This window comes from Delphinus delphis, chromosome 18 (genome assembly GCF_949987515.2).
Source record: "Delphinus delphis chromosome 18, mDelDel1.2, whole genome shotgun sequence".
Taxonomy (NCBI): Eukaryota; Metazoa; Chordata; class Mammalia; order Artiodactyla; family Delphinidae; genus Delphinus; species Delphinus delphis.
This window is the reverse complement of record NC_082700.1, coordinates 41,958,946-42,031,034: the sequence shown is the minus strand read 5'-3', so window position 1 is coordinate 42,031,034 and position 72,089 is coordinate 41,958,946.

Below are 72,089 nucleotides of genomic sequence, written 5' to 3'. Positions count from 1 at the left end.
ATACCTCTAATATAACATTTAAGGAAAGCTACATTTTAATATAGATTTAAACTAGTATGATTGAGTGGCATGAGTTCCTAATGCTTTGTGTGTGCTTACTCATTTGATTCTTGCAATAACTCAATGAGATAAGTAGAAACATAAATAAAATTATAAATGTAAAGTTGTTAAATGTTCATTCCAAATGTTTGACAAAACATTCAGCAAATTATTGTTGGTTTTGGTATCAACTGTTATGTGACTGTGGACATTTTATAGTAATAAGAGAGGATGTTTTAAGCTGTTACTATTTACTTGAATCCTTGGTCTCTGGATTAGTTATCTTGTGTCCCATTGCTTTTTGATTCCTTGGTATTACTCTGTTCTCTCATCTCTCATTTGATGTAATAAGAAGACCTAAATTAACAGTTATACAGTTAATATTATTTTCTTATGAAAAATACAAACATCTAATATATATCCTTAGATATAGTAAATTTTTTTCCTATACTGAGAAATTATTACAAGGTAGGATATATACATATTCTTGTCACTGGCTGGTAGGTTCATTATCAGAGTTATTAGCAAGGGCACATAGCTATTTATACATGACCAGGAATGGAGAATCTCTTAAAAACATAACTTATGGATTTCCAAACATTAATTATTACTGGACTGTGGGTATTGTTCCCAATAGAGGCTTCCAAATTTTTATATAATAAAAAATTATAATTAAAAATCAAAAAAGTTAAATTTCATCTAATTTCATAATAGAATTACACTTAGGTCAAAGAGAAAAGAATGATAGTCATAGTCATATTAATGACTTATTCTAAAATAATAGAGTGAGGAATAAATACTGGTTAGATATACTCAATCTATTCATTATCTTCCTTATTTCATTCAACATTTTTTTTCCAAAGTGAGGCATTTAGGGACACGGTAGTGGCCAAAAATATCAAGAGACTGGCCCCATGTAGGTCATTACTCAAGCTGTGAAGACTAGTAATAAATAAACAAGATAATTCAAATTTTAATAAATGCTGAATGAAATTAATACAGTGATGAAATTTCAAAGGAATGATGGTACTATTTTATATAAATAGATCTAAAAGCCTCTGTGAGGAGATGTCAGATGACCTGAAACCTGATAGATGAAAATATATCAACTATAGAAGCAAGAATACTAATTTGAGGAATATGAGGAGTGCATTATGATTAAGGAAAATAAGAAAGACCAACTGACATGGCTGAAACAAAGGCATTAAAAGCAAGGAGTTGAATAAATTGGAGATTTAATCAAGCTGAAGATTATACACTGTATAGAAGGTAAGGAGTTTATTCCAAGCTCCAAGGGATGACAAAGGTATATATGCGGGGAAATTGCATGACTTCTCTGGATACTGTGGGAGTAATAGGACTGTAAAGTTGTTGTCTCAGAAGAGATTTTTACCAATATATAATAACAATACATAAATAAATATTATATAGAAATAAATATAAATACTATATTAAATATTTATAATATACATATATATTTTCTTTTTTTAATGAAACTCTGGTTTGATTGTGGTACCATTTACTGAGATGGGAAAGCTGAGAGTAGGACAAGCCCAGAATGGTGGAATGAGTAGTGAGAGAAACAAGAGCTCCATTTTGGGACATTTTAAATTTGAGGTCTATTTAAGTGGAAAGGTCAAATAAGCTTTGGAATATATATTGTGAAACCTAGAAAGGAGTTTGTGGATTTCAGTCTTTTTGAATTGTCATAATCTATTTTTAGATAAAACTATATGATTTTGTAACTGATTTCATGAAAGAAATGTAGAAGGAATAGACTGTGTCCAAAATCAGTCTGGAACATAGGAGAAAAGCTAATATGAGAATAAAGGGAACAGAAAGTGAGGGAATAGAAACACCAGGAACCTATGTTGTCAATGCAACTTCAGGACTCAACATGATTGTAAGCCTCAGGTCAGAATTTTCTGCCCCTAGATTTGTAGTTTATTTGGAAATAGATTTCCCACAAATGTTTACTTGATTTCTAATCTTATTGAGTTTTATACTCTAGTAACAAAATGCTAATATACTTCTCAATTCTGCTTTATTTCTTATTTTCTTGCCCCATTCCTCTCTCTCAACCTAATGGTGTCTACATTGAAAATATCAGGAAAAATAGGTGTAAAGTCTTCATCCTTAATCTATTTATCCCTGAATCATTATATTATTTTGTTCAAAGCTTTTTTTAATCCCCTTTCTACCTATTTAGGATATAAGAGCAGTAGTTTTGTCTAGTTCTATAAGGCTCTTATCTTTTTTTGAAAATTATTGAATCTGCTGATTCTTTCCTCCATCTCCTTCTTGTAATATCTTGATAAACATAGTCAATAAATATCAATGCATATTTTTAAACCTCTTTTTTTTTCTTAAATGCCATGGCTGAGGGAGGAAAGAGTCTTCTTTCCTACTTAGAACAGATAGCAGTATTACTAAATATTTTACCATTGCCTGATACAGATAATCATCATTCCAATCTTCAAGAATAATTTTGTCACTGATATCCGTTCAGATACTAAGCCAGATATTATTTTTTGTGAGAGCTACACCCTCCTTTTGGCACTAATTTCTATATCACATTCACTTACATTTTTTATTGAAGTAAATTAATTTACAATACTTGATTCAGATTTACAACATCGTGGTTTTGTTGTTTTTATACACAACAAAATGATCACCCCAATAAGTCTAGTTACCATTTGTCACCATACAAGATTATTACAATATTATTGGCTCTATTCCCTATGCTGTGCATTATACCCTGCTCACAATTTTTTTTTTTACAACAGAACTAGTCACATGGCTCTAACCCAATTTCATGAAGGGCTGGTTTTAGAGGTGTGGATGGGAATTCTCTGAGCACTAACAGTATTGTCCACACTGTATTATAATGATTTCCCTTTTAACTTGTTTTCTTTCTTCAAATAGTAGAGGAGAGGAAGGAACAGAACAGAAGAAGGAATTAGTTCTGCACAAGAATGAAAGACTTTTTTCCCTAAGGTAATGTTTTTAAGGGGTTGCTTACAGAAAGTTGTGCAGAAGCAACAGAATGTAAACTCAGACTTGAAAGAAGATTTTCTTAGGGCAGAAAGACTGGGTATAGCAGTGATGTCCAAAACTGGCTCATCAAAATCTTTAGTTTCTTTTTTATAAGTGTAAGCATCAGTACATTCTCATTCCTAGATCCATGAAATGAGACTAGCTAAATATAGTACCCTGCATTCTATGTTTGCTACAAATATGGTATCATCTTTTTATGCAGCTGATTATAATATGAAAACAAATTTCCACTTTCTGTGATTCACAAAACATTCTTTTCATAATATAGTGAGCTATGTAAAATATATTCTCAAATGAACTCAATATTAAAAGTCACCAGTTTGGTCACTACAAATAGAATTCTAAATTTCACGAATGTAAGTCATAAACTTTAATTGCTCTGTTGAATATTGTGACATTTTTAGGGTTCCAAATAAATTTTCAGTACCAGAATAGGTCTGCAAGTTTCATTACAGAAATCTGACTCATACATTATGATTACTGAGATTAGTAATTCTAAGTTGGCACATAGATAATTTGGAGAAAATCAGTTTAAATAACTTTTTTTTATGTTTTAAATTGAGGACATTAGCATCATATTATTAACATAACTTACAGAAGTTCTCTCAAAATGAAAAGTATCTGTTTTGGAAGTTTCAGACAGGGTATTAGCATAAAAGATTTACTAAATAGAAAAACGCAGGGAGTGCTTAATAAAGAGAACATTTATAAAGTGTGAGCAGAGTATAGCAAATCAGAAAGGCTGATATGATTCTAGGGAGTTTATAACAGCAAAGCTATTACCACTTCTAGAACTAAGATAAAGAAGGGAGGGAACAATTACCAAAACCTGGACGAAAAGTACAGATAGCTTGTAAAAATCAGTGCTCTACAATCATGGAACCCAACCAAACTAGGTTAACATGGCAGGGAAAGATAAATGCCCTCACTTCATGCTCCAACTTCTGGTTGACATCCTGTCTAGGATCTCATTCACTGAAATAAACCAGTAGCCAGGAAACAGACAAAAAAATTTCTAATGATAGAGTACATATATGCCAGGGCAGACATTTAGGTGAAGAAGTGTAATGAGTAGATCTAGAGGGGCAAATGGAAGTTATCCAACACAGTTTGAGATTAGATGAAAGGGAAAAATTAAGTTGCCCATTAAAAATAGGAAAAGAATAGAATAACGAAATATTGACCATTTATTTTATAACTATTTTTCATCACAATTCTTCTAGTTGATACCATTTACTGACTATTGTTGACTGACGGATATGGCAAAATTTTCTTTATAATGATCTTATCAAAGCTGACATAAAAACTACAGTGTATTTGGGTAACTATTGCTGGAACCACATTTCTAACAGAATATTAATACTTTATGAAGTTTATTTGATATATAGCTCTAATACAATATGATTTTTGATTGATAAAAACAAAGTATACTTTAAAGGAAAAGATTAAATGTTATTAAAATTACTGAATTTGCTAAAGTAAACAAGTGTCATATTCAATTAAAAAAATCTGAACTTCTAAAATTTTTGTAAACATTCCATGCAATACAGTTGGCTTCAGTACATATAAATGAACAGATATGTGATTGTTCTGTATATGCTTTTTTTCCATATATCAAATTAAATCTGATTTTGGCCCCAGCCTTATGATTTCTTTTAACCTTAATTATCTCCTTAATGACCTTGTCTCCAAACACAGTCACATTGGGCATTAGGGTTGCAGCATATGAATTTGGGGAGAACACAATTTATAATTCAATCCATAACAAATGGTATTTTATTAGTTCAAAATTATGACTACTTTTGTCCATAAAGCCAATTAAAATAATAATTAGTATTTTTATAAACACAAATTTTGTAATATCTAATTATTCACTTTCTATAGTTTGCATGTTGATAAAATACATTTTTTTATGAAAAGTAGGTATAAATTTAAAAGTTTTGTTTTTAAAGGATAAATTACATAGCTGAAATTCCAAAACAGAGTCTTGGAATAATTTTTACTCCTCTTTTATTAGAGTAACAGTCTAAATACTCTCTAGATTCCATAATTGACAAAAGATTACTTTTGAAGCGATCAATGAGAATATTTTTAAAATTCTTATTATTTAATAGATCTTATAATATTATAAGTTGTGCATTCTTTTTAACATTTCAGCTATTAATGTACCCAACTCTGCTGAGTATTCATACAAAATGTCAAGCATTAAAGAGCTAATTTCTTTGCTTTTGTATTGTAAGTTCAAACATTTAAGTTGTCATTTATCACTAATGGTTTTTCTTAAAGCCATGGTAATTCAATGAATCTACATTAGCTGACAGTAGTAATTTCAACTGTTAAAATTATCACCAAGATTTTAGAGGTGTTCAGTAATGGAAAAGTTTTTTTTTTCCTGCTATTATATATCCACATCAGTACATTTTACTTCTTAGATATGGCACCAAAAAATAAGTGACAAAAGAAAAAGTACATAAACATTAAAAATTTTTGTGCTTCAAAGGACACCATCAAGTGAGAAGACAACTCACAGAATGAGATAAAATGTTTGCAAATCTATATTTGACAAGGGACTTGCATCCAGAATGTATATTAAAAAAAGAAACAAAACAAAACTCTTACAATTACACAATTAAAGGACAAGTCACCCGATTAAAAAATAGAGATTTCTTAAACAGTATATACAAAGTACAGTGAAAAGATGTTCAAAATAATTACCCACATGGGAAATGCAAATCAATATGACTTCACTTCCTCTAGGGTGGCTATGACCTAAAGGACAGATAAAAACATGAATGTGGAGAATGTGGAGAAATTGCAACCCTCATATATTGCTTATGACAATTGTGAAATGATGCACCTCCTTGAAAAACATCTTGGCTGTTCATCAAAATGTTAAATATAAGGTTTTCATATGACTAATCAATTCCACTTCTACGTACATAGACAATAGATATAATAGTATACATCTAAACAAAAACTTGTAAATGAAGGTTTATAACAGCATTATTCATACTAGACAAAAATATAAAGAGCTCAAGTGTCCATCAACTGATAATGCATAAAAAATATGGTATATTTATGCAAAGGAATATTTTTCAGCAATAAAAAGAATGAAGTACTGATACATGATACAACATGGATGGACATTGAAAACACTATGTGGAGTGAAAGAAGCCAGTCCTAAAAGACTACGTATTATATGATTCCATTTGCATGAAATGTCCAAGATAGGCAAATCAAAGGAAAGGAAAGGAAAGTAGTGGTTGCTAGGGGTCAGGGATAGGTGGGATGGAAAGAGATGTGTATGGTATGGGGATTCCTCTAGGGGGATACATATTTTCAAAAATTATTTTCAATGGTTGTACAACTATGGTGAATGTATTAAAAATAACTGGATACTAGTGATGTTGAACAATTTGTCATGCACCTGTTAGTCATCTGTAAGTCTACTCTGGACAAATGTCTATTCAGGTCATCTGACCACTTTTTGATTGGGTTGTTTGTTTGTTTTTGATAATGAAGAGTATGAGTTGTTAATATATTTTGGGCATTAACCTCCTGTCAGTCATATCATTTGCAAATATTTTCTCCATACCCCAGGCTGTCTTTTCATTTTGTTAAATATTTTTCTGTGTAAAAGGTTTTAAGTTTAATTAGGTCTTGTTTCCTTATTTTTGCTTTTTTTCTTTTGCCTTAGAAGATAGATCCAAAAAACTATTGCTCCAATTTGTGTCAAAGTGTGTTCCACCTATATTCTCTTCTAGGAGTTTTATGGTTTCTGGTCTTATATTTAGATTTTTAATCCATTTTGTTTACTTTTGTATATGGTGTGAACTAATGTTCTATTCTTACTGCTTTACATGTAACTCTCCAGTTTTCCCAGCACCACTTATTGAAAGACTGTCTTTTCACCATTGTATATTTCTGCTCCTTTTGTTGTAGATTAATTAACCATAGGTACATGGGTTTATTTCTGGGCTCTCTATCCTATTTCATTGATCTATGTGTTTGCTTTTGTGCCAGTAGCATGCCATTTCGATTAGCTTTGCAGTATAGTCTGAAGTCTGGGAGGAAATGCAAATCAAAAAAAGCAATGATATATTACCATATACTTGTCAGAATGGCTATCATCAAAAGTCTACAAATAACAAATGTTGGCAAGGATGTGGAGAAAATAGAACCTTTGTACACTGTTGGTGGGGATGTGAATTGGTGCAGCCACCATGGAAAGCAGTATGAAAGTTCCTCAAAAAAAAAAAAAGATAGAACTACCATATAATCCAGTAATTCTACTCCTGGGTATATATCTGGAAAAAAATGAAAACACTAATTTGAAAAGATACATGCACCCCAATCTTTATAGCAACACTATTTACAATAACCAAGTATAGAAGCAACACAAGTGCCCATCAACAGATGAATGGATAAAGATGTGGTACACAATATTGGGATACTACTCAGCTATTAAAAAAATAAAGCAGTGAAATTCTGCCATTTGCAGCAAGGTGGATGGACTTAGAGAATATTATGCTTAAGGAAATAAGAAAGAGAATGACAAACACTGTATGATATCAATTATATGTGGGATCTAAAAATAATACAAATTAATGTATGTGTAAAACAGAAACAGACAATATAGAAAACAAGCTAGTTCTTACCAAAGGGGAGAGGGAAAGGGTGAGGGGCAAGATAGGGGTATGGGATTAAGAGATACAAACTACTATGTATAAAATAGACAAGCAACAAGGACATATCATATAGCACAGGGAATTACAACCATTATCTTACACTATTTTTAATGGAATATTAAATCTCAAATAAAAAACTTAACCTACCTCCTAAAATAACTAGAAAAAGAACAAAAAAACTAAAATCAGCAGAAGGAAGGAAATAACAAAGATCAGGGAATAAATAAAATATGTACAAAAAACAATGGAAGTGCTTCCCTGGTGGCGCAGTGGTTGAGAGTCCAACTGCCGATGCAGGGGACATGGGTTTGTGCCCCAGTCCAGGAAGATCCCACATGCTGTGGAGCAGCTAGGCTCATGAGCCATGGCTGCTGAGCCTGCGCATCTGGAGCCTGTGCTCTGCAATGGAAGAAGCCACAAAAGTGAGAGGCTTGCATAGCGCCAAAAAAAAAAAAAATGCAATGGAAAAAATTTAATAAAACCAACAGCTGGGTCTTTGAAATGGTAAACAAAATTGACAAACTTCTGGCCAGGCTCACCAAGAAAAGAGCTCAAAAATTATATATAAATAAATAAAAATGACACATGGGAAATTACAACTGATACCACAGAAATACAAAAAACAAACAGACAAACAAAAAACTATAAGAGAATGCTATGAACAATTATATGTCAACAAATTGGGCAACCTAGAAGAAATTGACAAGTTTCTGGAAACATACAGCCCACCAGAACTGAATCAAGAAGAAATAGATAATTTGAACAGATCAACCACTAGCAATGAAATAGAATCTGTAATAAAAAAACAGAACAAAAACCTCCCTGAAAACAAAAGTCCAGAACTAGATGGCTTCACTGGGGAATTCTACCAAACATACAAAGAAGAAATTTTACCAATCCTTCTCAAACTCTTCCAAAAGATTGAAGAGAAGGAAACACTCCCAAAGTCATGCTATGAAGCCACCATCACCCTGATACCGAAACCAGACAAAGACACTACCAAAAAATAAAATTACAGTCCTATATCTTTGATGAATGGAGATGCAAAAATTCTCAACAAAATATTAGCAAACTGAATCTAACAACACATAAAAACTGTCATACACCATGAGCAAGTCAGATTCATCCCAGGACCACAAGCACTGCTCAACGTATGCAAAAGAATCAATGTGATACACTAACCACATCAACAAAAGAAAACACAAAAACCACATGATTATCTCAATAGATGCATAAAAAGCATTTGATAAAATTCAGTGTCCATGCATGATAAAAACTCTTACCTAAGTGGGCATGGAAGGAACATGTCTCAACATAATAAAAGCTATTTATGACAAACACACAGGCAACATAATATTCAATGGTGAAAAGCTGGAAGCCTTCCTCCTAAAATCTGGAAAAAGTCAAGGATATCCACTCTCACCACTTCTATTCAACTTAGTACTTGAAATCCAAGCCACCATAATCGGACAAGAAAAAGAAATAAAAGGTATCCAAATTGGAGGAGAAGAGGTAAATTGTCATTATATGCAGATGACATGATACTATATATAGAAAACCCTAAATTCTCTGCACAAAATCTACTAGAACTGATTGACAAATTCAGCTAGGTAGCAGGATATGTGATCAACATACAGAAATCTGTTGCATTTCTTTACACTAACAATGAAATATCAGAAGGGGAAAGTTAAAAAAAATTCCCTTTTAAAATCACATAAAAAAAAAACAACTTATGAATAAACCTGCCAAGGAGGTGAAAGATTTACATTCTAAGAACTATAAAATGTGGATAAAGGAAATTGAAGATGATTTAAAGAAATGGAAAGATATCCCATGCCCTTGGATTGGAAGAATTAATATTTTTTAAATGGCCATACTACCAAAAGCAATCTACAGATTAAATGCAATCCCTATCAAATTACCCATACTTTTTTCACAGTTCTAGAATAACTAATCCAAACATGTATATGAAACCATAAAAGACCCAGAATGGCCAAAGCAATTTTGAGGAAAAAGAACAAAGCAGGAGGTATAACCCTCCCAGACTCCAGGCAAAACTACAAAGCTACAGTAAACAAAAAAGCATGGTATTGGCACAAAAACAGACATATGGATCAATGGAACAGAACAGAGAACTTAAAAATAAACCCACACATGTACCTATGATCAATTAATCTTTGAAAAAAGAGGCAAGAATATACAATGGGGGAAAGACAATCTCTTCAGCAAGTGGTGTTGGGAAAGTTGCACTGCTGTCTGTAAATCAATGCAGTTAGAACACACCCTCACACCATACACAAAAATAAACTCAAAATGGTTTAAAGACTTCAATATAAGATATTACACTATAAAACTCCTAGTAGAGAATATAGGTAAAACATTCTCTGACATAAATTGTAACAATGTTTTCTCAGGTCAGTCTCCCCAGGCAATAGAAATAAAAGCAAAAATAAACAAATGGGACCTAATCAAACTTATAAGCTTTTGCACAGCAAGAGCAACCATAAACAACATGAAAAGAAAACCTATGGACTAGGAGAAAATATTGCAAATGGTGTGACCAACAAGGGCTTAATTCCCAAAATACACAAACACTTCATACAACTCAATAACAAACAAAACAAACAAAACAAAACAAAAAAACAATTGAAAAATAGACAGAAGACATAGACATTTCTCCAAAGAAGACATACAAATGGCCAACAGGCACAGGAAAAGATGATCAACATCACTAATTATTAGAGCAAATCAAAACTACAATGACATACCACTTCACATCAGTCAGAATGGCCATCATTAAAAAGTCTACAAATAACAAATGCTGGAGAGGGTGTGGAGAAAAGGAAACCCTCCTACTCTGTTGGTGGGAATGTAAATTTGTGCAGCCATATGGAGAACAGTATGGAGTTTCCTCAAAAAACCAAAAATAGAGTTACCACATGATCCAGGAATCCCACTCCTGGGCATATATCTGGACAAAACTGTTATTCAAAAAAATACATGCACCCTTATGTTCATAGCAATATTTACAATAGCCAAGATATGTAAACAACCCAAATGTCCATTGACAGATGAATGGAGAAAGAATATGTTGTATGCATATAATGGAATATTACTCATATATTAAAAAAAAAAGTAAAATAATGCTAGTTGCAGCTACATGGATGGACATAGAGGTTATCATACTATGTGAAGTAAGTCAGAAGGAGAAAGACAAATACCATATGACATCACTTACATATGGAATCTAAAATATGACACAAAAATCTACAAAATGAAAATGTACAAAAATCTACAAAACATAAAAAGACTCACAGACATAGAAAACAGATTTGTGGTTGCCAAGGCAGAGGGGGATGGGGGAGGATTGGAGTGAGGGTTTGAGACTAGAAGATGTAAACTATTATATATAGAATGTATAAACAAAACGGTTCTATTGTATAGAACAGGGAACTGTATTTAATATACTGTAATAAACCATAATGGAAGAGAATATGAGAAAGAATGTATATATATATATATATATATATATATATATATGTATACTTATTTAGTATATATATATGTATACATATTCAGTATATATATATATAACTGAATCACTTTGCTGTACACCAGAAACTAACACATTGTAAATCAACCGCACTTCAATTAAAAAAAAAGAAAATATTCCTAATGTATATTTTAATGTTGTATCAGAAGCAATCTTCACATGCAACAATCATTCAAAAATTACCCATTAATCAATTACCCATTAATCAATCAATGGGTGGTGCTTTTGAAACTATTGAAAATTAAACAAATTTTAATTGCTCAATTTCAAAAATTGGAAATTTTAATGAATTATAAATGCATTTTCTTAAGATTATATTTTTAAGAAAAAAAGGATAAATACAATTCAGTGCCAATGCTCCCTTATAATTAAAGCCTTCACTGAACACTAAAATGTCATATTTTCACCTCCCATTAACTACTGTCTACCCTCTCTTCCCCATTACATTTTTTTAAATAGAATTTTTTATACCTACTATTCTACATACTTTGCTTATATTCTTATTATATTTCTCCCCCAACAAAATATGAACTCCTTGAGGGGAGGGATTTCATTCATTGCTAAATCCTTTTTGCTTGCAACAATGGCCATAGATTGCACACACTTAGTACAGTGTTTTGGAAGGAAGGAAAAATTTCACTCTCAATACACATAAACATACTTAGACATAAGTTTGAAGTTGATGTATCTTTTTTTACTCAGGCCTAATATACATTTTGTATGTTTGTTAATTCCCATTTCTCTTTTATTTCTCTAATTAGCAGTAAGAATTTTAAAAACATCTTTTTAATCTACATATAAAAGTATATTTTACGATATGTATGCGTTAATCTGTACATTTAAAAATTATACTTCTGACATCCTCATAAGACTTATATTTTCACTACACCTTTTGTATTAGACATCTGTCCATTCTTCATACACATAGATCTATTCATTTATTTTATTTCTTAATTTGAATACCATTACATGAATATATAATATTGATCTTTTTTATTCTCCCTATTTAGGTTAGTTCCAAGTTAGGCTATTGGAAAAAAATAATGATGCAATGTACTTCTTTGAACACTTTTCCCTAGTTTGCATAAACAAGAATTTCTCATATATACATACATATGCACTAATTCAAGATTGTGCATTTTTCAACATTTTGAGTAAAAATTTGCCTCTCAAAAGTTTATACAAAGTTATATTTCCAAAAGCAACTTCAGAGTTCCCATTTCACTACATCATCACTAACACTGAGCATTAGCATGCATTAACATTCTTTTCCAGTCTAATAATTGTGGCATATTTAATTTAGTTTCTTGATGACTAGTACAGCTGGATATTATTTCATATGCCTTGCCCATTTGTATCTATTTCTAGATGAATTTCCTGTTTTTTAACTTTGTCCAATTTTATTGGACCATTTTTTTTCCTTTTTTTTTCTTACTTCAAAAATGTCTCTTACACAGTGAAAATACACATTACTTGTCTGTTTCTGGTCTTGTAATATTATGCCTTTTCATCTAGTTTGCTTATTAAATGTAATAATACTCATCAGTCCTTTATTTTATGATTTGTGCTGTTTATGCTTTTTAAAGCAGACCTTTGCTATGCCAATTCTCAAAGATATATATGAAGTATGTTCAAATTTTAAACATTTTTATTTGTAAGCTGTTTTGGGAAATACACTGAAATAGTGTTGTAATTTCATTTTTTCCCCCTATGGATAGGGTATTGTCCCAAGTCACATATTGAGTTTCTTTTTCTATACTGGTTTGTAAAGCTAATCTTTATAGCAAGTATGAATATATTTGTGGATTTAATTCTGTGATTTCTGTTTTGTTTCATTGAAATAGGTTTTAAATCACGTGACCATAACAATATTATTTTACTTATTTTTTAATTTAAGCAATATTGTTTTAAATTTTTTAGCTTTATTCGGATATAATTGACATGTAACTTTGGGTAAGTTTAAGGTGTGCAATATGATAATTTGATACATATATATATATTGCAAAATGATGACTACAAGAGGGTTACTTAGCATTTCCATCACCTCACATAATTACCATGTTTTTTTTCATAGTATGAAGTAGCTCTTCATTTAAGAACTACTCTCTCAGCAAATTTAAGTATATGATACAGATTTGCTAACTGTAGTTACCATGTTCTATATTAGATCCCCAGAAATTATTCATCTAATAACTAGAACTTTATGCCCTTTGACCAACATCGCCCCATTATCTCCATCTTCCCAGCCCCTAGAAACCACCATTCTAATCTGTTTCTATGAGTTTGACTTTTTAAGATTCCACATATAAATGAGATCATACATCTTTTAATGTACCTGTTTGGCATTTGGATGTCTTCCTTGGAAAGATGTCTATTCAGTTCCTCTGCCCATTTTTTAATCAGACTGTGCTTTGTTGTTGTTGCTATTGGGCTGTATGAGTTTCTTTTATATTTTGGATATTAACGCTTTATCAGACATTTAGTTTGCAACTATTTTCTCCCATTTTGTAAGTTGTCTTTTCATTTTGTTGATTATTTATTTTGTTGGGCTGAAGCTTTTTAGTTATTTATTTTTTGTTGCTTATGCTTTTAGTACCATATCAAAAAAAAATCATTGCCAAGCTCAATGTCAAAGGGCTTTTAACCTGTTTTACACTTAGATTTTTATGAATAAAGGTGTTACATTTAAGTCTTTGATACATTTTGAGTTAATTTTTCTGTGATGTAAGATACAGGTTTAATTTCATTTTTCTGTATGAGATTATTCAGTTTTTCCAAACCATTTATTGATAAGACTATTCTTTCTCCATTAAGATTTCTTGACCACTTTGTCAAATATTGTTTGATCTTTTATATGTGAGAGTTTATAAATTTAGTAGCGAGGCAGGTAAGAACAAATCATATACAACACTGAAGAATTACTGAGAATTTTTATATTATAGGAAAGGTACTTGATTCATTTTATTTACTTCATTTCTCTTATAAAATACTACTTTCCTATTTCCTGTCTATTTACCAAAAAAAAAAATCATAAACAATGTAAAACTTTGTTATCAATTAGATTTTTTTTTTTTATTTTGAAGGGTCCTTTATTGCCTCTTTCAGAAGGGAGAAAGGCTGTTTTAAGTCCTAAGTTATAAGCACAGGCTCTATTTTGTGAAGCATAAAGATTATATTTTTAAAAATATGAACTGCAGTTTAATTAACTATGTATTCAATAATCACACAGTAAGGCAATAGGATGTTAATATATACTCACAAAGATTTTGTGAATGACTCCTGACTACTTTATTCATTTTATTTATTTTATTTTTATTAATAAATCTCCCTGTGCTAGGCAGCTGCTACCCACTAGCTATATATTTTACGTTTGGTAGTGTATATATGTCCATGCCACTCTCTCACTTTGTCACAGCTTAACCTTCACCCTCTCCATATCGTCAAGTCCATTCTCTAGTAGGTCTGTGTCTTTATTCCTGTCTTACCCCTAGGTTGTTCATGATATTTTTTTTCTTAACTTCCATATATATGTGTTAGCATATGGTATTTCTCTCTCTCTTTCTGACTTACTTCATTCTGTATGACAGACTCTAGGTCCACCCACCTCATTAAAAATAGCTCAATTTTGTTTATTTTCATGGCTGAGTAATATTCCATTGTATATATGAGCCACATCTTCTTTATCCATTCATCCGATGATGGACACTTGGGTTGCTTCCATCTCCTGGCTATTGTAGATAGAGCTGCAATGAACATTTTGGTATGTGATGCTTTTTGAATTATGGTTTCCTCAGGGTATATCCCCATTAGTGGATTGCTGAGTCATATGGTATTTTTATTTGTAGTTTTTTAAGGAACCTCCATATCACTCTCCATAGTGGCTGTACCGATTCACTTTCCCACAGGCAGTGCAAGAATGTTCCCTTTTCTCCACACACTCTCCAGCATTTATTGTTTCTAGATTTTTTGATGATGGCCATTCTTAAGGGTGTGAGATGATATCTCATTGTAGTTTTGCTTTGCATTTCTCTAATGATTAATGATGTTGAGCATTCTTTCATGTGTTTGTTGGAAACCTGTATATCTTCTTTGGAGAAATGTCTATTTAGATCTTCTGCCCATTTTTGGATTGGGTTGTTTGGTTTTTTTTCTTTTTTTTTTTATTGAGCTGCATGAGCTTCTTGTAAATTTTGGAGATGAATCCTTTGTCAGTTGCTTCATTTGCAAATATTTTCTCCCATTCTGAGGGTTGTCTTTTGGTCTTGTTTATGGTTTCCTTTGCTGTGCAAAAGCTTTGAAGTTTCATTAGGTCCCATTTGTTTATTTTTATTTCCATTTCTCTAGGAGGTGGGTCAAAAAGGATCTTGCTGTGATTTATGTCATAGAGTGTTCTGCCTATGTTTTCCTCTAAGAGTTTGATAGTTTCTGGCATTACATTTAGGTCTTCAATCCATTTTGAGCTTATTTTTCTGTATGGTTTTAAGGAGTGATCTAATCTTATACTTTTACATGTTCTTGTCCAGTTTTCCCAGCACCACTTATTGAAGAGGCTGTCCTTTCTCCACTGTACATTCTTGCCTCCTTTACCAAATATATGATGACCATAGGTGCATGGGTTTATTTCTGGGCTTTCTATCCTCTTCAATTGATCTACATTTCTGTTTTTGTGCCAGTACCATACTGTCTTGATTACTGTAGCTTTGTAGTATAGTCTGAAGTCAGGGAGCCTAATTCTTCCAGCTCTGTTATTCGTTCTCAAGATTGCTTTGGCTATTCAGGGTCTTTTTGTTTCCATACAAATTGTGAAATTTTATGTTCTAGTTCTGTGAAAAATGCCAGTGGTAGTTTGATAGGGATTGCATTGAATCTGTAGATTGCTTTGTGTAGTAGGGTCATTTTCACAATGTTGATTCTTCCAATCCAAGAACATGGTATATCTCTGCATCTATTTGTATCATCTTTAATTTCTTTCCTCAGTGTGTTATAATTGGCTGCATAGAGGTCTTTTGTCTCCTTAGGTAGGTTTATTCCTAGATATTTTATTCTTTTTGTTTCAATGGTAAATGGGAGTGTTTTCTTAATTTCACTTTCAGATTTTTCATCATTAGTGGTAGGAATGCCAGAGTTTTTTGTGCATTAATTTTGTATCCTGCAACTTTACCAAATTCATTGATTAGCTCTAGTAGTTTTCTGGTAGCATCTTTAGGGTTCTCTATGTATAAGATCATGTCATCTGCAAACAGTGACAGCTTTACTTCTTCTTTTCCAATTTGGATTCCTTTTATTTCCTTTTCTTCTCTGATTACTGTGGCCAAAACTTCCAAAACTATGTTGAATAAGAATGGTGAGAATTGGCAACCTTGTCTTGTTCCTGATCTTAGTGATAATGCTTTTAGTATTTCACCATTGAGAACGATGTTGGCTGTGGGTTTGGCATATATGGCCTTTATTATGTTGAGGAAAGTTTCCTCTATGCCTCCTTTCTGCAGGATTTTTATCATAAATTGGTGTTGAATTTTGTCAAAAGCTTTCTCTGCATCTATTGAGATGATCATATGGCTTTTCCCCTTCAATTTTTTAATATGGTGTATCACGTTGATTGATTTGCATATATTGAAGAACCCTTGCATTCATGGAATAAACCCCACTTGATCATGGTGTATGATCCTTTTAATGTGCTGTTGGATTGTGTGCTAGTATTTTGTGGAGGATTTTTTTAAACATCATATTAGAGTATAATTGCCCCACAATGGTGTATTACTTTCTGCCCTACAACAAAACGAATCAGCCACACATATACATGTGCTCCCATATCTCCTCCCTACCGTGTCTCCCTCCCTCCCACCCTCCATATCCCACCCCTCCAGGTGACCACAAAGCACCAAGCAGATCTCCCTGCACCACGTGGCTTCTTCCCACCAGCTAACTACCCCACGCTTGGCAGTGTATATATATCCATGCCTCTCTCTCACCCTGTCACACCTTATGCTTCCCCCTCCTTACATCTGTTGAGGATTTTTGCATCTACGCTCATCAGTGATATTGGCCTTTAGTTTTCTTTCTTTGTAACATCTATCTCTGGTTTTGGTATCAAGGTGATGGTGGCCTTGTAGATGAGTTTGGGAGTGTTCCTCCCTCTGCTATATTTTGGAAGAGTTTGAGAAGGATAGTTGTTAGCTCTTCTCTAAATGTTTGATAGAATTCGACTGTGAAGCCATCTGGTCCTGGGCTTTTGTTTGTTGGAAGATTTTTAATCACAGTTTCAATTACAGTGCTTGTGATTGGTCTGTTCATATTTTCTATTTCTTCCTGATTCAGTCTTGGCAGGTTGTGCATTTCTAAGAATTTGTCCATTTCTTCCAGGTTGTCCATTTTATTGGCATAGAGTTTCTTGCAGTAATCTCTCATGATCTTTTGTATTTCTGCAGTGTCAGTTGTTACTTCTCCTTTTTCATTTCTAATTCTATTGATTTGAGTCTTCTCCCTTTTTTTCTTGATGAGACTGGTTAATGGTTTATCAATTTTATTTATCTTCTCAAAGACCCACCTTTTAGTTTTATTGATCTTTGCTATCATTTTCTTCATTTCTTTTTCCTTTATTTCTGATCTGATTTTTATGATTTCTTTCCTTCTGCTAACTTTGGGGGTTTTTTGTTCTTCTTTCTCTAATTGCTTTAGGTGCAAGGTTAGGTTGTTTATTTGAGATGTTTCCTGTTTCTTATGGTAGGACTGTATTACTATAAAATTCCCTCTTAGAACTGCTTTTGCTGTATCCCATATGTTTTGGGTCATCGTGTCTCCATTTTCATTTGTTTCTAGGTATTTTTGTATTTCCTCTTTGATATCTTCAGTGATCACTTCTTTATTCAGTTGTGTATTGTTTAGCCTCCATGTGTTTGTATTTTTTACAGATCTTTTCCTGTAATTGATATCTAGTCTCATAGCATTGTGCTCAGAAAAGAAACGATACAATTTCAATTTTCTTCAATTTACCAAGGCTTGTTTCTTGACCCAAGATATGATCTATCTTGGAGAATGTTCCATGACACTTGAGAATAATGTGTATTCTGTTGTTTTTCGATGGAATGTCCTATAAATATCAGTTAAGTCCATCTTGTTTAATGTATAATTTAAAGCTTGTGTTTCCTTATTTATTTTCATTTTGGATGATCTTTCCATTGGTGAAAGTGGGGTGTTAAAGTCCCGTACTATGAATGTGTTACTGTCGATTTCCCCTTTTATGGCTCTTAGTATTTGCCTTATGTATTGAGGTGCTCCTATGTTGGGTGCATAAATATTTACAATTGTTATATCTTCTTCTTGGATCGATCCATTGATAATTAGGTAGTGCCCTTCTTTGTCTCTTTTAATAGTCTTGATTTTAAAGTCTATTTTGTCTGATATGAGAATTGCTACTCCAGCTTTCTTTTGGTTTCCATTTGCATTGAATATCTTTTTCATTCCCCTCACTTTCAGTCTGTATGTGTCTCTAGGTCTGAAGTGCATCTCTTGTAGACAGCATATATATGGGTCTTGTTTTTGTATCCATTGAGCCAGTCTGTGTCTTTTGGTGGGAGCATTTAGTCCATTTACATTTAAGGTAATTATCAATATGTATGTTCCTATTCCCATTTTCTTAATTTTTTGGGGTTTGTAATTGTAGGTCTTTTCCTTTTCTTGTGTTTCTTGCCTAGAGAAGTTCCTTTACCATTTGATGTAAAGCTGGTTTGGTGGTGCTGAACTCTCTCAGCTTTTGCTTGTCTGTAAAGATTTTAATTTCTCCATCAAATCTGAATGAGATCCTTGCTGGGTAGAGTAATCTTGGTTATAGGTTTTTCTCCTTCATCAGTTTAAATATGTCCTGCCAGTCCCTTCTGGCTTACAGAGTTTCTGTTGAAAAATTAGCTGCTAACCTTATGGGGATTCCCTTGTGTGTTATTTGTTGTTTTTCCCTTGCTGCTTTTAATATGTTTTCTTTGTATTTAATTTTTGACAGTGTGATTTATGTGTCTTGGCATATTTCTCCTTGGACTTACCCTGTATGGGACTCTCTGTGCTTCCTGGACTTGATTAACTATTTCCTTTTCTATATTTTGGAAGTTTTCAACTATAATCTCTTCAAATATTTTCTCAGTCCCTTTCTTTTTCTCTTCTTCTTCTGGAACCCCTATAATTCGAATGTTGGTGCATTTAATGTTGTCCCAGAAGTCTCTGAGACTGTCCTCATTTCTTTTCATTCTTTCTTCTTTATTTTACTCTCCAGTAGTTATTTCCACTATTTTATCTTCCATGTCACTTATCCGCTCTACTCCCTCAGTTATTCTGCTATTGATCTCATCTAGAGTATTTTAAATTTCATTTATTGTGTTGTGCATTGTTGCTTGTTTCATCTTTAGTCCTTCTAGGTCCTTGTTAAATGTTTCTTGCATTTTCTCTATTCTATTTGCAAGATTTTGGATCATCTTTTCTATCATTATTCTGAATTCTTTTTCAGCTAGACTGCCTATTTCCTCTTCATTTGTTAGGTCTGGTGGGTTTTTATCTTGCTCATTCATCTGCTGTGTGTTTTCCTGTCTTTTCATTTTGCTTATCTTACTGTGTTTGGTGTCTCCTTTTTGCAGGCTGCAAGTTCATAGTTCTCGTTGTTTTTGGTGTCTGTCCCCAGTGGCTAAGGTTGGTTCAGTGGGTTGTGTAGGCTTCCTGGTGGAGGGGACTAGTGCCTGTGTTCTGGTGAATGAGGGTTTATCTTGTCTTTCTGGTGAGCAGGTCCGCGTCTGGTGGTGTGTTTTGGGGTGTCTGTGGACTTATTATGATTTTAGGCAGCCTCTCTGCTAATGGGTGGTGTTGTGTTTCTGTTTTGCTAGTTGTTTGGCATAGGGTGTCCAGCACTGCAGCTTGCTGGTCGTTGAGTGCAACTGGGTGTTGGCGTTGATATGGAGATATCTGGGAGGTTTCCGGCATTTGATATTATGTGGAACTGGGAGGTCTCTTGTGGACCAGTGTCCTGAACTTGGCTCTCCCACCTCAGAAGTGCAGCACTGACTGCTGGCTGCATCACCAAGAGCATTTCATTCACACAGCTGAGAATAAAAGGGAGAAAAAGTCAAAAGAAAGAAAGAAAGAAAGATAGATAGAAAGAAAGAAAGAAAGAATGGATGAAAGCGAGTAAACACGTAAGAAAGAAAGAAAGAAGGAAGGAAAGAAGGAAGGAGGGAAGAAAGGAAAGAATGAAAGAAGATAAAATAAAATAAAGTTTTGAAAATAATAAAAATAATTATTAAGAAAAAAATTTTTATTTTAAAAAAGAAAAAATAGATGGATAGAACCGTAGGACAAATGGTGGAAGCAAAGCTCACAGACAAAATTTCACACAGAAGCATACACACTCACAAAAACAGGAAAAGTTGCAAAAATAATAAATCTTGTTCTCAAAGTCTACCTCCTCAATTTGGGATGATTCGTAGTCTATTCATGAATTCCACAGATGCATGGTACATCTCGTTGATTGTGGAGCTTTAATCCACTGCTTCTGAGGTTGCTGGGAGAGTTTTCCCTTTCTCTTCTTTGTTCGTACAGCTCCCAGGGTTCAGCCTTGGATTTGTGACCGCCTCTGCATATAGGTTGCCGGATAGCATCTGTTCATCGCTCAGAGATGGTGGGGTTAAAGAAACCGCTGATTCGGGGGCTCTGGTTCACTTAGGCTGGGGGGAGGGAGGGTTACGGAGTGCGGGGTGAGCCTGTGGCGGCAGAGGCAGGCATGACATTACACCAGCCTGAGGCGTGCCATGTGTTCTCCTGGGGAAGTTGTCCCTGGATCCCGGGACCCTGGCAGTAGCGGGCTGCACAGGCTTCCCGGAAGAGAGTTGTGGAGAGTGACCTGTGCTCGCACACAGGCTTCCTGGTGGTGGCAGCAGCAAACTTAGCGTCTCATGCCCATCTCTGTTGTCTGCACTGTTAGCTGAGGCTCGCGCTGGTCTCTGGGGCTTCTTTAAGCAGTGCTCTTAATCCCCTTTCCTTGCACACCAGGAAAAAAAGAGGAAAGAAAAAGTCTCTTGCCTCTTCCGCAGTCCAGACATTTCCCCGGAATCCCTTCCGGCTAGCCGTGGTGCACTAACCCCCTGTAGGTTGTGTTCATGCCATCAACCCCAGTCCTCTCCCTGCCCTCTGATCCGACAGAAGCCCAAGCCTCAGCTCCCAGCCCCTCCCACCCCAGTGGGTGAGCAGACAAGCCTTTCGGCCTGGTGAGTGCTGGTCGGCACTGATCCTCTGTGGGGGAATCTCTCCACTTTGCCCTCCGCACCCCTGTTGCTGTGCTCTCCTCTGTGGCTCTGAAGCTTCCCCCCTCTGCCACCCACAGTCTTCACCTGTGAAGGGGCTTCCTAGTGTGTGGAAACCTTTCCTCCTTCACAGCTCCCTCCCACTGGTGCAGGTCCCTTCCCTATCCTTTTGTCTCTGTTTATTGTTTTTTCTTTTGCCCTACCCAGGTACGTGGGGGGATTTCTTGCCTTTTGGGATGTCTGAGGTCTTCTGCCAGCGTTCAGTAGGTATTCTGTAGGAGTTGTTCCACGTGTAGATTTATTTCTGGTGTATCTGTGGGGAGGAAGGTGATCTCCATGTCTTACTCTTCTGCCATCTTCCCGATGGCCCCCTGACTACTTTATTCTTTATCTTCAACAGCAGGAGATTCTTGCTTTTACTGTAATATACATAATTTTACCCTCCTTTGTCATATAGCCTCCTGTAATAGAAATAGATATTTCTCTGCTATTAATAGCTTTTTATCCTCAAAAACTCTAGATATTTATCTTATTTGAATAGATAAAATTGTGCTAACTTTGTATTTATATTGGCCAAAAAAATAAGATTGATGTAGACTGAAAACAAATCTATGCTTAGAAAATAAGAAATGCATTCATAGTTTGTGTAGGTAACACTAGAATGAAAAAAATATAAACTTTATTTTTAGTTTACCCTTCCTTCCTCTCTCATTTCTTTCTTTCATTCTTTCTTCCACTATTTCACTTAATGCATAGACTGAATGTGTTAGATACCTTTTAAAGTAATATAAAAATTATATTATAAAATTTTCTCTCTTCTTATAACATGCAAAATTATACATAGTAGGTAAATCAAGACTTGTTTATTTTTAAACCAGGATGGCATTTTGCTGTTAATATTATACTAACTTAATAACGAATTGATTTCCTCAAACTGATAAGGAAATTGCTGATTATATGAGGTTTCCATATTTAGTAGAGATGAATATTAATATGTAAAATGATGAATTGCTAATATGGGACACTGAACTTGCAATCAACTATAAAATATCAACAGTATAAAAGAAAAGAATTTATAGCAGTAATTTTAGAACTCAATTCCATTTCTAATGTCTTGTATAACAAAGAAGTAGGTAATTCAACACCTTTGTATAGGAAGAAATGATTTTTTTCTTTAAAAATGCTTATTTTATTATATTTGGCAAAAAAATTAACTGTGCAATCATTATCAGAATTTTATTTTAAAATGTGTTCCAGGGGCTTCCCTGGTGGCACAGTGGTTAAGAGTCCGCCTGTCAATGCAGGGGACATGGGTTCGAGCCCTGGTTCAGGAAGATCCCACATGCTGCAAAGCAGCTAGGTCCGTGCGCCACAACTACTGAGCCTGCGCTCTAGAGCCCTTACGCCTAGAGCCGGTGCTCCGCGACAAGAGAAGCCACCCAATGAGAAGCCCACGCACTGCAATGAAGAGTAGACCCCACCCCGCCCTCACCGCAACTACAAAGAAAGCCCATGCGCAGCAACAAAGACCCAACACAGCCAAAAATAAGTAAATAAATAAACAAATTAAAAAAAAAATGTGTTCCAGAAAGAAAGGAAAATAAGAAAAAAAAATACCTGCATGGTGGTATAAAATAAATGCTTATTGAAAATGTTATTTAATTAAAATTATAGAAGTCATTCTTCATTCATAACCACAAGTAATCAAGAAACGTTATGTTAAATTTAGCTCCATTTCAGTCAAGATGTATTGCTGTACTGTCTTGTTTTTCTTTAAATGTAATAGAACACCACTCTTTGTATCTAATTTTGTTTAAATATATTAGAATTGTAATCTTAACAGACAAAAATATAAACTTAACTATTAATTCCTTTTATTGACATTAAGGAAAAGTTCTAAGATTATGCTAAGTAACCAAGTATGATATATTGATATATATGTATAACTAGGTATGATATAAATTCAACCCAATAAAACATCTTTTAAAACAGAGGTATCAGACTATATGCATTTAACTATTTATTTGTTCCAGATTTTAAAAGAAACCTCAGAAAATGTTATAACATATATGACAAAAGATTAACATCCCTGTTATTTGTATGAAGAACCTCTTGTGTACCACTTCAGATCCTCCTGTGTCTCCCTGTCTTGGATAGGTGTTCCAAACCAGATATTGCTATAGCACCTGTCACTTTGCAGCTTGCCCCTGATTTCATGTGCACGGGTCCTTACTAAGGCCAAGCTCATGTAAGCTTGGTTTGGCCAAGCTCAGGCCAAGCTTTTCCCTCCAAACCTGGGTCTTCCCTGAAACCCGGGGCTTCCCTGTCGACCTTGAGGCTTAAAATGTCTCAGCTCATATGCATGAAAAACTGAACTTTGCAGGTCAGTTAAATGTAAAATGTAGGAGTGCAAATTTTTGACTAACATCATTTAGGATGTAATTTCTTACCTCTCCCTCTTTCATATAGTCTCTGCTAAGATGCATCCATTTTACTATTACTCAAAAGAAAGTAATAAGATCAAGCAGTCAGTAGTGTTAATATTAAGTGATAACCATCTTGCACTGACTTCCTCTTTCCCTTCTTGTCCCCTTGTTCTTCACTCTCACTCTTCTGATTTTACATTTCCTCAAAAAATAAGTATGACATTAACACTTGTCTCCAGCTATGCTTTCTGGGAATCCCACCATACAAACCTTTGTTAGAAATAAAAACGACGAGAGGTAAATTCTATAATATAAAAATAAGCAAATAACATGAAACATAATTCACAAACCAAGAAATGCTACAAAAATATTGAAAAAAATTTTCTACTTATGAGACACAATGTAAAATGTGATCTCCCCAAATTTAACTGTGTTTTTATACTAATAAGAACATCAAACATTGCTAATTTTGAGGGAGAAATCATACATTGTTGAATAAAATGAAAATTGTTCATTCTCTCTTCAAAAAAATATGTTTACTAATTGATTACTATAGGACAGTTATTTTTCTTAGTGCTTTGCATAAATAATGCAATTCTTAAACTAACTCTACTATAGGTAACATTGCTTTTATTTTTCAGATAAAAAGTGGAGAATCAGAGGTGAAGTTGTTAAGAGTTCAAACTCAGCACTCTCACTCCAGAAGACCTGTTCTTTATTGCCTGCTCACTCTCCTGCTTATTATGGATTTCAGACACTATGGTAAGTTGTAGACATATGTACTTCCAACTTCAGGGTATCCTCCTGGTGCTGACTTCAGTGCCTAAACTTCAGATTACTGAGACAGCCTCCCCAAACTCAAGGTCATCAAATATCTGACTTACATAAAGGGTTGATTAATCATTTTTATGTCATGGAACCCTTTGGCAGTCTGGTAAAACCAATGGATCCCTTCTGAGAATAATAAAGGTTTAGTTTAATAAAATAAATTAGAATTAAGGAAAATAATTTTATTTAAATATAGTTTACAAATATTGAATAAGTAAATTTGTGATAAAGAAATGTATATGCTTCTTTAACAAGATCTTGTCATGGTTCCAATAACTAATTTCAAAGTAAGGATGGCTCAGAATGACTCTGAATGATATTTCAAGATATCACTGCAAGAATTCATGAGCCCTGAATTAGAACTTCTGCCAAAGGTTTCAAAAAACCCAGTTTTTAGGACAATGGTTAGCTCGAGTGGATTTGAGTTGGGTATTTCCTTTCTCCAGGTTAGTTAAGCTCAGATAATATCCCAGGAATTTAGGCTCTGGTTAACTAGTTATCCCTGAGGGCAGGCCTTTTTAAGAATAACAGAGTTGCCCTAGGATATTTCAAAATGGTTCATTTCCACTCCCCCTGTCAGAAACATGAAAGGATTTTTCTTTGATATTTACTGTGAGAACTTATTCAATCTTCTGGAGATAAAGCTCAAAAAAGTATGGAAGCCTGACTATAACTATGCCCCCTGGAATTTTTAACTCTTAGAATTGTCCACACTGAGCCTCCAGCAATTTAATTACCATTCAGTTTTTTCTATCTCAGCACTGGTTCCCACAGCAGTTTCTGCTCATCGGTCTCTTCTCCAGTAAGCCATGACTCCCTATATTCACCTCTCTCTGTCTCACCACCATTGGAGGTAGTCATTGTCCCTGTGTCCTTATTTAAGGATTTGAAAGGAACTGGTGAATTTTCAGTCTGCTCTGCTTTTTGCTTATTGTTAGGACAGAGTAGAGGCATCCAGGCTTCCTACATGTTGAACTAGAAGCAGGAAGTCCTATTATTTATTTGGGAAGAAAATAAATTTTAAAAAATTTAGTGTATGCTTGTTAAATTTAAGCAGGATAACTTGATTGTTAAATTTCAAAGTCAGGGCCATATGTGGCTAGAGTATAAATAGATAACTAGGCTGTTTTTATAATTGTAAAAGATGTAAAAAACATCTTTTCCTATCACCTTGTCAAAAATTTTATATTTAAATGGTAGAAAATAGATAGAGACAATATTCCAATTATATATTTCATTTACATTTCAAATGTCAAAAAAGTAATTTCATTAAATTAATGCTGCTCTTTACTAGAGTGAAATGTGTTTTATTTCACTTTAGTCATCCATTTAATGTAGCCACATTTAATATAAGCAATATTTTCACAAGCATTGTTTAGCAACATAGACCGAATTAAAACAAATCTTCAGCTCCAGCGATAAAATTTAAATTTGACCCCATTTCTCCCATGCTTAAATCTTTCAGTAACTCCCCATTATATATAAGAGGTTCATGACTTTTTCTGTAGAGATAATAAACATTTTAGGCTCTGTGGACCATACAGTCTCTGTCACAACTATATAATTCTGTTTTAACATGAACGTAATCACAGCCACTACGTGACCATATTCAAATAAAACTTTATTTACAAAAAAGATGGCAGGGTTGATTTGACAACCTCTAATATGTAAGAAAAAACCCACAATTTTAAGAATGTTTTACAAAGCACTTCAATACCTGCCCAACCTACATACGCATTTACATTGACTACTAGCCACTGCCCTCACTTTATAGCCTAGCCATTCTAAACAGCTTACCTGTTTAGAGGTAAGCTAAACAGGTAAGAGGGCAGAGGATCTTCAAGACTACCCTCGGGTAAATGATTCATTAGAAGGAATCACAGAACTCAGCAAAGCTACCATGCTATCAGTTGTAGTTTATTACAGTGAAAGGAAACAGGTTAAAATTAGCAAAAGAAAAAAGTGCATAGGGTAGAGTCTGGAAGAGACCAGGTGCAAGCTTCCAATTTTCTCTCCAAGTGGAGTCACTGAGACCATGCTTATATGCCTAGCAACAATGTGTAGCCACATACATAAAGTATTGACAACCATGGAAGCTCATCTAATAATTGGTGTCCAGGGTTTTTACTGGGGATTGGACATGTTGGCACAGCTTGACTGCCTGCATAGATGACCTTAGTTACTCAGTCTGAAGCCCCTCTCAAGGTCAAACTGACATAAGGTGGTCAAAGCCTTCACCATTGATCACATTGTTAGCATAAACTATCCGGCATGGCCAAAGCCTCAGATAAACAGAGATGTCAAAGGCATTCTTTTTTTTCTTTTTAACTTAAATATTGGAAGTGCATTTTAAATGTTTAAGTCAATACAACAGGAAACATAGGGGACCAAAATAACTTGGAAAGAACAAGAATCTATAAACTCGACAGGCCATTCTTAACAGGAAGGATAGTGTAAGTGTTTAGCGATTAACTTCCATAAGTGAGGCAAACACCAAAACTTTCTTTGAAATGCACAAAATTTGTGCAACCCAGACCTGCGGAGTTAATTCTTTACTGTGCAGGTACCCAACTGTTTTGTACCTTTGTAGCTTTGCTCATACAAATGCTTTTCTACCTGTCCCATCCTCCAAAGAGAAATAAAGCTGACACTTAGTGTAAATTCCTTTTAGTATGGGCATTCTCTTAATTAGCTTTGTGTTCCTAGTGCATATATAGTGCCAAAAATATAGTAGTGGATAAGTGTTAAAAAAATTTGAACATGATATCACAATTCCACTCCTGGGTATTTATCCAAAGAAAATAAAAACACTAATTAGAAAGGATATATGCAACCTTATGTTCATTGCAGCACTATTTACAATAGCCAAGATATGGAAGGAAACTTAGTGCCCATAAATACATGAATGGATAAAGAAAATGTAGAATATTACTCAGCCATAGAAAAGAATAAAATCTGGCTATTCATAACAACATGGATGGACCTAAAGGTATTATGCTAAGTGAAATAAGTCAGACAAAAAATAATAAATACTTTATGATATTATTTATATATGTGGAATCTAAAAAACAAAACAAATGAACAAACATATCAAAACTGAAACAGAGTTATAGATACAGAGGACAAACAGGTTGTTGCCAGAGGGGAAGAGGTTGGGGGAAGGGAGAAGTAGGTGAAAGGAGATTAAAAGGTACAAAGTTTCAGTTGCAAAATAAATGAATCATGGGTATGAAATTTACAGTGTGGGAAATATAATCAATAATAGTGTAATATCTTTGTATTATGGCATACTGTAACTAGACTTATTATGGTTATTATTTTGAAATGTACAGAAATATCCAATCTCCATGTTGTGTAACAGGAAATAACACGGTTTTATAGGTAAATTATATTTCAAAAAAACAAAGAAACTCATAGAAAAAGAGATCAGATTTGTAGTCACCAGAGGCAGAGGGTGGGGTGAGGTGAAGTTGGATGAAGGCACTCAAAAGATATAAACGCCCAGTTATAGAATAGATAAGTACTAAGGATGTAATGCACAACATGATAAATATAATTAACACTGTTGTTACACTATATATTAAAATTGTTAAGAGAATAAATCCTATGAATTCTCATCACAAGAAAATTTAATTTAATTAATTAATTAATTTTGTATCTATATGAGATAAGGGATGTTCACTAAACTTGTGATAATCAGATCATGATGTATGTAATTCAAATCATTATGCTGTACACCTTAAACTTATACAGTGCTGTATGTCAGTTACATCTCAATAAAACTGGAAGAAAAAAAATTATTCTGAACAAAAATAAATCAAAATTTATTCTTTCCTTAAATTTATTTTTATTTATTTATTTTTTACAGTACGCGGGCCTCTCACTGTTGTGGCCTCTCCCATCACGGAGCACAGGCTCTGTACGTGCAGGCTCAGTGGCCATGGCTCACAGGCCCACCTGCTTCACAGCATGTGGGATCCTCCCGGACCGGGGTATGAACCCACGTCCCCTGCATTGGCAGGCAGACTCTCAACCACTGTGCCACCAGGGAAGCCCTTTTTTAAATTTTTTTAAAAAAATTATGTTGTTCAGGAAGTATACATTGGAATGCATCAATAACATAAAAATGCCCTCTAGTTATTGTGAACAATTTTTCATCTTACTGAATTAAAACATCTGCATATAGCTTTCATATTAGAAACAGATGAAATCTGGGAAAAGAAATCTAATAATTAAGGATAAAAATTAAAGCAGGGGGCTTCCCTGGTGACGCAGTGGTTGAGAGTCCACTTGCCGATGCAGGGGACACAGGTTCGTGTCCCGGTCCGGGAAGATCCCACATGCCGCGGAGTGGCTGGGCCCGTGAGCCATGGCTGCTGAGCCTGTGTGTCCAGAGCCTGTGCTCCACAGTGGGAGAGGCCACAACGGTGAGAGCCCAGTGTACAGCAAAAAAAAAAAAAAAAAAAAAAAAAAAAATTAAAGCAGGAAGTATACAATATCATTAAGGAGAAATTAAATTTTATATTATGTAATTTTCAAGCATTATTCCTGTAAGTTTCATATAGTTCTAATAGGTCAACAAACTATAACCTGCCATCTAAATCTGGTCTGGTGCTCCTTTTTTTGTAAATAAAGTTTTATTGGAGCTCAGCCATTCCCATTCATTTATGTATTGTGTATGGCTGCTTTTACATTAAAGTGGCAAATTTGAATACAGTAGTTTACCCTTTGCCATGGTTTCACTTTCTGCATTTCAGTTACCTGTGCTCAACCATAGTCCAAAAATATTGAATGGAAGATTCCAAAAATAGTTCAGAAGTTTTAAATCGTGTACTGTTCTGAGTAGCATGATGAAATCTCATGCTATTCCCTCCATCCTGCCCTGGACATAAATCATCCCTTTTTTCTGAATATTCCACTTAGTAGCCCTTGGTTATTATATTGATTGTGTTCAAGTCATCCCTATTTTACTTAATAATGGTTTTAAAATGCAAGAGCATTAGTGCTGGCAATTCGGACATGCCAAAGGTAAGGTGTAAAGTGCTTCTTTAGGTGAAAAGGTGTAAGTTCTCAACTTAGTAAGGAAAGAAAAGAAAAAAAAATATCTTGAGGTTATTGAGATCTATGGTAAGAACAAATCTTCCATCCATGAAATTGCGAAGAAGGAAAAAAAAATTGCACTAGTTTTGCTGTCACAACTCAAACTGAAAAAGTTATGGCTGCAGTGCAAAATAAGTACTTAGTTAAGATGGAATAGGCATTAAATTTATACTATGAGATATTTTGAGAGAGAGAGACCATATTCCCATAACTTTTTCCATAGTATTTTATGATTAGTTATGGTTAATCTCTTACTGTGCCTAATTATATTTTTAATTTTTAAAATTTTTTAAAATTAATTTTTATTAGGGTATAGTTGACTTAAAATGTTGTGTTAGTTCCTGCTGTACAGCAGAGTGAATCAGTTATACATATACACATATCCACTCTTTGTTTTAGATTCTATTCTCATATAGGTTATTACAGAGTATTGAGTAGACTTCTCTTTGCTATACAGTAGGTTCTTATTAATTATCTATTTTATATAAAGTAGTGTGTATATGTCAATACCAATCTCTCAATTTATCCCTCCCCCTCCTTTCCCCCTTGGTAACCATAAGTTTGTTTTCTATATCTGTGACTCTATTTCTGTCTTGAAAATAGGTTCATTTGTACCATTTTTTTTTTAGATTTCATATATAAACAATATCGTATGATATTTGTCTTTATTTGTCTGACTTACTTCACTCAGTATGAACATCTCTAGGTTTCAAATGGCATTATTTCATTCTTTTTATGACTAATATTCCATTGTATATATAGACAACATCTTCTTTCTCCATTCCTCCATCAATGGACATTTAGGTTGCTTCCGTGTCCTGGATATTGGAACTAGTGCTTCAGTGAACATTAGGGTACATGTATATTTTTGGATTATGATTTTCTCCAGATATATGCCCAGGAGTGGGATTGCTAGATCATATGGTACCTCTATTTTTAGTTTTTTAAGGACCCTCCATACGGTTCTCCATAGTGGCTGTACCAAATTACATTCCCACCAACAGTATAGGAGGGTTCCCTTTTCTACACACACTCTTCAGCATTTATGGATTGTAGATTTATTTATTTATTTATTTTTTTGTGGTACGCAGGTCTCTCACTGTTGTGGCCTCTCCCACTGTGGAGCACAGGCTCCGGACGTGCAGGCTCAGCAGCCATGGCTCACAGGCACAGCCTCTCTATGGCATGTGGGGTCTTCCTGGATTGGGGCACGAACCCGTGTCCCCTGCATAGGCAAGTGGACTCTCAACCACTGTGCCACCAGGGAAGCCCAGATTGTAGATTTTTTGATAATGGTCATTCTGACTGGTGTGAGTTGATACCTCATTGTAGATTTGATTTGCATTTCTCTACAATTAGTGATGTTGAGCATCTTTTCATGTGCCTCTTGGCTATCTGTTTGTATTCTTTGGAGAGACAAGGAAGGACACTACATAATGATCAAGGGATCAATCTAAGAAGAAGATATAACAAATTTAAATAAATATGCACGCAACATAGGAGCACCTAAATATATAAGGCAAATGCTAACAGCCATAAAAGGGGAAATCAACAATAACAAAATAATAGTGGGGGATTTTAACATCCCACTTACACCAGTGGCAGATCATCCAGACAGAAAATTAATAAGGAAACACAAACCTTGAATGACACATTAGACCAGATAGACTTAATTGATATCTATAGGCCATTCTATAGATATGAAAGCAGCAGAATACACTTTCTTGTCAAGTGCACATGGAACCTTCTCCAGGATAGATCACATTTTGTGTCACAAATCAAGCCTTGGTAAATTTAAGAAAATTGAAGTAATATCAGCATATTTGCTGACCACAACACTATGAGATAGGAAATCAATTACAGTAAAAACTGTACAAATCACAAACAAATGGAGGCAATACAATATGTTATTAAATAACCAATGGATTACTGAAGAAATCAAGGAAGAAATCAAAAAATACCTAGAGTCAAATGACAACAAAAACACAATAATCCAAAACCTATGGGACACAGCAAAAGCAGTTGTAAAAGGGAAGTTTATAGCAATACAATCTTACATCAGGAAACAAGAAAAAATTCAAATAAACAACCTATCCTTACACCTAAAGTAACTAGAGAAAGAAAAACAAACAAAACCCAAAGTTAGTAAAAGGAAAGAAATCATAAGTATCAGGGGAGAAATAAATGAAATAGAGATGAAGACAACAGTAGCAAAGATCAATGAAACTAAAAGCTAATTCTTTGAGAAGATAAACAAAATTGATAAACCTTTAGCCAGACTGATCAAGAAAACAGCGAGAGGACTCAAATCAGTAAAGTTAGAAATGAAAAAGCACAAGTTACAATAGAAACCACAGAAATGCAAAGGATTATAAGACATTACTACAAGCAACTATGTGCCAATAAAATGGACAACGTAGAAGAAATGGCCAAATTCTTAGAAAGGTACACCTTCCAAGACTAAACCAGGAAGAAATAGAAAATATGAACAGACTAATCGCAAGTACTGAAATTGAAACTAATTTTAAATTAAACTTTATTTTAGATATATCTGTAGAGGAAAAAACAGTGTATATTGGGTTTGGTACTATCAATGGTTTCAGGCATCCACTGGAGATCTTAGAATGTAGTCCCTGAAGATAAGGGGGGACTACTGTAGTTGCAAGGAAACCAGAGATCATATGGCCCAGAAAGCCTAGGATATTTTCTATCTGACTCTTTTCAAAGTTTAGTGAGTTCTGCCTTAGGTGAACAAAAACAACTATAAATTCAAAATATATAGTTTTAGTCACTTTATTGGTTGTACTTCTAAAGCTTACTTCCACTTAATCTATTAAAATTTTCCAGGAAAATAATTGGTAATATTAAAAGTATCTCATATATATATTTATATCAGAGTTTTCTCTTTTATAGTGTCTCCCTGTCCTTTCTTTGAAAGAGGTTACTTCCTAAATATATTGTTTTATAAATTGGTCTTGTGGTATAAAAAATACTGACTTTTATCTATAAGATCTAAATTTATGATAGCTAATGTTTTAACAGTATTAATTCTGTTTCAATAATATTACTATTAATTTGCCTTTAATGTGTATCTAGTGATGAAATAATGGTTCCCATTTTTCCCCATTAAATAAGGCTTTTTAAAAAATCCATATCCTTGGGCCAGGAGTGCTGAGTGCTTTGAAATTGTTTCAGATCTGGTATTGAAGAGGTTATTCCCCATGACATTTTTTTTCTTAACTAGGGTTTGGCTGGTTAGGTCAAGGAGATCATATTGAGCTCTGTGTGAAAGGTGCATATTAAATCAATTTCAAATAGCAGGCAGGAGGATGAAGTTCTTGCTGCTTAGCTCTTACTTCCAAAGAGATGTAGCAAGAAGGATGGGAAGAGATCCCAACAGACACTCACCATCAGAAACAATATGGCCACAAGTATAAGAGGTGAACACAGTTATAGGACACAGATGTTTGCCAAATTTTAAAAAATCAAGTTGTATTTTATGACAAAATTCAATGATAATGTGAGGGAAACTGGGTCACTGGGCTTTGAACCAGGCAGATATTTGAAAACACGGAAGAAATTGGGAACCTAGATATGGGAAGAAAGTGAGAGGCAAGGAACCAGTTCCCAGTAATATGGAACAAATTCATAGTGGAAGCAACTGAAAAGATATTTAATGAATAACTAATAATCTCATTCTTTGTTTTAATTTTTTTTTTTTTTAGATTGGTCAATGAATCTGAGGAAAGGTGAAAATATTAGGTGGCATTAAATGCTCCAAAATTCAAAATTAACATGACACAGGGTCATGGAGCTAAGAAAAACATTACAAATAATTATTTATACTCATTTTAAATGTTTTTTTTAATGAAATGTATGTAAAAATAGACCAATTTCTCTCTTGATTACATTCTTGATTACATTTTACTTTTTCTCTCTAGAATCTAGAAGAAATCTAGAAATAATTTCCTTTCTGGATTTGATTTGTCTTTTTACCAAACATTTATATTTACAGAATAAAAGAAGTATAATGCCATGACTTTATCAGAAAATAAAATTTAAACTATGTCAGCCAAAATTAATGAAGTGAAAAACACTGTGACAACTCAAAGGAGTTTAGAAGGAGAACACTGCTAGAGTAAACACTGTTTTTGTTATTTATTTTATTACTTCAACTTGTTGTTATTCAATGAAACATGCAGAAATAAGCACCAATCAAGTTTATAGAAAAATATAGACTATAGCATAGATGGATTATTATCCATCATAATGTTATTATTCATGAGAGTTACTAAATAACTTTTATAGAGTGTTTTTGTTATAAATGGACATATAAGAAGGCCATAAGGAGAATAGATTTTGAATTCAGACAGCCTGCTTTTGATCATGGCTCTGCCACTTAAAAAACTCACTTAATCCCTTTGTTCTTTGGAGTCATTTTATCTGAAAAGCAATGGAAGAAGAGCATCTCTTTATTGTGCTGTGAGGATTAAATAGGTTAGTTCAAGTTGTGTTCACACCTGTGCCTTACTGAAACAAGTCTCAATAAACATTAGCCATTACCTTATACCACAAGAACTGGAAAAATATAGATATATATAAAATCCAAAATATATTTTAATGTGAAATTTATATTGGAAGGTTATTGGTCTGTATACTTCTGTAACTAAGTTGCTAACTTAGAACTGAGATGTTAGAAGCTTTGCAACTTGAGAGCCATTATGGCTCAGAATTAAAGTGCTATCGGCTGCAAGTAACAAAAACTCCAAGTAAAACATAAAGTGTAAACAAAGAATAAAATAGAATATTATTCAACATAGCATTAGGTAGGAAAACAACCAGTTTCTTTATCTCTGGTCTTTTAATCAATGCTTGTGTTTCCTCTAAGATTATTCCCTCATTGACATAAAATGTCAGTCAGAGAAACTGGAGCAATATTCTAGGTTCTAGTTCACAGCCAAAGAGAGAAAGTGATAACCGTTTCTTCTCAAGCATGGAGTAGGAGTCTTTCCCTTTAAACTGATTGTTTCTTGTTCACCTTGTCCATGCACCAATTGGCTTACTTAACTGCATCTATTCCTACAGGATAGGGGCACGGGTTTTAGGAGTTTCTCTAGATTTATGCAGTTCTGTGGCATTCAGCAGAGAATAGAATAATATTGTTTATTTGGTAGAAAACAATTAGGAGTAAGTAAATTCTAAATAGACAAAAACAATGTCAATAATAGACCACAGTAGTAGACACTTTAATTATATCTTACTGATTTTGTTCTATTTAGGATGTTATTTTAGCAGGTAAATTATGCACCAATAGAGTAAGTTGTTGCTAATGTAAAGAATTTCTTCCCCACCTGTGTATCACTGCATGGATTTTTATTTTTCTAAACAGTGACATGTTGTTATAGGTAATAGTGACAAAATGCACATTTATGTAGAAAGAACTGACAAAAATACAATTTACTCTAAATATATTTTGACTAGGAAAACAGGCAAAGAAAAAGAAAATACAGGGCTTCAAACATTTCTTATAGGTGGTGTGTTACAAAAAGAGAGAAGGATGAACATGTGAAATAGGAATTTCCCTCATTGCTAATTCTTGTCAGGATTGACATTCATAAGAAATATGTTTATTTTTATTTTTTAACTTTATTTTTGCTTTGGCAAGCTCTATTTATTTATTTATTTATTTAACATCTTTATTGGAGTATAATTGCTTTACAATGGTGTGTTACAACGGTGCTCTACAATGGTATACATTTTCTGCTTTATAACACAGTGAATCAGCTACACATATACATATATCCCCATATCTCCTTCCTCTTACGTCTCCCTGCCGCCCCCCTATCCCACCACTCTAGGTGCTCACAAAACACTGAGTTGATATCCCTGTGCTATGCAGCTGCTTCCCACTAGCTATCTATTTTACATTTGGTAGTATATATAAGTGCATGCCACTCTCTCACTTTGTCCCAGATTACGCTTCCCCTTCTATGTGTCCTCAAGCCCATTCTCTAGGTCTGCGTCTTTAGTGATGTCCTGCTGCTAGGTTCTTCATAAACTTTTTTTCTTAGATTCCATATACATGTGTTAGAATACTATATTTGTTTCTCTCTTTCTGACTTATTTCACTCTGTATGACAGACTCTAGGTCCATCCACCTCACTACAAATAACTCAATTTCCTTTCCTTTCATGGCTGAGTAATATTCTATTGTATGTATGTGCCACATCTTCTTTACCCATTCATCTGCCGATGGACACCTAAGTTGCTTCCATGTCCTGGCTATTGTAAATAGAGTTGTAATAAACATTGTGGTACATGACTCTTTCAATCATGGTTTTCTCAGGGTATATGCCCAGTAGTGGGATTGCTGGGTCATATGGTAGTTCTATTTGTAGTTTCTTAAGGAAACTCCATACTGTTCTCCAGAGTGGCTGTATCAATTTACATTCCCACCAACAGTGCAAGAGGGTTCCCTTTTCTCCACACCCTCTCCAGCCTTTATTATTTGTTGATTTCTTGATGATGGCCGTTCTGATTGGTGTGAGGGGATACATCATAGTAGTTTTGATTTGCATTTCTCTAATGATAAGTGATGTTGAACATTCTTTCATGTGTTTGTTGGAAACCTGTATATCTCCTCTGGAGAAATGTCTATTTAGGTCTTCTGCTCATTTTTGGATTGGGTTGTTTGTTTTTTTGATACTGAGCTGCATGAACTGCTTGTATATTTTGGAGATTAATCCTTTGCCAGTTGCTTCACTTGCAAATATTTTCTCCCATTCTGAGAGTTGTCTTTTCATCTTATTTATGGTTTCCTTTGTTGTGCAAAAGCTTTTAAGTTTCATGAGGTTCCATTTGTTTATTTTTATATCCATTTCTCTAGGAGGTCGGTCAAAAAGTATCTTGCTGTGACTTATGTCATAGAATGTTCTGCCTATGTTTTCCTCTAAGAATTTTATAGTGTCTGGCCTTACAATTAGGTCTTTAATCCATTTTGATTTTATTTTTGTGTATGGTGTTAACGAGTGTTCTAATTTCATTCTTTTACATGTAGCTGTCCAGTTTTCCCTGTACCACTTATTGAATAGGATGTCTTTTCTCCATTGTATATTCTTGCCTCCTTTATCAAAAATAAGGTTACCACATGTGCGTGGGTTTTTCTCTGGCCTTTTTATCCAGTTCCATTGGTCTATATTTCTGTTTTTGTGCCAGTACCATACTGTCTTGACTAGTGTATGTTTTTAGCATAGTCTAAAGTCAGGGAGTCTGATTCCTCCAGCTCCATTTTTCTTTCTGAAGATTGCTTTGGCTATTCGAGGTCTTTTGTGTTTCCATACAAATTGTGAAATTTTTTGTTCTAGTTCTGTGAAAAATGCCATTGGTACTTTGATAGGGATTGCACTGAATCTGTAGATTGCTTTGGGTAGTATAGTCATTTTCACAATGTTGATTCTTCCAATCCAAGAACATGATACAAACATTTGTTTGTATCATCTTCAATTTCTTTCATCAGTGTCTTATAGTTTTCTGCATACAGGTTTTTTGTCTCCTTAGGTAGGTTTATTCCTAGGCATTTTATTCATTTTGTTGCAGTGGCAAATGGGAGTGCTTCCTTAATTTCTCTTTCAGATTTTTCATCATTAGTGTATAGGAATGCAAGAGATTTCTGTGCATTAATTTTGTATCCTGCTACTTTAGCAAATTAATTGATTAGCACTACTAGTTTTCTCATAGAGTCTTTAGAATTCTCTCTATATAGTATCACGTCATCTGCAAACAGTGACAGTTTTACTTCTTTTCTGATTTGGACTCCTTCTGTTTCTGTTTCTTCTCTGATTGCTGTGGCTAAAACTTCTAAAACTATGTTGAATAATAGGGGTGAGAGTGGACAACTTTGTCTTGTTCCTGATCTTAGAGGAAATGGTTTCAGTTTTTCACCACTCAGAATGATTTTGGCTGTGGGTTTGTCATATATGGCCTTTATTATGTTGAGGTAAGTCCCCTCGGTGCCTACTTTCTGGAGAGTTTTTATCATAAATTGGTATTGAATTTTCTCAAAAGCTTTTCTGCATCTATTGAGATGATCATATAGTTTTTCTCCTTCAATTTGTTAATATGGTTTATTACATTGATTGATTTGCATATATTGAAAAATCCTTACATTCCTGGGATAAACATCACTCAATTATGGTGTCTGATCCTTTAAATGTGCTCCTGGATTCTGTTTGCTAGTATTTTGTTGAGGATTTTTGCATCTATGTTCATCAGTGATATTGGCCTGTAGTTTTCTTTCTTTGCAACATCTTTGTCTGGTTTTGGTATCAGGGTGATGGTGGCCTTGTATAATGAGTTTGGGTATTGTTCCTCCCTCTGCTATATTTCGGAAGAATTTGAGAAGGATACGTGTTAGCTCTTCTCTAAATGTTTGACAGAATTCGCCTGTGAAGCCATCTGGTCCTGAGTTGTTGTTTGTTGGAAGATTTTTAATCACAGTCTCCATTTCAGCACTTATGATTGATCTTTTTATATTTTCTATTTCTTCCTGGTTCAGAGTTGGCAGGTTGTGCTTTGCTAAGTAGTTGTCCATTTCTTCCAGGTTGTCCATTTTATTGACATAGAGGTTCTTGTAGTAATCTCTCATGATCCTTTTTATTTCTGCAGTGTCAGTTGTTATTTCTCCTTTTTCATTTCTAATTCTATTGATTTGAGTCTTCTCCCTTTTTATCTTGGTGTTTCTGGCTAATGGCTTATCAATTTTGTTTATCTTCTCAAAGAACCAGCCCTTTCTACTGTTTCCTTCATTTCTTTTTCATTTGTTTCTGATTTGCTCTTTATGATTTCTTTTGTTCTGCTAACTTTGGGTTTTTTTTGTTCTTCTCTTGCTAATTGTTTTAGGTGTAAGTTTATGTTGTTTATTTTAGATGTTTATTGTTTACTGTTTCTTGAGGAAAGGTTGTATTGCTATAAACTTCCCTCTTAGAACTGCTTTTGCTGCATCCCATAGGTTTGGGGTCATTGTGTTTTCATTGTCATTTGTTTCTAGGTAGTTTTTGATTTCCTCTTTGATTTCTTCAGTGATTTCTTGGTTATTAATTAATATATTGTTTAGCCTCCATGTGTTTGTATTTTTACAGATTTTTTCCTGTAATTCATATCTAGTCTCATAACGTTGTGGTCAGAAAAGATACTTGATATGATTTCAAATTTCTTAAATTTACCAAGGCTTGATTTGTGACACAAGATATTATTTATCCTGAAGAATGTTCCATGAGTACTTGAAAAGAAAGTGTATTCTATTGTTTTTGGATGGAATGTCCTATAAATATTAATTAATTCCATCTTATTTAATGTATCATTTAAAGCTTGTGTGTCCATATTTATTTTCATTTTGGATGATCTGGACATTGCTGAAATTGGGGGGTTAAAGTCCCCTACTATGATTGTGTTATGGTTGATTTCCCATTTTATGGCTGTTAGCATTTGCTTTATGTATTGAGGTGCTCCCACGTTGGGTGCATAAAGATTTACAATTGTTATATCTTCTTGAATTGATCCCTTGATCATTCTGTAGTGTCCTTCTTTGTCTCTTGTAAGAGTCTTTATTTTAAAGTCTATTTTTTCTGATTTGAGAATTGCTATTTCATCTTTCTTTTGATTTCAATTTGTATGAATACATTTTTCCATCCTCTCACTTTCAGTCATGTCCCTAGGTCTGAAGTGGGTCTCTTGTAGACAGCCTATATATGTGTCTTGTTTTTGTATCCATTCAGCCAGTGTGTATCTTTTGGTTGGAGTATTCAATCCATTTACATTTAAGGTAGTTATCAATATGTATGTTCCTATTACCATTTTCTTAATTGTTTTGTGTTTGTTATTGTAGGTCTTTTCCTTCTGTTGTGTTTCCTGCCTAGAGAAGTTTCTTTAGCATTTGTTGTAAAGCTGGTTTGGTGGTGCTGAATTCTCTTAGCTTTTGCTTGTCTGTAAAGGTTTTATTTTCTCCATCGAATCTGAATGAGATCCTTGCTGGATAGAGTAATCTTGGTTGTAGGTATTTCCCTTTCATCACTTTAAATATGCCCTGCCACTCCCTTCTGGCTTTCAGAGTTTCTGCTGAAAGATCAGCTGTTAACCTTATGGGGATTCCCTTGTATGTTGTTTATTGCTTTTCCCTTGCTACTTTTAATATTTTTTCTTTGTATCTAATTTTTGATAGTTTCATTTATATGTGTCTTGACGTGTTTCTCCTTGGATTTATCCTGTATGGGACTCTGCCTCTTGGACTTGATTAACTATTTCCTTTCCCATATTAGGGAAGTTTTCAACTATAATCTCTTTAAATATTTTCTCAGTCCCTTTCTTTTTCTCTTCTTCCGGGACCCTATAATTCAAATTTTCTTGTGTTTAATGTTGTTCCAGAAGTCTCTTAGATGTCCTCAATTCTTTTCATTCTTTTTTCTTTATTCTGCTCTTCAGTCATTATTTCCACTATTTTATCTTCTAGGTCACTTATGCTTTCTTCTGCCTTAGTTATTCTGCTATTGATTCCTTCTAGAAAATTTTTAATTTCATTTACTGTGTTGTTAATCATTGTTTGTTTGCTCTTTAGTTCTTCTAGGTCCTTGTCAAACATTTCTCATATTTTCTCCTTTCTTTTTCCAAGATTTTGGATCAAGCTTACTGACATTACTCTGAATTCTTTTTCAGGTAGACTGCCTATTTCCTCTTCATTTGTTTGGGCTGGTGGGGTTTTACCTTGTTCCTTCATCTCCTATGTGTTTCTCTGTGTTATCATTTTGCTTAACTTACTATGTTTTGTGTCTCCTTTTCACAGGCTGCACGTTCGTAGTTCCTGTTGTTTTTGGTGCCTGCCCCCAGTGCCTAAGGTTGGTTCAGTGGGTTGTGTATTCTTCCTGGTCAATGGGACTAGTGCCTGTGTTCTGGTGGATGAGGCTAGATCTTGTCTTTCTGGTGGGCAACACTGCATCTGGTGGTGTGTTTTGGGGTGTCTGTGACCTTATTATGATTTTAGGCAGCCTCTCTGCTAATGCGTGGGGTTGTATTCCTGTCTTGCTAGTTTTTTGGCATAGAGTGTCCAGCACTGTAGCTTGGTGGTCATTGAGTGGAGCTCAATCCTAGCATTGAGATGGAGATCTCTGGGAGAGCTTTTGCTGTTTGATATTATGTGGAGCTGGGAGGTCTCTGTTGGACCAATGTCCTGAACTCGGCTCTCCCACCTCAGAGGCACAGGCCTGACACCTGGCCAGAGCACCAAGACCCTGTCAGCCACATGGCTCAGAAGAAAAGTGAGAAAATAGAAAGAGAGAAATAAAAAAAAAATAAAGTTATTAAAATAAAAAATAATTATTAAAAATAGAAATTTATAAAGTAATTAAAAAAGAAAAGAAAGAAAGAAGAGAGCCACCAAACCAAAAAACATATCCACAAATGATAGCAACCACTTAAAACTATACTAAAACAAACAACAACAAAAACGGACAGACAGAAACCTAAGATCAATGGTAAAAGCAAAGCTATACAGATAAAAATCACACAAAGAAGCACACACTCACAAAAAGAGAAAAGGGGAAAATATATATATATATAGTTGCTCCCCAAATCCACCACTTCAATTTTGGGGTTATTCCTTGTCTATTCAGGTATTCCAGAGATGTAGGGGTACATCAAGTTGATTGTGGAGATTTAATCTGCTGCTCCTGAGGCTGCTGGGAGATATTTCCCTTTTTCTACTTTGTTCACATAGCTCCTGGGGTTCAGCTTTGGATTTGGTCCTACCTCTGCGTGTAGGTCCCCTGTGGGTATCTGTTCTTCACTCAGACAGGACAGGATTAAAATAGCAGCTGATTAGGAGGCTCTGGCTCACTCAGGCTGAGGGGAGGGAAGGGTACAGAATGCAGGATGAGCCTGCAGTGGCAGAGGCCAGCATGACGTTGCAACAGCCTGAGACACGCTGTGTGTTCTTTGGATCACAGGACCCTGGCAATAGCGAGTTGCACAGTCTCTTGGGAGGGGATGTTTGGATAGTGACCAGTGCTTGCACACAGGCTTCTTGGTGGCAGTGGCAACAGCGTTAGTGTTGTATGCCTGTCTCTGGTGTCAGCACTGATAGCCGCAGCTCATGCCTGTCTCTGGAGCTCGTTTAGGTGGTGCTCTGAATCCCCTCTCTTCGTGCACCCCAAAACAATGGTCTCTTGCCTCTTAGGCAGGTCCAGACTTTTTCCCAGACCCCCTCCTGGCTAGCTGTGGTGCACTAGCCCACATACCACTAGCCTTCAGGCTGTCTTTACACAGCCATCCCCAGTCCTTCCCTGGGATCTGACCTCCAAAGAAGCCAGAGCCTCAGATCCCATCCCCAACACATACTGGCCTACGGGTGAGCAGACATACCTCTCAGGTTGGTGAGTGTTGATTGGCACTGACCCTCTGTGCAGGAATGTATCTGCTTTGCCCTCTGCCCCCCTATTGCTGCACTCTCCTCAATAGCTCTGAAGTTTCCCCCCCACACCACTCCCTGTCTCTGCCAGTGAAGGGGCTTCCTAGTGTGTGGACAATTTTCCTCCTTCACAGCTCCCTCCCAGTGGTGCAGGTCACATCCCTATTCTTTTGTCTCTGTTTTCTTCTTTTTTCTTTTGCCCTACCCAGGTATGTGGGGAGTTTCTTGCCTTTTGGGAAATCTGAGGTTTTCTGCCAGCGTTCAGTAGGTGTTCTGTAGGAGTTGTTCTACGTGTAGATATATTTCTGATGTATTTGTGGGGAGGAAGGTGATCTCCACATCTTACTCTTCCTCCATCTTGAAGGACTCTCGAAAAATTATGTTTATTTATAGAATTAAGTATTCTGTAATTATTCTGTGAAACATCTTTTCAGATTGTTTTCTGAAGGAATAAACCTATGAGGGAAAGAGACAGTTAAATCATCAAATAATACAGAAACTAACATAAAATAAAGGAGGTAGATTTAGATAGAATTGGATTTCATGACTTTATTATTATTATTTTCCCTATTTAGCATTTACATCTGCATATAAATGTGATTGCAACTCAAATATATTTTACTGGGCAAAGTTATATTTGATTGTATTTTGGTTATCTTGAGAATAAATTTAATATATATCTAGGATTTAATTAGAACACCTAATACTCATTAGAAATTGTCTCCTACATTTTTTGGATTTATGCTTAAAATCATTTTTGTTCTTTGTTAAATTAAAAAAAATCTATAACTATAAATTAAAAAGGGTTGGGCTTCCCTGGTGGCGCAGTGATTGAGAGTCTGCCTGCCAATGCAGGGGACACGGGTTTGTGGCCCAGTCCAGGAAGATCCCACATGCCGTGGAGTGGCTAGGCCCGTGAGCCATGGCCACTGAGCCTGTGCATCCGGAGCCTGTGTTCCACAATGGGAGAGGCCACAAGAGTGAGAAGCCTGCATACCGCAAAAAAAAAAAAAAAAAAAAAAAAAAAAAAAACAAAATTAAAAAGGGCTGAGAATCACAGTGGTTCTATATAGAATGGATATTTGTCATTTATTATGTTAAAGCTTAATTGAGCACACCTAGTAAGAATTTTAAAGTGCTAAATTACTGGAAGTATTTATTCAGAAATTATACATATTTTAACATATAAAGATAACAAAGAATTTAAATAGAATCTGGCACTCATACACAGTTTTTATGTATGATTATGCATTCAATTTCATTTTTCCAATAATGTACCTATTAGATTGAGAGTATGAATTTATGTCCAGCTTCACAATTTATTCCTTCTCCAAACATTAGAGAAATAGATTACATTCTGTGTAGAAATGCTATATGAATTGTTGTGTGCTTACTAATCATAGGACTTGTGTATCCTCTATTTTATCCTTCTTTGAGTTTATTGATTACTACATTGACTTTTCTATTTTCAACCTGTCTGTTCTTTCAGGCTAGTTTGCACCATTAGCAAAATATACAGTTTATGTTTTATTCCTCCTTTCAATACCTATTTTTGAAATTAGACTTTGAAATATAGCAGATGCTTGTCATTAAAATAAACATTTTAAATTTGCAATGAGACAAATTCCAGTGTTTTCTAAATTGAATAAAATATGAGCTGCTTTCAAAGTAAATAATGATACCCTAGTAGAAAATAGCTTATTGTTTATAGGATATAAATATATAATAGTATTTAGATAGAAAAATATATATGTGTAAAACTGAGAGATGTACCTCAAGAATCTTTAGATGAGAATATTTTTACCGTTAGGATTTAATCTTTATTGGTACTTGCTATAGTTCAAAAACATTTTTTAAATCACACATTTCATAATATACCATTTGCATTTCTATATGATACAAAGTAAGGAATTGACCTTGGGTTGCTTCCGCCTGCAGTGGCTTGAAGCAGGATTTCGGTTTCCCAGCCAGAGATTGAAATCAGGCCACAGCAGTGAGCGTGCTGAATCCTAGCCAGTGGATCAGTGGCCAGTGAAAAGACCCTGGACAGTAGGCTTTGTAGAAATGAATTCCCATGAAGAGATGGAAAGAAGTGAAACAAGTAAAATTGTTTATTAGGAGGAAAAAGGGTACATGTGGATAGACACATGGGCCAACTCAGAGAGAGAGTCGTGACCTTGTGGTAGATTGAATCACTTATATGGGGCATTTCTTCTGGCTTTCCTTTGACCAATCATCTTGCTTTACCTGGTTCTGAGTCCCTATTTGGTTTATCTCAGGATCCTCCCATATGTCCTCCATCTCTTAGCCAAGATGTATTCTAGAGAAGAGGCATATGGGTAGGTTGACATCACTTACCATGAGGTGATGTCCCCTCCGTTTTGACCTCTGAGGAACCTTTCATGCATGTGTAGTCTGGAAGGTCTCCTTGACCTCGAGAATGAGAAATATGTGGCCTCCTATTTGGGCAGGTCTCAGCTCCTCTCTCGTTCCTGCTATTATCTTCATCTTGGAGTATCTATCCACAGGGGAAAAACTCCAGCTGCTCAGCCTGAGGTCAATCTATCTCTTGCCTCAGAATCATATAATTTAGATTCTTCATCATTTTTTCTTAGATATGTACACTTTCACAGCAATGAAGGTGAAATAATTCAATGAGTAGTTTTTTTCTCTTATGACAATATTTTTCTCATGATTGAAAAACCCAAAAGTTCTAAATTATCAGAGCTTCTTCCATAATATTATAGATTTTCATATCCTAGGCTACATGTTGTCGAATGAAAAAAATGCACAATCTAAAAGTTGAGGGTTATGTTTTATTCAGGGCACATTCTTAGGACTTTGAGTCTGGGAGGCAGCATCTCAATTAACCCTGAGAAAACTGCTCAGAGGAGGTGAGGAGAGAGCTAGAATATATAGGAGTTTTGCAAGAAGGGCAGGTAGTCGGAACAAAACATTACCATTAATAAAAGAAAACAAGATAACTCAAGTTAAGAAATTTAGCACTTTTCTATGTATGGGAAGATGCAAGAGTCCAAGCTCACTGAAATTATTCCTTTGATATGCACTTCAGCTATCTGGGGCCAGTATCTTGTGTTTTTACATCCTTAGTTTCCTTAAGCTGCACCCTTGGGGGAGGATGCAGTCTGATGACTGCTAGATGGCAGGTATTCTTTGTTTCCTTCCTGAGTTCCCTTAGGCTAACCGTCGGGCAGCTACAATCACTGGTGACTGTGACATCCTTTGTTTACTGATATGGCAGGCAATTTTTAATTTCTCAATGTTGGCTTTATTATAAATTTAAAAACTGTGAAAATTACACACATGGGTTATATTGTGGCATATGTATATAATTTTGTCAGAGCTAAAACTAACCAAAGCCCGGTGTTCTATTTTAGATACATACTTCTACACAGGGAAAACTTATAAAGCAATGACTTTGAAACAAATATGCTTCCTTTGAGTATGCTCAACAACATGTTTCAAAGTGGCAACAAAACTAACAGTAATGACTGCTCAATGCCACAAAGGACCAACACTCTTAATTCAGGTTTTGTTAAATTGTAAGTTACATGAGTGAGGATTTTTATTTTACTTTTTATTCAGTGTTATATTTCTGTCACCAGGTTGACGTGCGTTGTAACAAAACAGCTTCAACTGCGGATGTCAATGGAAGACCTGGACCAGCAATCTTGGTCCCGTGATAGTAAGCAAAGAATTAAAGTACCACTTTAAGCTCAAGCACAAAACAAAGTTTATTTAAGCATAGGTACACTCTCAGAGAGGGAGATAGAGAAAGAGAGAGAAAGATCGACAGTGGGCTGTTTATGAGAGTGGGCTGTTTCAGCAAAGCGAAGCAAGCCCAAAGCAAAATTTATCAAAGCACTCTCAGAGAGAGAGAGCGGGCTGTTTCTGCGAATTGAGAGCAGTATTCCCGTACAGGCTTAAGGGCACTTTTAAGGAGCAGTTTTCAGGGAGGCGGGGGTGAGTGACAGGGGATCATTATTTGATTGATGGTCCAGAGCTATGTAACAAGTTTACTACTGTGCATACTCTCACCTTTAATGATGGTAAAATGAGTTTGTGTTTACTATAGGTTATATTCCTGTCTGGTCTGGACATGTGCAGCCCAGGGAAGTTCCCTCATGTTACTGTGCTCCTCTTCATCAGGATAAGCTGCCCACCACACAACCACAGGTTCACCCATTCTGGGTGGAGTCAGGGGAGAGAATCCAGATGGTTGGGTGCGACATGATTGCTCCTTCTTGTCTTTCTCACCACTGTCACCTCCTTGCTGCTAATGTCTAACTACCTAACATTCCTCCTCAAGAGTATGGGACCCAATTCTTTGGGACATGGACAACAACCTCTCTGGCTGCTTCCTGCTGGTAAGGGGTAGAGTTTTGATTGGGTCCCTCTTCTTGCTCTCTTTCAGCAAGGGGGTGGTCTGGAGTGATGACCATCAAAGGACCTCATGTAGATCTCAGTCTCAGGGCTAGGCTGAACAGACAAGTAGCCACCTCGCAGAACCATTTGGAATCAGATAGCTTGTAGGCATTCTGAAATGAGTCAAACAAGTAGGTTAATGATACAAGGGTCTAACAACAAAACAAAGACTAACAGGACTAATGGTCCCAATGAGGCCATGTCCATATCTTGGTATCCATAGAGGAGAGGAGGGAAGAAAGCCAGCTAGGGCTTTGTCCTGCTCTGTCTTTCAGATTCTCTATTAGTTTGATGTTTTTCTTTAAAACCCAAAGGTTTTCTTCAACCTGCCTGGAGGTATTAATATAGAAGCAGCACGTTTCATTTAGCAGGGCACAGACACCTCTAGCCTTAGCTGTCATAACATTGAGGGCTCTCCTATTTTGTAAAACCACCTCGGCCAGAGAATCTAAGGCTGATTGTTGCTCCTCAATGGCTGCTGCTGTAGCCTTCCAAGATTCCTGGATCATGATGGTAAGATTGAGAATGCTCCTCTCTAAGAGGGGTATATCACAAACCAAAAAACTCCCCTAAAGACACTGTGGATCACTTCGGGCCTATCAAGAACTGGGCTATCATGAGCATGTCCCCACCCCCCACAGACAATAGTTCATTTTTGTCTCTTTTGGACAGGTTTTAAGACTTCTTCAAGGAATGATCCAAGGTTGGGACATCTCCTGAGGAAGCTAAATCCTTTGTAGTCATAATAGATGCCTCTGGGAGAGCAGCAGTGATTGTGCAGGTGCCCCTCCAAAGTGTGGGAAGATCTAGATATACCCTGGTAAAACATGGGAATGAAAATCTGGTGGCCCTCAAGAATATCCTGGTTGTGCGTCTCCAGAGCCAGGCCTTCACCTGTTGGGAGTTTTCCTCTGGAAAATGGCTGGGGTCCCATGGCCTAGGATTATATTTGGAAGGCCAAACACCGAGGAAGTAATCATCTATACACAGAGGGGAGAATCCGGGTTCTGACTGATTATGAGTGTGATGGGGGGATTGACATAACAAATTTCTGAATATTAACTGGATTACATTATATTTTGGAGGACGATTTTGTAGGAAAGTTATGTTAAGTAAGTGTCTAGTGGTCATGCCAATCCCTACATACTCAGTTCCCAGGGCTTATCTGTTTATGGGGATATGGTCCTCAGTAATATTCTTCTTAGTTGAATTTTTCCTTGAGTTTCCCCAATACAAAGTGAAATTACCTTCGTGTACATCATATTCATCTTCTTCTGACCATGGATCCCATCCCAGACTAGTCCAATTAAAGTTGAGGGTATAGTTACAGAAGGAGTCATTTAACCAGTCCAAGATGGGTCCCTATCCCTCCAGGTTCTGGAAACAAAGCTGTGCCTTTCTTAGAAGTTTGGAGGCTGTACCTACACAGACAGCTAGGCCTAAGGCAAAAGAGTCAGGGTCTACTTGGCTTTGGCCCTCATATAAAAGATAATACATCCCATAATATGGACCTGCTAAGTTATACAGCTGTTTGATGGAGGTAGGGAGGGCCAATAAGTAGAGGTCCTCTAGGTTTGGGGTTCCCTTGGGGCATATCCAAAAGTCAGTTTTATTGGTTAATTTTGCAACTTGATTTACAGTGGTTGTCAGTAGATGGTAAGAATATGAAGAAATAAAGGGAAAGGAGCAAAGTCCAATAACTGCAAGGAGAGATGTCATATTAGGGAAAGAAGAGGCAGCATGCAAATTCATTTTGTGACGATATGCAGAATAGAATGAAAGTGAGCACAGTGAGACAAGTCAGGAGATACAGTAGGCCTATTACTTCTGCCAGCTGTGGGAATGGTGGGTTCATGGATATAGAATTTACTTATCTTGCAGTTTTCATTTGAACAGGATCTGGAGGTTCTCCAAATGTTCACAGGTATACTTCACTGGGGAGATGTCCTCAGACTCGGTGGCTGTCCAGGGCTTTATCTGGGAATGGTGAATCCAACTGGTAATCCCTGGTACTTTAACAACTGTAGGAGAAGAGAGCAAGACTGGATAGGGTCCCTTTCAGGTCAGCTGAAGTTGAGAACCAGGGGAGCCATCCTTCCAAGTTTTGATGAGTACTTGTGTTCCTGGAGAGTAAAGGCAAGGAGCAGACTCTGAGGAAGGAAGACATTTTACCCCGTAATCCTGGAGGGCTTGTTGGAATTGTCCAAGGGGGGTGATATAAGATGTAATGGCAGAGGTGTCAGCGTCCATCAGTAGGTCCCCTTATAAGAAAGGCCTACCATACAGCGTTTCATAAGAGCTAAGGTAAAGTAAGGCCTTTGGGGCTGTTCTGATCTTTAAAAGAGCAATAGGGAGGGCTTCCTTACAAATGAAGGAGGTCTCTTGGGTTATTTTTCTTAAGGTATTTTTAGAACGTTGGTTGGCTCTCTCTACCTTTTCTGAGGATTGGTGTCTCCAGGAGGAATGAAGGTGGTACTCAATATCTAGAGCCTTGGTTATCTGCTGAGTAATTTGGGAAACAAAGACAGGTGAGTTATCACTCTGAAGAGACAACAGAAAGCCAAACCTAGGGATAATTTCAATTAAAAACTTCTGGACTACCTCCAAAGCTTTTTCTGTCCTGGTACAGAAAGCTTCTACCCAACCGGTAAACGTGTCCATGAACACCAAAATGTACTTATATCATCGGTAAGGATGAACCATTGTAAAGTCCATTTTCCAGTCTTCCCCTGGATATGTTCCATGTCTCTGAGCCAGAAGGACCAATGATGGTGGCTTATTTCCCTGAGGATTGTTAGTCAGACAAGTAGGGCACGATGATGTTACCTTATTAACTACATTGTAAAGTCCCTTCCCAGAGAAGATAGAAGAAACAATCTCGTATAAGGTATCTCTCTCTAGGTGAAAAGCCTCATGTAAAGGTTTAATAATTTTCCATTGTAGCAATTGGGGCAGGTGAGTTAAGCCTTCTCTCTGGTACCATCTGTCTGGGTCCAGGTGCTACTCATGATTTATGGCTCATTTAATCTCCTCAGGCAGGTGAGACAGGGAAGGGAGAGAACTAAGGGAAGGAACTAAGGCACACGCTATCACAAAGGACTGAAGGGCTGCCTATCAGGCAGCCTGATTGGCTAGCTGATTTCCTTTTGTTATTTCATCGTCACCCTTCTGGTGACATCTGCAATAAATCACTGCTACCTGGGAAAGCTTGAGGACTGCGTCCAAGAGGGAGAGAATTTGAGGCCCATACTTAATCAGGCTGTTTCAGGCCATCAGGTAGCCACGTTCCTTCCAGACAGCAGCATGAGCATGTAGAACCAAAAAAGCATATTTAGAGTTAGGGCCTTATTTTTAGCTAGGGTTAAGGCTCAAGATAAAGCAATTATTTCTGCTAATAGGGCTGAGGTTCCTGGGAGAAGAGTCCAAGCCTCAGTAACCTGTGTCAAGGAGACCACCACATATCCTGCCCTTCTACATCCTTTGGAAACAAAACCACTTCCATTGGTGAATCAAACCTCCTCAGGGTTTTGTAATGGAATATTGCTTAGATTGGTTCAAGGCAACAAGGAATGAGATATTATATCTTCACATGGGTGAACTGGTAGATCTTCCTCAGGGAGGGGGAACAGGGTAGCTGGATTTAAAGAAGAGCAGATCATGACACATAAGTCTGGATTCACCAACAGTAATGCCTGATACTTGAGGATTCTGCTATCTGTGAGCCAGAAATGACCTTTCCCTTCCAAGAGAGAGGTAACCTGACGGGAGGTGTATACTGTCAGGGGTTGCCCCAACATAAACTTGGAGGCTTCTTTAACCAATAAGGCCAAGGCAGCAGCTACCCTAATACAGCTAGGCCATCCAGTGGCCACCAGGTCCAGTCTCTTTGACAGATAACCTACAGGCCTCCGGACAGGGCCATGTTCCTGATTTAAGACTCCTAAAGCCATCGCTTGTTTTTCTGCCATAAATAGTTGAAAAGGTCTATCAGTTCTTGGGATTCCCAAAGCTGCATCCTGGTATAGGAATGTCTTTAGCTGCTGGAAAGCTTGGGTTTGGTTAGGGTCCCAGAACAGAGGTTCAGAGTCAGATTTTCCTTTCAGGACCTCATAAAGAGGTTGTGCTTTTAGTCCTTAATTAGGAATCCATAATCTGTAATACCCCATGAGGCTTAAAAAGGCTCAGAGCTGTTTTAGGGTAGTTGACTCTGGCAGATCTAAAATCCCTTGTATTCTATCAGGAGAGAGGCTTTGTTCCCCTGGAGAGAGGATTATTCTCAGATATTTGATTTCTTATTGTGCCAATTGGACCTTCGACTTGGAGACTTCATAGCCTCATTTGACCAAAAAATTGAGGATCTGTGTAGCATGAGTTAAGCCTCTCTTATAGTCCGGAGAGCAAACAAGAAGGTCATCCACATACTGGAAGATGGTCCCTTCCTCCAGGTGTAGATCTTGGAGGTACTTGGCCAGGGCCTGGTCAAAATGGTGAGGACTGTCTCGGAACCCTTGGGGTAGGACTGTCCAGGTGAGTTGTTGTCTTCTATTTGCTTCCTCATGCCACTCAAAAGCAAATAGGTGGTAGGACCAGGGTTCCAGAGGTATGGCAAAGAAGGCATTATTTAGGTCTAACACAGTAAACCAGGAGGCTGTGCCAACAAGTTGTATGGGTTGGGGACTACTGGATGGAGTGGGGCAACTGCCTCATTGATAGCTCTTAAGTCTTGGACCAGTCTGTATTCTCTATTTGGCTTCTTTATAAGTAAGATAGGGGTGTTGCAGGGAAAACTGTGAGGAATAAGTAGCCCACATTGTAAAAATTTAGTTATGAGCGACTGCAGTCCCCTTCAGGCTTCTGGACAAATAGGATATTGTTTCTGATTGGGGAAAGAGGTTGGGTCCTCCTCTACTGGGGAGGCAGTTATAGCTATCCCTGGTATTCTATTGGACCAGACCTGGGTGTCTACTGACAAATCAGCTAAGGCTGGTGTGCCAGTCCTCAGAGGAGGCTGTGTCTCTAAGACTAAGAACTAGAGGGTGTTACTGGGGTGATTCCCTCGAGTACCAGTTTGGCTCCCTGCTTGCTCATGATGTCCCGACCTAATAGTGGGAGGGAACATTCAGGTATGACCAAGAAGGAATGACAGAAAGTATATCCTTCCCAGTAACAATATAAAGGGACAATAAAAGACCTAGGAGTAAGTTTACCTGAGACTCCTGTAACCTGACAGGAGCTGGAGGAGAAGGGTTCAGAGAAGGAAACTAGGACAGAATAGGCAGCCCCCGTATCTAATAAGAAAGATATGGTCCTACCTGCCACATCCACGTTTGCCCTTGGCTCCAGTCCAGTAATACTGACGTTAAACAGGGGGGCCATCTGGAGCAGAGGGTCCCGTCAATGTAGGGCCATCTGAGGGGCTGAACCTGGGCCCTTTGGCCCAGGGGAAAGTTGTTTCCCCAATGGCCACTTTTTTGGCATTTTGGACAGGACGTTGTAGGAGGCTTGTCCTCGTTGGGGCATTCCCTCTCCCAGTGGCCAGGCTTATTGCAGACCTGGCATCAGTCTTTCTTTCTATTGGGGCAGGTCAGGGCTTCTCTGCATGGGGGTTGCCCCTGTAGGGCTGCCAATAATTGGACCTGCCTATTCTCTTTCTTCTTTTCCCTCTCCCAAGCCTTGACCTGCTCCTCCTGGTCTCAGTTATGAAAGGTAGTGGTGGCCCTAGCTAAAAGTTCATCTAGATTAACATTGGGCTTCTGCATAAGCTTTTGGAGTTTCCTCCTGATGTCTGTTGTGGACTGGGTAAAGAATCTATCTTTTAAAGTGGGTTGTCCTTTCCTATACCAGGTCTAGGTTGGTATATTTAATTATTGCCTCCTTGAGCCTTTCCAGGAAGGCTGTACGGTTTTCATTGGGTTCCTGGCTGATGGAAGAAATCTTTGAGTAGTTAATGGGTTTCCTTCTGCTTGCTTTGAGTCCAGCTTTTATACAGGTTATAAAATTTTATACATTTTCATTCACTTATACTTTGGTTCCCAGCTCTGAGGCTGTTCCACAAGTACCATTCATTATACACTAGTGCTCCCACCATGACAAGAGTACCCACAAGTCAGACCTGGTGCCATGAGGGATTCCCACAGCCATAGACATCCCTGTGTGAGAAAAAGGGATTAAAACATCCTCAGCAGCCTTTGCTACAGAAGACCACAGTAGCCCTTGCCACTGCTACAGATACCCTCAGCTTTAGCCACTGAGGATCCCTGTGATCTTCACAAGATGCTGACCCCAACTAATGAAGGGGCATAGAGACTATAGCACTGGGCCTTCCCTGGAGCTGGAACCACTAAACATCACCCAGCTGACATCCTCACACTCACCCAAGGTAAAGACCTTTCCCACAAAAAAAAAAAAAAAAAAAAGTCTATAAAGTCTGGAAGAGGAAACTGCTCCATAAAATGTGCAGACATCAACACAAGACTTACCCAGAAAACAAAAGGTGAGGGAGTTCATCACCATTAGATCTTCCTTATAAGAAATGTTAAAGGAGTTTCTTCAAGTTAAAATAAAAAGACAATCATTTTTATCAAGAAAATAAACACAATTTTATCTAACATCAAAACCTATGTTGTTCAAAATAATAATATATTTCCTTTGGAATCTAGCACAGCTTATAGTATAACTTTTGTTATTTTACAGTAAACACAGGACTCTTAGGAAAGGCAAAATCATATTAAGTAAAAACAAAGTTACAAGATATATTTGTTTTATCAGATTAATTACTTCCATTTAAAAAGATTTGAGTGGCCTGACATTGATGTCTTGATTACCAATTAATTAATATTTATAATTTATATATTTATATAATACCTACTGAATTGAATAGGTGTTTAGCTCTACATTATAACTATTATTTTGTCTTCAATGATTTTGTTCAAAGTGCATGCATAATAAGGGGTACTATCTGAGTATTACAAAGTATACTGCTGTATTATTTTCTAAATGTCAGCTGTGTTATAATGTTATAATTATTTTCTATAATTCACCTGCCTCTATGGTGGCTTTAACCATGACTCTCCTTATTTATACTTGTCATACACATATAGCATTAAAGTAACGGTTGAATGAGACAAAATCATTCAAACTGCATATCATTACAGTGGTTATCAGGCAAGAGTTACCTTCAAAGGCTTTAAAATCATTTTCACAAAATTATGTCAATCATTGTCAAAAGGAAAACTTCCTATAAGTATATTCAAGAAGTAAATTTCAATAGTGTTTTTCTTTGGTTCAAAATATTATATTCCATAATTTATCTTAAATTATATGAAAAATTTTTTTCAAACATATTTATATTGTCTAACCTGTATTTATAAAACTAAACTAAGAGGAAACACAAAACAAAGTTATTTATTTAATTACCAAATAAACTCACTATTTCATAATCAAAGTCAGGTACTCCAGGGCATGAATTGCATCGTGTTAATTCACCCTTAGGTGTATTGATGGCTCAGAGCCTTCAGCCTTATGTGTAACAACACACTAGGTGTGAAACATTACAACATAATTCACAACCTGTCATGTATTATGACTTAAATTAGGAATGTTTATGATCTTGTTATTCATACTCTATTAGTAACAGATAACTTAAAAAAGGGACAAGGGACAATAAGCACAATAGCATCATCATCACATAAGCTGAGAGCTCAATTGTGGCTTAATTCAGTCTGGAATGGTAACTGAAGAAATAATGAAAATAAACATCATAGGAGAACAGCACAGCACAAATATTTTGCCCAGAAGAAGAACTATGAAAGAACATATACAAATATTCTTTGACCACATTATTTGGTACACTAATATTTGAGGATATTTACTTAGTAACCTAAGAGACATTCAGGTAAGAAATCACTATATCTATCTATCTATCTATCTATTTATCTATCATCTATCTATCTATCATCTATATATCTAGATATAGATATGTGAAAAGAGGAAATAGAATTAGGCCATCAACATACTAGAAGATTTTTGACTCTTTAATACCTAAACTTAAAGATGATTTTGTTTTATTCTCTAATGATGTAACAAATGTTTTCAATATTGCTTGTAACTAAATGACTACATAGAGACTCCAAAACAGTTAGATACTGTTTTTATTTTCATATCTATGCAGTAGTAAATATTTAATCATTTACACTAGTTAAGAATTATGTTGTATTAGAGGAAAGTTCATCTTAAGACTGTTAGTGTAAAGAGCACTTACAGAATAACCTGAGAATTATAATACAGGCAGAAAAGATTTAGGAAAGAATTTTAGTAAAATAGGATTTAAAAATATATATATAAAGGAATCAGACCCAATCAAACAGAAGTGTTTTATTTTTACCTGTGATACCTACTGTAGATTTACCTAATTTTTTTTATGTAGTCAGGAAAAATAGATTTCCATGTCTGTACTGGTCAGAACATGAATATCTACTAGAGCTTGTTAGTGGATAGTAGTTAAAACACTACTAAAAAAATATTTTTTTTATGTTTCTCCACTTTATCCCTTAGCTCAACGGTTCAATTGTTTTTCCTGACCCACAAGGACTAAATATTATTTATCATGACATCAAATATGTCTTAAAACCAGATTGCTCTTAAGTGTTTTGTGAAAGTAGGAAAGGCACCATTTTCTTGGTACGTTCAACTAAAACTGCACTGAACATATTTTTCTTTTTTAAAAATGTTTATTTTGTATTGGAGTATAGTTGGTTTACAATGTTGTGTTAGTTTCAGGTGTACAGCAAACTAATTCAGTCATACACACACATGTATCTATTCTTTTTCAGATTCCTTTCCCATATAGATTATTACAGAATATTGAGTAGAGTTCCCTGTGCTATACAGTAGGTCTCCTCTTGATTATCTATTGTATATATAGTGGATATGTTAATCCCAGCATCCTAATTTATCCCTCCCCCCACAACCTTCCCCTTTGGTAGCTATAAGTATGTTCTCTAAGTCTGTGAGTCTATATCTGTTTTGTAAATAAGTTGATTTGTATCATTTAAAAAATACTTATTTATATATTTGGCTGCACCAGGTCTTAGTTGCAGCATGCGGGATCTTCATTATGGTATGTGGGATCTTCATTGTGGCATGTGAACACTTAGTTGGGGCATGTGGGATCTGGTTCCCTGACCAGGGATGCAACCCAGAACCCCTGCATTGGGAGAGTGAAGTCTTAGCCATTGGACCACAATGGAAGTCTCCTGTATCATTTTATTTTTAAGATTCCACATATAAGTGATATCATATGATATTTGTCTTTGTCGGACTTACTTCAGTTAGTGTAATAATCTCTAGGTCCATCCATGTTGCTGCGAATGGTATTATTTATTTTTTTATGGTTGAGTAATATTCCATTGTATATATGTATCTTTTTTATCCATTCATCTGTCAATGGACATCTAGATTGCTGTCACGTCTTGGATAGTAAAAATAGTGCTACAATGAACACTGGGGTGCAAGTATATTTTAAATTATTATTTTGTCCAGATATATGCCCAAAAGTGGGATTGCTGCATCTTATGGTAGCTCTATTTTTAGTTTTTTAAGGAACCTCCATACCGTTCTCCACAGTGGCTGTACCAATTTACATTCCCACCAACAGTGTAGGAGAGTTCCATTTTTTCCACATGCTCTCCAGCATTTATTGTTTGTAGAATTTTTTATTTTGGCTATTCTGACCAGTGTGATACATCCAGTTTGGAGAATTTTATTTCTTTTTCTTGTCTTATTACTGTGGCTAGAACTTCCAAAACTATGTTGAATAAAAGTGGAAAGAGTGGGCATCCTTGTCTTGTTCCTGATCTTAGAGGTAAAGCTTTCATCTTTTTACCATTGAGTATGATGTTAGCTGTGAGTGTGTCACATATGGTCCTTATTAGGTTGAGGTATGTTCCCTCTTTGCCCACTTTTTGGAGAGCTTTTTTTTTTTTCCCCTGCAGTACATGGGCCTCTCACTGTTGTGGCCTCTCCCATTGCAGAACACAGGCTCCAGACGTGCAGGCTCAGTGGCCATGGCCCACGGGCCCAGCCGCTCCGCGGCATGTGGAATCTTCCCGGACCGGGGCACGAACCCGTGTCCCCTGCATCAGCAGGTGGACTCTCAACCACTGCACCACCAGGCAAGCCTGAGAGTTTTTTTTTTTTTAATAATAAATGGGCATTGAATTTTGTCAGAAGTTTTTCTGCATCTATTGAGATGATTATAAGGTTTTTATTCTTCAATTTGTTAAGGTGGTATATCATACTGATTGATTTGTGGATACTGAAAAGTCCTTGCATCAGTGGGATAATTCACACTAGATCATGGTGCATGAAATTTTGGGGGTATTGTTGGATTTGTGTTACTAAATTTTTGTTAAATATTTTGTTGAGAATTTTTGTATCTATGTTCATCAGTAATATTGGCCTGTATTATTTTGTTGTTGTTTTCTTGGTATCCTTGTCTGGTTTTTGTATCATGGTAATGGAAGCCTCAGAGAATGAGTTTGGGAGTGTTCCTTCTGCAATTTTTTGAAATAGTTTCAGAAGAATAGATGTTATCTCTGCTCTAAATGTTTGATAGAATTCCCCTGTGAAGCTGTCTGGTCCTGGACTTCTGTTTGCTGGGAAACTTTTCATCGCAGTGTCAATTTCAGTACTTATGATTGGTCAATTCATATTTTCTATTTCTTCCTGGTTCAGTCTGGGAGATTGTACCTCTCTAAGCATTGTCCATTTCTTTTAGGCTGTCCATTTTATTGGTATACAGTTGCTAATATTAGTCTTTTATGATCCTTTGCATTTCTTTGATGTCAGTTGGAATTTTTCCATTTTCGTTTCTAATTTTATTGATTAGCACCCTCTCCCTTTTTTCCTTGATGAGCCTGGCTAAAGGTTTATTAACTTTTTCATCTTTTCAAAGAACCACCTTTTGGTTTCATTGATCTTTTCTATTGTTTTCTTCATATCTTTCATTTATTCCTGCACTTATCTTTATGATTTCTCTCCTGCTACTAACTTTGGGCTTTTTTTGATCTTCTTTCTCTAGTTGCTGTAGGCATAAGATTAGGTTGTTTATTTGAGATTTTTCTATTTTCCTGAGTTAAGCTTGTCTTGCTATAAACTTCCCTCTTAGAACTGCTTTTGCTGCATTCCATAGGTTTTGGATCATTGTGGTTTTGTTTTCATTTGTCTCTAGGTATTTTTTATTTCCTCTGATTTCTTCAGTGATCCATTGGTTGTTTAGTAGAATATTGTTTAGTCTCCATGTGTTTGTGTTTTTTACAGTTTTTTTCTTGTAGTTGATTTCTAATCTCATAGTGGTGAGGTAGGAAAAGATGCTTGAGATGCTTTCAATTTTTTAAAATTTACCAAGGCTTGCTTTATTGCCAAGTATGTGATCAATCCTGGAGAATGTTCCATGTGCACTTGAAAAGAAAGTGTATTCTGTTGCTTTTGGATCAAATGATCTATAAATATCCATTAAGTCCATCTGGTGAAATGTGTCATTTAAATCCGGTGTTTCCATATTGATTTTCTGTCTGGATGAACTGTCCATTGATGTAAGTGTGGTGTTAAAGTCCCCCATTATTATTGTGTTACTGTTGACTTCTCTTATGGCTCTTAACATTTGCCTTATATACTGGGGTGCTCCTATGTTGGCTGCATACATATTTACAATTGTTATACCTTCTCTGTGGATTGATCCTTTGATCATTATGTAGTGTCCTTCTTTGTCTCTTGTAAAAGTCTTTATTTTAAAATCTTTGTCTGATACGAGTATTGTTACTACAGCTTTCTTTTGATTTCCATTTACACAGAATATATTTTTCCATCCCCTCACTTTCAGTCTGTATGTATCCCTAGATCTGAATTAGGTCTCTTGTAGATAGCATATATATGGGTCTTGTTTTTGTATCCATTCAGTCTATGTCTTTTGGTTGGATATTTAATCCATTTACATTAAAGGTAATTACCAATATGTGTGTTCTTATTGTCATTTTTGTTAATTGTTTTGGATTTGTTTTTGTAGATCTTTTTTCTTACCTTCCTGTTTTGGTCTCTTCGCTTGTGATTTGATGACTATCTTCAGTGATGAGTTTGGGTTCTTTTTTCTTTTTTGTGTGCATATGTATTGTAGATTTTTGGGTTTTGGTTACCATAAGTTTAGCCATCTATATACATACAAGATTGTTTTAAATTTCTGGCCTCAATTTCAAATGCATTTCAAATAGCCTGTATTTGTACACTCCTCTTCTCATGATTGCTGCCTTTGATATTATACCTGTGTGTGGATGGTTTCCTACATTTTCTGTATTTTTGCTTTTACTGGTGAGCTTTCGCATTCATAATTTTCTGGTTTCCTGTTGTGGCCTTTTCTTTTCTACCTAGAGAATTTCCTTTAGCATTCATAGTTAAGCCAGTTCGGTGGTGCTAAATTCTTTTAGCTTTTGCTTGTCTGTAAAGCTTTTGATTTCTCTGTCAAATATGAATGACAGCCTTGCTGAATATTCTTGGTTGTAATCTTGCCCTTTCATCACTTTAAGTGTATTGTGCAATTCCCTTCTGAACTGCAGAGTTTCTGCTGAAAAATCAGCTGATAACCTTATGGGGATTCCCTTGTATATTATTTGTTGCTTTCCCTTGTTGTTTTTAATAAGTTCTATTTGTCTTTAATTTTTGTCAATTTGATTTACATGTGTCTTGGCATGTTCCTCCTTCGGTTTATCCTGTATGGGTTTATCCTGTATGGAACTCTCTCTACTTCCTGGACTTGGGTGACTCTTTCCTTTCCCATGTTAGGGAAATTTTCAGCTATTATCTGTTCAAATATTTTCTCAGGCTCTTTCTCTCTCTCTTCTCCTTCTGGGGCCCCTATAATGCAAATTTTGGTGTGTTTAATAATGTCCCAGAGGTTTCTTAATCTGTTCTCATTTCTTTTCATTCTTTTTTCTTTATTTTGTTCCTTGTCAGTGATTTCCACAATTCTATCTTCCAGCTCACTTACCCATTCTTCTGCCTCATTTATTCTGCTATTGATTCCTTCTAGAGTATTTTTCATTTCAATTTTTGTATTGTTCAACTCTGTTTGTTTGTTCTTTATATATTCTAGCTGTTTTTTAAACATTTCTTGTATCTTCTACGTCTGTGACCCCATTCTTTGTCTGAGATCCTGGATCATCTCTACTATCTTTACTCTGAATTTCTTTATGGGGATATTGCCTATCTCCATTTCACTTAGTTGTTCTTCTGGGGGTTTATCTTGTTCCTTCTTCTGGAACATATTCCTCTGCCATCTCATTTTGTCTTACTTTATGTATTTCTGGTTTCTGTTCCACAGGATGTAGGACTGTAGTTCCTCTTGGTTCTGGTGTCTGTATCCTGATGGGTGAGTCTGGTCTAGAGGCTTGTGTAGGCTTCCTTGTGGGAGGGACTAGTGCCTGCCCACTGGGGGGTAGAGCTGGGTCTTGTTTCTGTGGTTGGTAGGACAGTGTCAAGGGGTGTGTTTAGTGGTGGCTGTGGGCTCGGGAAGACTTAAGGCAGCCTGTCTGCTGAAGGGTGGGGCTGTGTTCCTGCTCAGTTGGTTGTTTGGCCTGAGGTGTCCCTGTACTGACACCAACAGGGTATTGGGTGGGGCCGGGTTTTGATGTCTAAATGGCAACCTGCAGGAGAACTCATAACAACAAGTATACCCTGGTACCTCTGACACCAATGTCCTTGTCCACACAATGAGCTACAGGTGCTCCTTGAGTCTTCAGGAGACCTTCTAAGACCAGCAGATAGGTCTGGCTCAGACTCCTATTAAGTCAGTACATTTTCCCTTCATCATGGTGCAAACAGGACGTGTGTGCACCCTCCAAGAGTAGAGTTTCTGTTTCCCCCATTCCCATGGAATTCCTGTACACAAACACTGCTGGCTTTATCAAGACCTGGACACAAACCTGTGTCCCCTGCATCAGCAGGCAGACTCTCAACCACTACCCCACCAGAGAAGCCCACATGGTGACTTTTTGATAGTCAAACTTCCTAAAGGTGGCTTAGCACTCCAGAAAGTTTTCCAGTGAACAAAGTGAAAGTCCCATGGCCTCTTGTGACTAAACCTCTAAAGTTAAATATTGCAATTTCCATAGCATTCTAATGGTCAAAGAAGTCACAAGTTTACCCAAACTCAAGAGGAAGAGATATAGAATTTACCTCTCAATGAGATGAGTCAAAGACTATGTGCCTTTGTTTTTTTTTTTTTTTTTAATGATCACATAAAAGAATGAAAAATGTTGTATCAGGGATATCAAAAAACACAATAATTTTCAAAATTTACAATTAGACTGGAACAACTGGGCTTTGAGCTTATGTACTTAATTTTAAATATAGAGTGAAGTCTATACATAAATCTTTAGAAAGGAGTAAAATTTAACAGAGGCAAAGATTTCAATACACTTTGTCATATATGCTTTAAAAATAGGTGGAAAAGTTTAAAAAAAAAAGTCAGTGAGTTTAAATTGGGATTTATGTGATATTTAGAAATATCAACATATTTAACTTATTTGGACATGAAATGATCTAACTTATCATTGCTGTAATAAGATAGCCAAGACTGATGTGGTGATTAAGCTTGTTTACTAAAATCAGACAGCAAATTTTTCCTTGAAACTTTAGCCTTAAAAAAAGAAAGTGGAAGTTGTTACAAGATAAGAAAGATGTATTTATGTAAAATAAAACAGCTTGGTAGAAATCAGAAAAAAAAGAAAATCCCAAACTGAATCAGCCCACTTCTTTGGGAGGAGAAAATAAGATAAACATCATTGTTACCTTTGGGGGAATCTCAAGAAGAACTTTGTAGAGAGGCATATATAATTCTTCATTTGCTGTCTCAGTCTGAGGAAAGATTATAAAATCTAAATATTAATTTAATTTTAATTGTTTTCCCTCAAAGTTCAAATCCATATTTTTGGGACATGGTGAACTACAAGATTTATAGAAATTAGAAAGCCCTTATATATAAAACAGATATGTTTCCTACTGGTTTATGATCACAACTATGTGCTGTCAATTTGAATGTTTGGGGATCATAAATATTATAGTCAATTTCCAAAGCTCAATATCAATAAATCTGGAAAATATTTTATTAACAGTATTCTAAATATGTCGATATTCCTTGAACTATATTATATTAGGCAAATTCAGGTGCTTCTTTCTGAAGAGAAAAAGTCATCATTTAATTTCTCCCACTTAAAATCCTCCCTCTTTGAGAAAGTGTTAACACGCCTTACAAAGACTTTTATACTTTCACCCTATCCAGTGTTACATTGCAGTTTAAGGGAAATTTTATGATTTTGCTTCTTTCTTATTCTTAAACTCTTTTCATCTGGTGCTTTCTTTTGTGTTCTTTCCCTAAATAACTCCTCTTTGTTGCTGAGGTCATAAATTACATTCTATATCATCCTTAAACTTTTTTTTTATCCTTCTTTAAACCTTTAAGTTAGGGAGAAATGTCACTTTAAATTCTTTCCATGACAAATTGTACAGGTGATCATGGTAACATCATGATTTTCTAAATCATACTCACTATGTTAAAATAGAAAAAAGTCCGAATTAATATCAAAGCTCTGACACAATGCAGCTAGTCCTTTTCAATGTTTGGTTTTTACTTTTTACTATTTTCATAAGGTAATAAGTTAGAAAAGCTCTCCTGGTTATGTCATAGTCATTATTATAATTCCTTGAATTATGCTCATCCAGGTAAGTAATACCTATGAGTCTTTTCCCTTTATATATAATTTTCATGCATAATTCCATATTCTCCAAACCTAATATTTCCTTTATAACATATATTACATTTCATATTACTATATACATAAATTTATTTCACCTCCTCTGGAGGAGTAAATCATATCTTCTCATTTATCATTGTAAATTTTACTCACCAGAGTACTTCACAAGACTAGTATAATGTCTTGCACTTGGCAATCACTGAATATTTGTTGAACTGAATCAAATCAAATTGAATATGGGCCAATAATCAATATTCATATCACTTTTTCATCCAGAGCAAATTAAGTTATAGAATCACAAATTCATCCAGCTTGTCCTCAAAATGGAATGAAGAGATGAAGATTATATATATATATATATATATATATATATATATGATATTTTTATGGGAATTCAAATGTTTTCTGTCTTTCAAGTTGTTTTATAGTATATATAAAAGTATATATAAGCTCCATAGTATGTGTAGAGCTTTTAATCTCAATCTATATTTTAAAACAATTTTTTGGAGTGTAATTGCTTTACAAAGAAATGTTGTTTTAGTTTCTGCTGTACAATGAAGTGAATCAGTTATATGTATACATATATCCCCACCCTCTTGGAACTCCTTCCCACCCATCTAAATCCCACCCATCTAGGTCATCACAGAGCACCTAGCTGAGCTCATTGTGCTATACAACATGGTCCTACTAGCTCTCAATTTTACACATGGTAGTGTGTATATGTCAATTTTAATCTCCCAATTTGTCCTGCCACCCCCTTCCAACCTGTGTCCACAAATCTGTTTTCCACATCTGTGTCTCTGTTCCTGCCCTGCAAATAGGTTTATCTGTACTGTCTTTCTAGATTCCAAATATATGTGTTAATATACGATATTTGTTTTTCTCTTTCTTACTTACTTCACTCTGTATGACAGACTCTAGGTCCATCCATATCTCTACAAATGACCCAATCTCATTCCTTTTTATGGCTGAGTAATATTTCACTGTATATATTTACCACATCTTCTTTATCCATCATCTGTCTGTGTATCTTTATGTTGTTTCTATATCCTGGCTATTGTAAATAGTGCTGCAATGAACACTGGGATGCATGTGTCTTTTTGAATTTGGTTTTCTCAAGGTAGTGCCCAGTAGTGGGATTGCTGGAGCATTTGATAGTTCTATTCTTAGTTTTTTTAAGGAATCTCCATACTGTTCTCCATAGTGGCTGTATCAATTTACATTCCCACCAAAAGTGCAAGAGGGTTCCCTTTCCTCCACACCCTTTCCAACATTTGTTTTTGTAGATTTTTGATGATGGTCATTTTGACCAGTGTGAGATGATAACTCATTGTAGTTTTGATTTACATTTCTTTAATCATTAGTGATGCTGAGCATCTTTTCATGTGCCTCTTGGCCATCTGTATGTCTTCTTTAGAGAAATGTCTATTTATGTTTTCTGCCCAGTTTTTGATAGTTTTTTTTTTTTATATTGAGCTGTATGAGTTATTTCTTTATTTTGGAGATTAATCCTTTTTCAATTGCTTTGTTCACAAATATTTTTTCCCATTCAGAGTGTTGTCTGTTCATCTTTTTTATGGTTTCCTTTGCTGTGCAAAAGCTTTTAAGTTTAAATAGGTCTCATTTGTTTATTTTGTTTTTATACCCATTACTCTAGAGGGTGGGTCAGAAAAGATCTTGCTGTGATTTATGTCAAAGAGTGTTTTACTTATATTTTCCTCTAAGAGTTTTATAGTATCAGGTCTTACATTTAGGTCTTTAATCCATTTTAAGCTTATATTTGTGTATGGTGTTAGGGAGTGTTCTAATTTCATTCCTTTACATAGAGCTGTCCAATTTTCCCAGCACCACTTATTGAAGAGACTGTCTTTTCTCCATTGTATGTTCCTGCCTCCTTTGTCATAGATTATGTGACCATAGGTGCATGGGTTTATATCTGGGCTTTCTATCTTGTACCATTGATCTATATTTCTGCTTTTGTGCCAGTACCATACTCTCTTGATGACTGTAGCTTTATAGTGTTGTCTGACATCAGGGAACCTGATTCCTCCAGCTCCATTTTTCTTTCTCAAGATTGTTTTGGCTATTTGGGGTCTTTTGTATTTCTATACAAATTGTAAAATTTTTGTTCTATTTCTGTGAAGAGTGACATTGGTAATTTGATAGGGATTGTATTGGATCTGTAGATTGGGGTAGTATAGTGATTTTCACAACATTGATCCTTCCAATCCATTTTCATGGTATATACTCTCCATCTGTTGGTGTCATCTTTGATTTCTTTTATCACTGTTTTATAGTTTTCTGAGTACAGATATTTTACCTCCTCAGCTAGGTTTAGTCCTAGGTGTTTTATTCTTTTTGTTGCATAGGTAAATGGGATTGTTTCCTTAATTTCTCTTTCTGTTCTTTTGTTGTTAGTATATAGGAATGCAAGAGATTTCTATGCATTAAATTTGTATCCTGCAACGTTACCAAATTCATTGATTAGCTCTTAGTTTTCTGGTGGCATCTTTAGGTTTTTCTATGCAGAGTATCATGTCATCTGCAAACAGTGACAGTCTTATTTCTTCTTTTCCATTTTGGATTACATTATTTCTTTTTCTTCTCTGATTATCTTGGCCAGGACTTACAAAACTATGTTGAACAAGAGTGGCAAGAGTGGACATCCTTGTCTTGTTCCTGAACTTAGAGGAAATGCTTTCAATTTTTCACCATTGAGAATGATGTTTGCTGTGGGTTTGTCGTATATGGCCTTTATTATGTCAAGATAGGTTCCCTCTATGCCCACTTTCTGGAGAGTGTTTATCATAAATAGGTGTTGAATTTGGTCAAAAGCTTTTTCTTAATCTATTTTTTATTAGCTTCAAAATTCTGCTGCTTGACAGCTTTCACATTACATAGTCCTTTGTCATAAAATAAAGTCTCCATTATTAATTATCACAAAGCTCAGCACAGCAGAATGATATAACAACAGAAGGATCAACTACATGGGAAGGCTTTCAACAAGAAGTTCTGAAACAGAGTTCTCTGCCTGAAAGAATTAACTTCCAAGAAAGGCAATGGTTTAGAACAGCTTGTATACACTATTCTATAGATAAGGTTCATTCTTCAGAATATAAATGTTACAAGCTAGTAGAAATATTTATTTTCTATGATTTAAAATTCTATCTTTAAAAATGCCAGTGTTATCACAAATTAGTATTTCATAATAATTTCCTACTTTGAAAATTTCAGCAAACATAATAAACAGTATAGTAACATAATTTTATTTTGTTCACTAAACTCTTGGTCTATCCACTGTTTATTCTAATATTGTTAGGGGCTTTCTTCAACATTTTTTGGTAAATGAATTATATTATTCATTTCTTTTTCATCCTGTATTTGTATACTAATATAGAAAAACAATAATTTGAATTGAATGTATTTCTTCTTTTGCAAACAAATGTTTCCATACTGAAGTCTAGTTTGGTATTTTAACCAAATATACTATTTATTCTTTGTGATGTCATTGTGCTTTATTAATATTATTTGTATATTATATGATTCAATAACAAATATGTAAATTGGCATATGGTACACAGATAGCTCATTAGAATACCTCTAATTTAAAAATATCTTCATTTTGACATGAATTCACAAAAGCTTTTTCAACTGCTTTACCACATACACTCTAAATCCTTTAAAAAAGTTTTTAACAATTATGAATTCTGCTAATTAATTAGTTGTATGTAGCTATGCATGGCATTTAGTTATACTTCTGTGATAGTTGGTATAAAATATATAAATTTAATGAATGTTAAGGGACCTTAAAATTAATTTTGATCATCTATTTTTGATATTTTATTATTCTGTTTCTTTAAATTTATGGTTAAACTTATTAATAATAAAAAAATTAGGAATAGATTGAAGCATGAGGCTATTTATACTAGACTAGAATACTGTGGAATTGAATAGACAGAATGAACTATGAAATTGCAGCACTGAACTTTAAATTTGACTCTTAAAAAGATATCAAAAATTGATAAAGTGGTAAGAGTTGTTGAACGTGGTACTAATATGATGAGTAGAATGCCAAAATTGATCTACTTGAATAGTTGTTCCTCAAAATTAATACATACCAGTGAATTATTTGCAGTAATATTTGGACAACCAGAAGAAACTTAACAGATTAACTTAGGTGACCTGGAATGAATCTATTTATCAGTTGCCAATAGCAGGATAATTTCTAGTATTGTGGGGATTTAATGAAAATGAAATATGTATTTTCAGTGTAGGAGAGAGTCTATGTAGAAGCTTATGAAATTGGATTACAGGAGTAGAGATTCACTCAATGTTTATAGCAGATATTGTATAATAATTTCTCTTAAAAGATTGGATTATCTATCTTTGCATGTTAGTCTGGGAGTGATGGTAGATTAAAAAAACAAATTATTTGGAAAGTGATATGGACCTTCCAAATCTAAGATATGAATCATGATGTAATATAGCTTTATATGTTGTGGTTACAGAAATATTCCTTAAGGAGCTGAGCAGTAGTGTCTAAATTTACATGAAGCAGAGTAGGGGGTAAAATGAAGACATGGTATATGCACAGAAAAGAGTTATATAATCTCAATGGAAACAGAAAAGTCATTTGACAAAGTTCAATACAGTTTCATAATAAAAACTCACAACAAAGTCAACAAAGTAGGTATAGAAGAAATATGTCAAAATAATGAAGACCATATGTGAAAAGTCCACAGTAAACTTCATACTCAATGGTGATAAACTGAAAGCTTTCCTCCAAGGTCAGCAACAAGGCAAGATTGTTAATTCTCACCACTTCTATCTAACATATTACTGGAAGCCCTAGCCAAAACAATTAGGCAGGGTAAAGAGAGAAAAAAGCATCCAAATTGGAAAGAGAGAAGTAAAATTATCTCTTTTTGCAGATGACATACTCTTACATGTAGAAAACCTAAATATCCACCCCCCCACACACTTACAGTTGTTAGAATCAATAAATAAATTCAGTAAACTTGTGGGGTACAAAGTCAACAAACAAAAAACAGTTATGTTTCTATACACTAACCATGACCCTTTGTAAAAGAAAAGAGGAAAATAATCCAATTTCCAATAGTACCAAAAATAATAAAATACTTGAGAATTAACTTAACTAAGGAGGTGAAAGATGTACACTGAAAACTACAAAACACTGATGAAATAAATTAAAGAACACAAATAAATGGAAAGACATTCTGTCTTTGTGGATTGGAAGATTTAATATTGTTAAACTGTCCATAGTACCCAAAGGGACCTACAGATTCAGTGCATTCTCTATAAAAATCCCAATGGCATTTTTTACAGAAATAGAAAAATATAAATTCTAAAATTGATGTTGAACAACAAAACATCCCAAATAGCCAAATCAATCTTGACAAAGAACACATACTAATTTCAAAATATATTACAAAGTTATAATTAATAAAACAGTATTGTACTGGCATAAAAACTGACATATGGACCAATGGAAGAGACTAGAGAGCCCAGAAATAAACCCACAAAAACATAATCAAGAAAGGTGCCAATATATAATGGGGAAAGGATAGTCTCTTCTATGTCTGGATATACACCTACAAAATAATGAAATTGGACACATTTTACACCATACACAAAAATAAACTCAAAATAGATTAAAGAGCTAAACACAAAACTATAAATCTCCTAGGGAAAAAAGTTCATGGTTACTCTTAGCAATGATTTCTTGCATGTGACACCAAAAGCACAAGCAACAAAATCAAAAATAGATAAGTGAAAAGGAGAAAAAAACAACAGAATTAGAAGTTTACCTACTGAATGGGAAAAATATTTATAAACCATATATCTGATATGTGCCAAAACACATAAGGAACTCCAACAAGGCAATAGCAACAAAAACAAAAATGTGGCCAAAGGAATTGAATTGACATTTCTCTAAATAAGACATATGGAATGACCAACAGGTACATGAAACTGTGCTCAACATCATAATCATGAAGGAAATAGATATCAAAACCACAAGGAGATATCACCTCATACCAGTTAGAACAGATATTAACAAAAATAAAATAACAAGTGTTGGCAACAATGTGGAGAAATTGGAACCCTTGTACAATGTTGATGTAAATGTAATTTGCTGCAGCCACCATGGACAAGGTATGGATATTTCTCAATAAACTAAAAATAGAACTATAATATGATCCAACAATCCTGCTCCTAGGTATATATCCACAAGAATTGGAATCAGGATCTTGAAGAGCTAACTGCAGTCCCATGTTCACTGCAGCATCCAAAATAGGGAAACAATCTAAATGACCATAGACAGGTAAATGGATAAAGAAAATTTGGTATACACATAAAATGGAATATTATGAGCCTTAAAAAGGAAGAAAATACTACATGTGCAACAACAAGAATGAACGTGGGGAACATTATGCTGTGAGACAATCAAAGCACAGAAGAAAATACTGTATGACTCCACATTTATGAATTATTTAAAATAGTCAAAATCATAGAAGCAGAGAGTAAAATGGTTGTTGCCAGGTGTTGAGGAGAGGGGAAATGGGGGGGCTTATGTTCAACAGATGCAGATTTCACTTGGGTAAGATAAATGATTCTAGAGACCTGCTGTACAACATTGTATCTTGTGCTTTTAAAATTTGTATAAGAAGGTAGATCTCAAGTAAATGTCCTTACAACAATAAAAATAAATAAATAAATGCAAAGAAAAAGTAAAATAAAATTGAAGAGAAAAAATTTTAAAGTAAAAAAGATGAATATGAAAACATAAAATGTTTATTAAATTACAGAGATAATATCTGGTTAAGCAAAACTGCCTTTTAGTGGAAAAATCTGTGAATAAATCCAGTTGTGGTTATTTGAGTCACATATCTATTAAGTCGTCCCTTGGCTTCTGTCCTTGTGCAATGTGAACATTTTTTCAATGTAAATTTTTTTTTTAAGAAATAAGGATAGTTTTATTTATTTATTTATTTTTAACATCTTTATTAGAGTATAATTGCTTTATAATGGTGTCTTAGCTTCTGCTGTAAAAACAAAGTGAATCAGCTATACATATACATATATCACCATATCTCCTCCCTCTTGCATTTCCCTCCCATTCTCCCTATCCCACCCCTCTAGGTGGACACAGAGCACTGAGCTGACCTCCCTGTACTATGTGGCTGCTTCTCACTAGCTATGTATTTCACAATTGATAGTGTGTATATATCCATGACACCCTCACTTTGTGCCAGTTTACAATTCCCCCTCCTCATGTCCGCAAGTCCATTCTCTATATCTGCATCTTTATTCCTGTCCTGTCCCTAGGTTCTTCAGAAACTTTTTTTTTTTTTAGATTCTCTATATATGTGATAGCATATGGTATTTGTTTCTCTCTTTCTGAATTACTTCACTCCGTATGACAGTTTGTAGGTCCATCCACATCACTACAAATAAATCAATTTCATTTCCTTTTATGGCTGAGTAATATTCCATTGTATATATGTGCCACATATTCTTTATACATTCATCTGTTGATGGACACTTAGGTAGCTTCCATTTCCTGGCTATTGAAAATAGAGCTGCAATGAACACTGTGGTACAAGACTCATTTTGAATTATGGTGATTTCAGGGTATATACACTGTAGTGGGATTGCTGAGTTGTATGGTAGTTCTATTTTTCATTTTTTAAGGACCCACCATATTCTTCTCCATAGTGATGTATCAGTTTATATTCCCACCAACAATGCAAGAGAGTTCCCTTTTCTCCACACCCACTCCAACATTTACTGTTTGTAGAATTTTTATTTATTTATTTTTTATTTTTTTTGCTGTACACAGGCTTCTTACTGTTGTGGCCTCTCCCGTTGCAGAGGACAGGCTCTGGATGTGCAGGCTCAGCAGCCATGGCTCACGGGCCCAGATGCTCCAAGGCATGTGGGATCTTCCCGGACCAGGGCACGAACCCATGACCCCTGCATCTGCAGGCAGATTCTAAACAACTGCACCACCAGGGAAGCCCTGTTTGTAGATTTTTGATGATGGCATTCTGACTGGTGTGAGGTGATAACTCATTGTAGTTTTGATTTGCATTTCTCTAATGATTAGTGATGTTGAGAATCCTTTCACGTGTTTGTTTGCAATCTGTATATCTTCTTTGGAGAAATGTCTACTTAGGTCTTCTACCCATTTTTGGATGGGGTTATTTTTTTTTTTTAATATTGAGTTGCATGAGCTACTTGTATATTTTGGAGATTAATCCTTTGTCAGTTGCTTCATTTGCAAATGTTTGCTCCCATTCTGAGGGTTTGCTTTCATCTTGTTTACAGTTTCCTTTGCTGTACAAAAACTTTTAAGTTTCATTATGTCCCATTTGTTTATTTTTGTTTTTATTTCCTTTACTCTAGGAAGTGGGTCAAAAAGGATCTTGCTGTGATTTATGTCATAGAATGCTCTGCCTATGTTTCCTTGTAAGAGTTTTATAGTGTCTGGCCTTAAATTTAGGTCTTTAATCCATTTTGAGTTTATTATTGTGTACAGTGATAGGGAGTTGTCTAATTTTACATGTAGCTGTCCAGTTTTCCAGCACCACTTATAGAAGAGGATGTCTTTTCTCCATTGTATATTCTTTCCTCCTTTATCAAAGATAAGGTGGCCATATGTGTGTGGGTTTATCTCTAGGCTTTCTATCCTGTTCCATTGATCTATATTTCTGTTTTTCTGCCAGCACCATACTCTCTTGATTACTGTAGCTTTGTATTATTGTCTGAAGGCAGGGAGCCTGATTCCTCCAGCTCCATTTTTCTTTCTCAAGATTGCTCTTGCTATTTGGGGCCTTTTGTGTTTCCATACAAATTGTGAAATATTTTGTTCTATTTCTGTGAAAAATGCCATTGGTAGTTTGATAGGGATTTCATTGAATCTGTAGATTGCTTTGGGTAGAATACTCATTTTCCCAATGTTGATTCTTCCAGTCCAAGAACATGGTCTATCTCTCCATCTGCTTGTATCATCTTTAATTACTTTCATCAGTGTCTTATAGTTTTCTGCATACAGGTCTTTTGTCTCCGTAGGTAGGTTTATTCCTAGGTATTTCATTCTTTTTGTTGCTATGGTAAATGGAAGTGTTTCCTTAATTTCTCTTTCAGATTTTTCATCAGTAGTGTATAGGAATGCAAGAGATTTCTGTGCATTAATTTTGTATCCTGCTACTTTATTAAATTCATTGATTAGCTCTAGTAGTTTTCTGTTAGCATCTTTTCCATTCTCTGTTGTATCATGTCATCTGCAAACAGTGAGAGTTTTACTTCTTTTCTGATTTGGATTCCTTTTATTTCTTTTTCTTCTCTGATTGCTATGGCTAAAACTTCCAAAACTATGTTGAATAATAGTGGTGAG